The sequence below is a fragment of the Hydra vulgaris genome, chromosome 01 (assembly GCF_038396675.1).
Source record: "Hydra vulgaris chromosome 01, alternate assembly HydraT2T_AEP".
NCBI classification, from domain to species: domain Eukaryota; kingdom Metazoa; phylum Cnidaria; class Hydrozoa; order Anthoathecata; family Hydridae; genus Hydra; species Hydra vulgaris.
The window spans coordinates 49,544,536-49,616,624 of record NC_088920.1 but is presented as its reverse complement, the minus strand read 5'-3'; the positions used below and the strand labels follow the sequence as shown (position 1 = coordinate 49,616,624).

Below are 72,089 nucleotides of genomic sequence, written 5' to 3'. Positions count from 1 at the left end.
TTAAGCAACAAAAATATATAGGAAAATGATCAGATATAACAGATTTTAGAATACCTGTTTGGATATCATTGTCGGATATATATGTTGTAATGATATTATCAATCAAAAAGTTTTTTGTTACTCTGGTTGGACGATTAATTATAGGGATTAATCCAGTTTTGAAAAAAGAATCGTAAAAGCTTTTAATTTTATTATCTTCACTGTATAGAAAACAATTCATAGAGCAAACTTCTATATATATATATATATATATATATATATATATATATATATATATATATATATATATATATATATATATATATATATATATATATATATATATATATATATATATATATATATATATATATATATATATGGGCAATTCCATTTTTAACTTACGTTACACGCGCAACAACTTTATCAAATATTTGCATATTTCAACTGTAAATTAAATTTTTAGCTGATTTTAATGAAAGCTGTCAGTCTAAAGAATAAAACAAGCTAAAAAGTCTGGCCAAAAAAGGGCGAATTTATTACCGAAAATCCCACTTAACTTACGTTACGCAGAAAATAAGGTAATAAAAGTGTTGCAACTTTTAGGTCAAATATTTGCGAAACATTAATGCGGATCGTGTTAGAAATTTTTACAAGATGTTGAGAATTCAATACTTATTACAATTATAAAAAAAAATTATCAGAGGTGACTGGCTCACGTAGGAGTATTTGACGATTTTAGCTGGCCAAAATTATTTTTCTCTTTTTAACAGCTGAAAACTTTACCATATGACAAGAAATTGTAAATTAAATGTTTTTTGTACAAATCCAAGCCAGTGGCGTTCAATATAGGGGAAAGATGGGTACTTTAGGGATTACATTTTATTCTATTCAATAGGATTTGAGGAAATAAAAGATATATTATTTTTCAAACTTTATTATGGTAAATAGCATACTATATTTTGATATTTAATTAGATTCCACTTCGTCATTGTTAGAATATTCTTCATTTTCGTTGTTTTCAGTGTCGGAATCTTGGACTTCTCCAGGAAGAAGCAATTCCACAGCTTTTTTTGAAAAAGGCTATGTAAGTTTGTGTTTCTTTTTCTCAATGCTGGACAACAGAGGGTCGGATGTTAACAATAACCTATTGATGATACCTTGGTTACAATCTTTTCTAGAAAATTTTCTAGCATAGCTAAGTCTGTTCCAGAAACAAAAAATTTCCCGGAAATTTTTTGTTTCTGGCTTCGGCAGCCTCTTCCGAAAATTGCCCAATTGCCAAAAGCGCATTCCCTACTATATCAGGACCATGTACTAAAACTTTATGCAGAGTTGGAGTCATTGGACACCAGGGGTATAGTTCAACATAAAGTTTTGCAGTATCCAAAGTATACTGTCTGAACTTTTCTACATCAATCTTGTGGCCACTGGAAATTACTTCTAGAATAATTTTCATTCTGGAAATTAAACGGAAGTCTACTCCAGTGATATCTGCAGATGTTTCCGGGTCGTTGAAGAATCTCCTGCTTGTGTTGCCGTTATTGGTATTCCCAAATCCAACCTTAGGTATGTCGACAAGAATGCCCATTTTGCTCTTGAATTCATCTTGGATTTTCTTTTTCCTATCTGAGATGAGTCTCTTCTCATCTTCATTCAGCCTTTTCTGCCATTTTTTTACAGGCAATTTATATGATAGGTGAAGTAGACTTTCGAAACACCGTATTCTAGCATGCAGAATGGATAGTCCAAATTTGTAGCTGCTTTGATTGTCAACACATGTTCTGTCCAAATCATTAAATTGTCTTGATGTTGCTCCACAAATATAACATCGCATGGTCGATTTAGTGGTGGTTGCTGCGTTACAGACTTTTCCGTCAATCATAGTTAACATCATCACATGTTCTACTGCTATTTCTTGAAGTTGAGTTGGTTTCAAGCCTGCAATTTTGTTTTCCATGTAAGCAATTTCTTCAGCTATTACATCAGCAGTTTCTTTTATGAACCTAATTCGAATTGGCCTGCAAAACCTTTGAGACGATGGTGTAGGGTTTTGCCAGATAACCTTTTTATTTACTCCACAAGTTAGCTGTAATGGAACCATTGAGCATTGAAATATACTGGCATCAGAATTAGAGTCATCCTCAAACTTTTGATTAAACTGTGTCTGCTGGGAGCCATCACAACCCCATTTCGTAGATAATTTCATATGTTTACGCCCACTTTCCGTTAGAGTCTTGATAACTTCTTCTAAATACAACACCAATCTTTCGGCTGTATGGTTTAACAGACTTTGTAAGTCTACTTTCTGTGACTGTGAACGAATCAGGATCAGGATAGCATGTTTTTTTTTCTTCGACCAAAATACTGTAGCAGGGCCATTGCTTCTTGTCACTTGTACGTACGATTTCATATTGAGATTTTGTTAGGCCTGCGTCAGTAAATATTAAAAGAGCCTCTAACGGTGTCAATGATTTTTTTGTAGGTTCAAGACTGCTGCGATAGGCTTTTTTATACTTTCCCGCTCGTTAAGGAGATGTTTTAAGATCTTTGAGGACGGTTGCAGCACTTCTTTTGCCACTTATTGTCAAACAAGTTTCAGCTGCAAAAACAATAGCTTCTGGTTCCACATCTTTCCTGAGCTGTTCTGTTTTTCTCCTCTTTGAACGTTCACTAGAATCGACAAAACCTTTTCTTGGTCGTCCTGCTGATGATGGAGTGGATGGGGTATCCGGTATTTGGAAACTCCCTTACACCCAAGGGCCATGCTTCTTAATAAATATTTCATGAGTTCTGGATGAAGACGACCACATTTTTCTAAAAATAGCTTTCAACCTCGACATTTGACGCTTGTATATTGTTTTTAGTTCTTCGGTATGTTGATTTCTTGATAACAAATTTTGATCAGCTAAGTCCATTTTTTCATTGAAATTTGGAGCCTCCTGCTGCTGAATACTATTGTAGAAATCCAAACGAGAGATTGTTTGCATTTCTGATGACCCATCTAGAAAAAAAAATAAGTTGAAAAATTCATCTTGGACCCTGATGTGCTTAGAACATGATTAAAATTTAGATGGCATCAACAGGCAGTTGAAATTAAGATTTTTAAATAGCTAGTGGTATAAACTCATAGAAAAACGAAAAAAACTAAGAGGGTTTCATTGCGCACTACAACTTTTTCACTTTTAAAGTCAAAATTTACTTTAAAATTCGTTAAAAAAATGCTAAGTTTTATGGTACATAACTTTTGTGGTAATTAATATTTCAAAACGGTAGTAAGAGTAAATAATGTACATACCTGTCATAGATTCATCCATGATATAACACTGTAAAACTTCTGTTGTAAACACTTGTACACAGCTTCAATAAACACCACTAAAATTGCTCGTAAATAAAATGAACCACGCAGATATAGATCGGATATTTAACTAGACCGTGTAGTTCCAATTACTACTTTTATAACCAAACCATTAACTGCTCATTAAGTGACCATTATCGAGAGATAATAAGGGTAGGTAATTAAGTGGGTACGGCCACTTTTAATAATTCCAACTTTGGCCAGCTAAAATCGTCAAATACTCCTACGTGCGGCTAAGAAAGATATACTTGTTTTCTTGATACTAGGTTTTTAACTTACGTTACATCACTTACGTTACCTTGCGATTATTTTCGTGGAATTTTTATATCTATTATTTCGTGATAGATTTTTTAGAGTTATGTAATAAAACTCATTCATTCAAAGTAATTAACAAAAGTAATTTTCAATAACTGGTGACTCTCTACTGACAGATTTTTTTGTTAATATTAATGAAGTTTTTAAATTAACACTTATTTTCCGAAGCGCAAGAGCAACTTAAAAAATTACTTTTGGTATGACAACTTTATTAATTTTTATTGAGTTATTCAAATAAGAAAATGTTACAGTTATTCGAAAATTTTACTTACGCTTTTAATTTTTATGTGCCGGTTTAATTTTTTAAAATGGTGCTAACTATTTACTCTCCCTTGCTGAATAAACGGGAGGTGGTGGGGGTCTTAATAAACGGGAGGGTCGGAAATTTTTCTAAAATCTAATAAACTTTAATAATAACGTTTAATAAAACGGGAGGGTCAAAGTTTTAAAAAGCTTAAAATATTTTTATTGGTTGGTTGTTCATATTTTCATCTAATATTGAGAGAAATTTTTTCTCAAAATAAAAAAATAAGAAAATATTTTATATTGCTTCAAAATTATCAAACGGCGGGGTAGGGGGGTCCTAATAAGCTCCGAGCATTCGGAAAAAAATTAAAAAATTAATAAACGTCCCCTCTTGTTTATTCGGCTGGCGAGAGTACATTCAAATCTTTTAAAAAGATTTTGACGCTAAAACTGCTCGAACAATTTTGAAAACACCAAAGTGGATAGAATCAAAGTATTTAATTTCATTTGGTTTCAAGAACGTGAAAAAAAGTTTGTTTGCTGTTGGTTGTTTTGTTTTATTTTTTTGGGGGGAGGGGGGTGCTGAAATATGCGACAATGATTAATGAGAGAGGGGTGCATGTATATCTGATCGTTTGTAACTGGAGGACTTTATAGACGCCCCCTTAATTCCATTTACAAACCATTTGTTTTAGGAAAACAAAAATATAAAGTGAATAAGAATATAATTTAAAATAAAAATGGTTACATCCTTTTATTTGTTTTAAATACTAAATACGTCACGGTGAAGTTTTTTCCGCTATAATCTGGCTCTTACCGACATAAAAGTAGTGGGATTTAGAGATATCTTTCACTTTTTTGGCTTGCCGGATAATTTGAGATAGTTTGAGTGCACAATTGCGCGCTGACTTTTCTTCCTCTGACAAATATAGAACTTTGACATTTATGTCTTGAATAGCATTCACAAAATTATTAGCTGATTGGATTTCAATTTATTCCAGACATTACTCTGTTGGTTGCCAAACGCTTTACAGTAGCCCCAACGCCATCAACAACTCCTTTGCCGTGCATTGCTGCAAAAAAATGCCAAAATATTATTCTATTAAATTTCTTTTCAAAGTGCATTATTGCGCTCATCACGACTTTATTTTTAAACTGCGATGTAGCATTATTGCTAAAAATGTAAATTTCTTGGGTATTAAATTCCAATAACTTATCTAAATTTGCAATTAAGGAGGTCTTTGTGTGATCCAGAGAGTCAGACGCAATGGTGAAAGTTTTAAGGTTTTTTGCCAGATAGCTGCAGTTAAAAAAGAAATTTGATTTTGGCCATAGTGTGCTGCTTGAGGCTCATTCTGACTAAAACACTTAAAATTTTCTGCATAGTCAACGTGAATAGTAGCAACATTCAATGATGGATTCATGGATTTAGTAATGCCTAGTTTAAAACATTTAGATTGGTTACCCTTGATACTGGCATGAGTTGTGAATTTTTCTCTCATACTCATAATGTGAGCAATCAATTCTTTACCACTTTCAAACTTTTTAACTTTTTCGATTTCAGCTTAACGCTTTTCATTTGGTTTCTGCCATTGGTACCAACTTGTTTCAAAGTTAAGGGGTTCAATGGTGGCCAGGAATTGCTGGAAAAACTTTAGATCTTTGCATTTGTTGTAGAAACAATCATTTAATGAGTCCTTACGAACAAAATTGTATAACAAAATATATATATATATATATGAATATATATATATATGCATAAATATATATGCATATATATATATATGCATATATATATATATATATATATATATATATATATATATATATATATATATATATATATATATATATATATATACGCAGTACCGGAAAAATTATGGATTCTAAGAATTGTCACTAAATTCCATTAATTAAGGCAGCCTTTAGTGGTTAAAAAGTTTTCAGTGGTCAATGATATACTTTTGTTTTAATGATATACATATATATATATATATATATATATATATATATATATATATATATATATCTATATATCTATATATATATATCTATATGTATATATATAAATATATATAATAATGGGACTATTTTATTGTCAAATAAAATCAATTTAGGTTTAGTTTTATTAATTTTAGGGTCATTTAAGTGCTAGACAAGAAAAGTTGCGTAAATTCGGAAATATGTTAATTCGAATTTGCGTCACTTTTTTTACTCTCTGTGGTGTTCGATGTACTTGGACTCTACAAATTTTAAGTTTCAGTTCTGAAAAAATAAAAAAATAATTGTTCAGCAAAATCTTTGACATTTTTTTTGGGGGGGGGAAAAGAAAAGACATGAGCCCTAGATAGAAAGGACAAGTCTGTTTTGTGGAAAAATAGTATTATTATCTCCATGTTTTTCCGAACCGAGAAAATCAAGTTCAACGTTTTAAACGGACCTGCAGATTAAATAACATAAAAAACGCAAACAAAACCGATTTGTAATAATTACCTATACATGCTACCACAGTTTCAAAGAAATTGTATTAAAATATTTAAATGCAGGTGTCTGAATTACTACGCCCTGATTTAGAGATAGAACAATGTAATACACACTTATTTTAAAAAATACAGTGTTATTTTGTTCTATCTCCATTTTCTGTTAAAAAATATAATACAAGCTAGTATTTTTTATATATATCATGGCAAGATGATTGTATATTTTGGCAATTAAAGTACTGTAAGGTACATATCTGTTTTATCAGAAAAAAATCTTATTTTACACTAGTGAACAAATAATATAAACACGCTATTTTGTCAAAAATTTAATTCTACAGAGAAGATAAGTAGTATATTATCTAAAGTATGTACCAAGATCTTCACAAAATAAAACTTTAGTTATAAGTTCTAAAAGCATTATAACATTTATAACAGTTATAGCAGTATATAGCAGTTATAACATCTAAAATACATTGCGCAACATCTAAAATAATTTTTTTTTTTTTTTTTTTAACATCTTCGCTTCCAACAAGGCTGCAAGCAGCCACTAATTAAAGTTGGAAGTTACTGAAAAAGAAAAGATGAAGATTGTAGAGCAAGATAACGATTGACGGACGACTTAAAAGATTGCAAATTATATGAATCAGGAAAGCAAGATGAAAAAAGCGAATTCCAAAGAACTGATGTTCGAGGAAAAAAAACTAGACGAATAAGCGTTTTTGGAGCACTTAGGAACAGTCACAGAAAGAGGATGACACTTAATTGAATGACGAGTAACACGATAATGAATTTTAGTAGATGGCACAAGAGACGCTAGCTCTTTAGAGCAGTGCCCATTATAGTATTTGTAGAAAAGAGAAAGAGAAGCAACATTACGACGATGTGATAATGGTTGGAGGTTGGCTGCAAGAGCAGGTCCAACTATGTTTACAATGCGTTTTTGCACCTTGTCTAAAAGAGAAAGGGCATCATTAGAAGATCCGTCCCAGATATGGCAACAGTATTCCATACAAGGCCGGATTTGAGATTTATAGAGATAGAGAATAGAATCCGAAGTAAGAAAGTGACGAGCTCGATAAAGAGATGCAACCTTAGCAGATGCTAATTTTGCAACTGATTTGATATATGGTTTCCAAGAAAGACCGGAAGCAAGAGTTAATCATAGAAGATGAAGAGTAGGAGACTCATCGAGTACATCACCGTTCATAAATACAGGAAGATCCAAATTATTGCGACAACGATTGGCTGAAAAAAAGTTTTATCTGAATTAAAGTTCACCAGCCACTGTGAGCCCCATGCTGTAGCAGAAGTGAGATCCTTTTCAAGCTCAAATGCCCCCTCCAAGCAATCAGAGGGTGTTGGTTTCTTATCACGACAAGAATAAATGTTAGTATCATCTTCAAACAATGCCACCTTAGGTATGAGAATATCTGGAAGATCGTTAATGTAAATTAAAAAGAGTATAGGGCCAAGGATAGAACCTTGAGGAACCCCTGAAGTTACAGAATAAGAAGAAGAGTGTTGTCCATCGAAGACAACTTTTATGCTACGATTGGAAAGGAAGGATTCAATGATCTTAAAGATGTTGCCGGATACACCATAAGAAAAAAGCTTATGGAGAAGACCAGCATGCCAAACTTTATCAAAAGCTTTTGAAATGTCAAGAGCGATGGCCTTAACCTCTCCACCTTCATCTAATGCACAATAAAACCTGTCAGTTATTACTGTTAGCAAATCAGCTGTAGAACGAGAAGATCGAAATCCATATTGATGGTCAAAAAGTAAGTTATTAGATTCAAGATGAGAAATTAAGTGTTTGTTAATTAAAGACTAAAAAGCCTTGCTTATGATAGGAAGAAGACTTATGGGACGGTAATTAGACGAACTAGATCGCTCTCCAGAATTTTTGAAGATAGGGATAACAGATGCTGCTTTCCAGCAGGCTGGAAAACAAGACTCTGATAAGCACTTGTTGAATAGTTTTGAAAGTATAGACGACAGCTCCGGAGAACACTTCTGCAAGACAATAACAGGTATGTTGTCCGGGCCACAAGCTGTAGAAGAGTCTAGGCAGGAAATCACTTTAGATACAGATGCTGGAGTGATATGAATGTCAAGCAATGGATCAACCTGTTTGTTGACAATATCAGGTAGAACGCAACTAGTGGAATCAAGAGATGATATTGATGAAAAGTTTTTAGCAAACAATTCGGCTTTGTCTTTAGGTGAGGTGACAAAGTCTGAACCATACAAGAGAGGTGGAACTATAGATTTGCCCTTATTATAGATATTATTAAAGATTCTCCAGAAGTCACGAGAGCCTAATTTTTGAGATGAGATACGAGATTTCATGACCTGAGAATAGCAGGTTTTGGCGTTAGACAAAACCTTTTTACAATTGTTTCTAGCAGTAATAAACAGACGTCTGTTTTCTGGAGAATTGTTTTGCTCATAAATATGGAAGTAACGGTTTCGATTGACAATCGCAGCAGCACAGTGTGGGGAAAACCATGGAGGAGAGCGAGGCTTGACCTGGAATCGTCGAGAGGGAATAAAAGATTCCATGCCAGCCTGAATCCACGAACTTATGTAAGAAGCACATTTGTCGACAGGAAGACGAAAGATTTCTACCCAAGGGCCATCACGAAGTAAATCACGAAAAGAATCCCAGTCAGCTTTACTGTAGTTGTAAGAGGTTCGATAATAGGGGGATTCAGGTGATGAAGAAGTATGAGATATTAGTTTTAGAGAGATCAAACTGTGATCAGAAGAACCTAAGGGTGAATGTGGAGAAACTGAGCACTGACTAGGATCAGAAACAAGACATAAGTCGAGTAGAGAAGGTAGATGATTCGGGTTGTCAGGAAAGCGAGTTGGAAAGTTGACTATTTGAGTTAGGGATTGAGAAAGACAAAAGTTGTGGGCTTTAATGCTTGCAGAGTCACTGACAATAGAGCCAAGCCATTCAGAGTGGTGAGCATTAAAGTCACCGACAACAACTATATTAGCTGATGGATAAAGAGAGAGGCTTGGTCAATATGATCAGAAATAACGTCAAAAAGAGTGCATTCTTGAGATGAAGGAGAGCGATATAGAACAAAGAGAAAGGCAATAGAGTGAAGTGGTGCTAAACGAAAGCACATGAAAGAATAGTCTCTGGATTCAAACCTAGTTTTACGACAAATGGGTGAATTTTTACGAATGTAAATGCCCAGGCCAAGCATGTGACTATTGGAGTCTTTACGAATTAGAAGAAGATAACCATCAACACTAAGATCACAAGATGAGACAGCCGAACTCAAAATAGTCTTACAAAGAGCAAGTAGATCTGGTGAACTTTGAAAGAGATATGACTCAACAGAAGAAAAGTTACTTCGAAGACCACGAATATTAGTGAATGATAGGTTTAGAGAACTTGGTGATGATGATGGTTTTTTGTATTTTATAGTTTTTGGTACTTTATTCATTTTTAAATTAGATTGGAGAACTTGACTCAAAGCATAGATAGTACTCAGAACACCGTTTAATAGCCCAAGCAAATGGCTCATTACTACTAATAAACCCTAAGCCGTAACAAAGGGCTCCAAATGTGGCCTCCGCAATGCACACCAAAAGTAAAAACAGGGACGCCATCCATGCGCAACATGGCACTGTTAATACTTTGATATTTTTCAGCTGTTAATGGAATCAGCCTCTCTGAGAGCTACCACAGAGTTCGGGAAACCTGACTACCAGCCGGCCTCAGAACCATAAAACTGAGTTTTAGAGCTGTACCCTCATTAGGAGATAATAGAATGAGTTGCCTAGTCATAAAATCAGAGACACAAGCAAAACCCATGCATTGAGTCAAAAAGATCCAACATTCATCCTAAACTGGAAACAATGTATTAAAAATACATCTGCGCCATAAAAATACAGTGCACAATAAAAATAAATAAAAATACATTGCACAATAAAAATACATTGCACAATAAAAAGATATCTTAAAGAATAATTAGTTAACCAGCACTTATGATTAGTCCATTAAAAATATAACATTTCAGTAAGAAACCCATTTAACAACATAACATATAAAACATTATTATTTTGACAATAGAATAAATTACTTCAAAACACTCTTATATAACGCAATATTTACAGATGCTTTATCTGGATTTGGGAAACAATCTTAAAATTCAAATGTTTGAAATCCAATTTTAGACAGAAAAAAAATATATTTTTTAAAGAGCAGGAACTGCTCTTATTACACCAAGGAGACTAAATATTTCAACAGCGAGTGCTCTATTAACAAAAATATATAGCAAGTATAATATATTGCTAACAATATATAGTAAAAAAAGAATGTTTTGAATGTATTGCTCCAGCTCCATCAGAGAAAAATTTAAATGCTTTATTAGAGGGAAAGAGCTAGATATCTTCCAACTCATCACGCTTTTAATTGTGAAGTAATTTGCTTGGGTTTCCCACACACACAAAAAAATGTCTAAACGTTTGAAACCAATATGTATACTATTCCAGACAACAGGCGTTTTATTTTCTAAACACCAATATACTTTCAACTCAAAATTTATATTTTTATTGCTATGATGAAACTGTTGGACACAGATGGTCTGATGATATATGCTCTATGCTGCATGATTTATGCTGCATGATTTTAAGCTATCAATTATCTCAAATGTAAAGGATTTGCAATTTATGTGCTAGGCAAAATATAAAATAAAAAGTTTTAGATTAATTTTATTATCTAGTTCATAAAACTGAAAAACTTGACTGCATTACTGTTTCATTACCAATTAGAACTCTGTCACATTTTGTATAGGCATGTCACCTCTAAAGAATATGACAAAAACATGGCCATTGCAAAATCAAATCAAAAGTTTCTGGCAGAAACACTAGACGATCTCACAAAAAACCATAATAATTCAATATTATATATAGACATGATACAAGAAAATTTCTGAAATTTGCAGAGTTTCAAAGCCAAACTTCTTAGTTGTTTGTTCATTAAAGACATGTTCACTTAGAGAAATTGAAATATTAAAGGCTACTTAAAATTTAATTATAAGGGAAACTGGAAATATTTAGTTTTATGTGTGTTACATCCCATATGTTTAGATCAAAGATCGAAGTGCCTGATAAACTGAAACAAGTATACATAGCTCTGTTGCCTCTTTTTTGTTAAAAATTTAAAGACTTATTGAAGCTAAACATTTTCTAAGTAAGACATTATTTGATATTTATCATATTTTTGAAAAATTTATTTTATTTTCTTTAAGATTAAAAAAACACATTTTTATTATCGTGTTGTTCGCAGTTGTTTTTTGTATGGTTTATACAAACTTGATATAAAGTGATGAAACACAGACATGGAATCATTTATGGTAAATAGATGAGGTTAGGAAAAAGATAAGGTAGCAATGCTATTTATCAAAAAAACTTACATATAACTTTTAATTTGAATTTTCTTTATGAAAAGAAATAGGACGAGGAGGTGGGGGGGGGCGGCTTTATTATCCCACCACACTTAGTACGTTGTGGTTGTATATTGCAATGTGTTACCATCTACCTTTAAAAAAATAAGTAATCTAAAAGGATATAAGCTAACGTGGTTGGTTTATGAGTTTATGAATTTACAACGGAAAAATCACAGATGTCCAAAATGAGTGTCTTGGTTTCAAAAGAACACTGTTAATAAATAATTCTTGTATTTAGCACAAAAACCGCATTTATATATTGTGTTAGGACCAAAATGTCATAAAAATGTACTTTTAATTAAAACATTATTACCAAACAGAAAAAGTGACATTTGTGGTTTCACCCGTGTGGTCTACATATGCAGTATTGGACAAAACATTTGCAACCAACATCGCTAAAAAGTGTTCCTAATTTTACATGTCTTAAAAACAAAACGAACTATACTACCACAGCCAACAGTTCAGGAGTCTGGAGTCATAGCATGCCATGACATGAGCAATCAGTTGACAAGTGACAGCACACAGGCAGAATTTCGTTGACAAGTGCCATTTTGCAATGCTAAAAAGTGTTCCTAATTTTACATGTCTTAAAAACGAAACGAACTATACTACCACAGCCAACAGTTCAGGAGTCTGGAGTCATAGCATGCCATGACATGAGCAATCAGTTGACAAGTGACAGCACACAGGCAGAATTTCGTTGACAAGTGCCATTTTGCAGCGGACAAAACAAGTGCCACTTTTTTGGTTTGTTTCATTTTCTTAAGTCTGGTCCGTGTCAACGACACGGAAGTTTTTTAATAATTAAAGGAAGTATCCAGAAGTTTCCAGAAGAAGCATCTGGAAGCATTTAGTAGCATCCAGAAATATCTAGAAACATTCAGAAGCATCCAGAACCTTGCAGAAGCATCGAAAAGAAGCATCTAGAACCTTCCAGAACAGGTTCATTTTACTATATAAGAGACATGTAAATCGACATGTAATTCAGTTAGTATATGGAAGTCAATCAGTCAGTATTAGCTTGCGAAAAAAACTTACAAGAAATCAAACTTGAATGTTTCGTTAAAAGCGAATAAATATTTCACAAGTAAGAAATAATATTATTTACAAAAGCGATCGTATCATATACTTCATACAAGTATATCAATTTCCAAATAGATATGAAAATTTTTCCTTAAAAGAAGTTAGTTAGATAAAAAAAAGTTTTAAATTTTTGCTTTGAAACATTAAAAATAAGCACTAAGACATATAATTGAAACATATATGTATATATACGAAAAAAATGTTAACAAATATCAACACAAATGATCAACTTTAATTACTATAAATAAAAACATTGAGTTCCGTTGACTTCATAAGAACATGTATACATAGTTTTTCATGTTGTCAAAACTAAAATAAAAAAATTGTGACATCCTTTTCTGCTGATCTCCTTCTATTAGCATGACGTCCTTTATGGATGACCCCCTTGATCTATTTTTATACAAAACAAATTTTTCATATTTCTTCGATAGCTATATTCACATTTAACTTGTTATAATTAAAAATACTTCTGACTTTTTAATTAACAAATGGCAAAATCAAAAACGCCACCTTATTTTAAAAAGTTGAGATTTTTTCTGGTTTGATCACTGTGCAAAGTGTATTAATTGAAATACAATAATTTTCTTGTTCCTCATTTGAATCTTAGATAAACAATAAAAAAGTTATCGGATAAACGATTTCTTAAAAATCAACCATTTTTATTAAAAATCTAGAGCATTATTTCTACATGGTACAATCTTTTTGTAGCTCTGTACACTTTAAATATATTTATATAATTCTTAGTTATAAAGGAATAAAAAGTTGACGTTTAGCTTGCGAAAAAAACTTACAAGAAATCAAACTTGAGTGTTTCGTTAAAAGTGAATAAATATTTCACAAGTAAGAAATAATATTATTTACAAAAGCGATCGTATCATATACTTCATACAAGTATATCAATTTCCAAATAGATATGAAAATTTTTCCTTAAAAGAAGTTAGTTAGATAAAAAAAAGTTTTAAATTTTTGCTTTGAAACATTAAAAATAAGCACTAAGACATATAATTGAAACATATATGTATATATACGAAAAAAATGTTAACAAATATCAACACAAATGATCAACTTTAATTACTATAAATAAAAACATTGAGTTCCGTTGACTTCATAAGAACATGTATACATAGTTTTTCATGTTGTCAAAACTAAAATAAAAAAATTGTGACATCCTTTTCTGCTGATCTCCTTCTATTAGCATGACGTCCTTTATGGATGACCCCCTTGATCTATTTTTATACAAAACAAATTTTTCATATTTCTTCGATAGCTATATTCACATTTAACTTGTTATAATTAAAAATACTTCTGACTTTTTAATTAACAAATGGCAAAATCAAAAACGCCACCTTATTTTAAAAAGTTGAGATTTTTTCTGGTTTGATCACTGTGCAAAGTGTATTAATTGAAATACAATAATTTTCTTGTTCCTCATTTGAATCTTAGATAAACAATAAAAAAGTTATCGGATAAACGATTTCTTAAAAATCAACCATTTTTATTAAAAATCTAGAGCATTATTTCTACATGGTACAATCTTTTTGTAGCTCTGTACACTTTAAATATATTTATATAATTCTTAGTTATAAAGGAATAAAAAGTTGACGTTTAGCTTGCGAAAAAAACTTACAAGAAATCAAACTTGAGTGTTTCGTTAAAAGTGAATAAATATTTCACAAGTAAGAAATAATATTATTTACAAAAGCGATCGTATCATATACTTCATACAAGTATATCAATTTCCAAATAGATATGAAAATTTTTCCTTAAAAGAAGTTAGTTAGATAAAAAAAGTTTTAAATTTTTGCTTTGAAACATTAAAAATAAGCTCTAAGACATATAATTGAAACAAAACAAAAATATTGAAAAAATAATAATAAAAGGGAGAAAAAAACAACAAAAAACTAAAAGCGTCAGATTTCGAACGAATAAATGCGTACAAACGTTTCAAAAAAGTGTCGATTAACGTATACTGATAGAAGATTACATTAAGTACTTTTAGCAGTAATACCGCCAATTAGAATTTTTCCGTATGCTTGTTCTGGTGCAGTCGACTTAGATACTGATGTACCAACACCATTAATATAGCATGTAGTAGATGTACCGGTACCATCTAGTTGTACACCAACGATAGGAGGTATGTATCCTTTCTGACCACGAAACGGAAAAGCACTTATCAAAAATCCGGGTGGAAAAACTTTAACACCATTCTAAAAAACAATAATATATTCCTCATACAACCTAAGGGGTCTTCCGTAACGTACATACAAAGGAGGGTGGGGGTGTTAAAGACTGTCACTGTACGTACACGGTTCTCTATCTCTTATAAAACTTGATTTCTTTTATTTTAACTAAAGCATTGAATTTCGCGAGTTTAAAAAAAAATCAATATTATGTTATGTAGCAGAGAAATGCCAAATTAACTCAAGGTTTTTTGTGTTGGGAAAGGGGTGATTTTGTAAAAAGTTATGCGTACGTACACAGGGGAGGAGAGAGGTCATTGAAAGCATGTATGTGTGTACAAAGGGGAGGAGTTCAAATCAGTGGTTTCACAGCGTACGTACTTTATGAATGCCCCCTTAAATAAAATTAGCTAACAAGTAGTTCAACAAATTAGGTTTGCAACTTAATATCATAACCAAATAAACACATAAAAATTTGTTCAAAATTAATGAAAATGTTTACCGAGCAAGTAAGATTTAGATATAAAGAATCTCCAATAGGTTGAGGAACCCAATTAAATACCTAAAAAAAATTGCGAAATATAAAACTGCAAGATGTAAATTGAAAATAGTACATAGAATGTAATTAAAATGTATAAGATATAACGCTGAAAATGTAGGATGCAATTGCTAAGCTTATTAAATGCAAAAAATTTAAAAGCTATAATTTTGATGTCTATTCTTTAGTCTAAGTAAACCTAATGGCAAATTGAAAGCAAAATGAAACAAAATTTGCCTAAAATTGCCGCATTTGTTGGAACAAAGTTTCATAAGTAATTAAAATACCTTTTGTCATACTTATAGATAACTATATATTTAATTGTTTTTTTAAAGCTGAACAACATTCCTGTTCCATTTTGCAGCTAATGTCAGCTTCAGTCAGAAATAACCAAAGAACAAGGTTCAATTTTAATTTTAATGATAAAATGTAGTTAAATGAACTGAAAAAAGAAAGAGAATATAAATCATAGCTATATTTATTAATATCAACTTCAATTATAGAGGCCTAATAGACTTTATAGTCTTATTACAACATTGAGTTGATTAGCAGGATGAAACAACGGCATAGCTTTTTGCTTTGAGTGTCATACACTATGAGTACTCTCTCTCTCTCTCTCTCTCTCTCTCTCTATATATATATATATATATATAAAATTACCAATAAACATTATTTTAAAAAATATATTTTTTAAAAATATTTATGGTCTGTAAAGTAACCTTAGATACATTGAATTACTTTTTGCCAAATTAACCAGACCTAACATGCTTTTTAGGAGACTAATTTAAACTATTTTATCTCCATGATCTCAGTCTTGATATTATCTTTTAATTAACAAATAGTGACTGAGGCCAGGGTTGATAAAATATAGACAGGCCAGGATTGTGACCGGGACTGCATAAACATTTATACATCCAAAAGTATTTTTTTAAATTCAAAATTGATGTTACATTTTGTGTGTGTATGTGTATATATACACACACACACACATGTATATATACACACATGTATATATATACACGTATAAACATAATTATGATCAACATGATCATCATAATCACCATTACCATCATGATCTTCATCATCATAATTAGGCTTAAGCCTTACTCTTTTATGCTGTTTCTCTAATATAAACAATCAATAGCATTTTCTTTCCTTATCTAAAGCTCACTCATAAAATATGTAAGGCATTCTCTTCAAGTTTTCTTACTTCTACCACTACAATTTTCTACTGAAGCTGCTACCTCTCTACATCCTGGTACCTAAATTAATTTAATTTTTTCTAACCAACACTGTTCAATACAATATTTATTCTAATAATAAGATTATGCCTCCTTTTCTTATCTTGTTAGAGTCACAACACACATGCATCTGATTATCTTCTCTTTTGGCAAATACTACACCATGAATATAAAAGGATATTGTATGCCAGCATTTAAATAAATAGCAAACATATGTTTATATCCATATTATGTATGCTATTTTTATATTTTAAATTGAATTCTTATCTGAATTCAATTTAAAATATAAAAATAGAATTTCTAAGCCATGGTAGATTAAAATTTTTTTTATAAAGGCTATCATTGGCTTGGCTATATATGTTCTGGATCACAAATAAAGCAAACAGCTTGAATTAGGAGATTTTTTAAAGATCTAGGTTGCATATGAGAAAAAATTAGCAAAATTATTTTATTTCACATAACAATGTGTGCAATAAAATAATGTGACTCAATTTGTTTTGCTACAAACAGGAGTTTGTGTTAAGCCATAACAAATGTTAGTGGTCCATGTCTTACAAAAGATGTTTGGCTTTTTGATTATTTAGCAGTGGGTACTCTTTTAAAAACAGATGTCCTTTTATTATTACCAATGTAAAAATGTCCTGTCCAATGTTAAGTTTTGTTATTTTAAGTTTACTAAATCTTGTATCTTATATCAGATGTTAGGTTTTAGAGACTTTTGGAAAGTCTTCAACAGTGTCATTAAGTGTCATTAAGTTTAACATTTAGTCTCTTATTCATGGGTCTGATCTTTTTATCTCTCCCTAGAATAATTATCTGCAAAGAAATCTTACTCTATTTTGACTCTTGAATCCAATGGCCATACTCTTCCTGGCAGTTAAATAGTTAACCCATTATTAAACATCCAAATCACTCTAGCTTCAAAGGCTCAAGTTAATTCTTAATTAAACACTTAAAGCTCCAGACAAGTGTTCTGCAGAACTCTCTTAAATTTTTGCTAAAATGTGCTAAATAAGTGGATTCCAATTTATTGCTAAGCTTATATAAAGTGCTAAATAAGTGGTTCCAAATTATTGCTAAACTTATATGAAGTGCTAAATAAGTGGTTCCAAATTATAAAAACTCCTGATTAATTTGACCTCTTTAACTATCCTACAATTAGTCTTCACTCTGTAATTAATTTTCTTATATAAAGTTTTTGAGATTATTAACTGCAGTTATTCATGTATAACAAGTTATTCTCGAAGGCCTACATTCTTCTTCATATGGAGTAACTTTAAGGGTACCACAAGGTTCTGTCTTTGCTTCTGTATTGTTTCTTATTTACAATAACCATTTTGTATAAGTTTCATTTCAAGAATACATTTCAACTCATTAGATGCTTTTGTTTTACTCTTCACCTTTTTTGCTTTTTATCATTCTCCTTCTTGTGACTGCATGCTTTTGAATCTAATGAACACACTCTTCCTATCATCCCAGAAAAAGCTAAAACAAGTTAATCCATTGGACACTCTAAAAAAACTCCAAGTTTTGTTGCTGAGCTTATTTCTCACAAAAACTCTTCTACAACTTGTGCAACAACATTTCAGGATAAAATTTTACAAAATGTGTTCTACAGAACCAAGTACTTATTTGAATCTTGTTTTTTTGCTGGCTGAAAAACATGTATTCTGATTTTTAAAAACTCTTGAGATTACACTGACCCCTTTGACTACTATCTGATCACTGATCAGCTTTCTGATTGTTGTTAGCAAAGTCTTTGAATCTTTAACTAACGAACTTATAATATCTCATTTAACAACTTTCTGACGATAAATTTAGATACTCTTGTTTTTACTACGGACTTGTAAATTGTTTTAACAGAAAGTATGTTTATGCACTAGAAGGAATCCACGAGGCTGTTTTCTTACTCCTGATTTTACTCTTTTACTCTATAAACTTCAAGTTGCCCTTTGTATTGAATACTGCTGCCGTATTTGGGCTGGTTCTTCTAATGAGGCCCCCACTTGTTTAAATAAAATCCACCAATGTATTGTATATGACGTAGGCCCTGCTCTCGCTACCAACCTTCAGACTCGACCTTATTGTTGTAAGTTCGCATCTTTTTTTTCTTTCTACAATACTACCATGATGCTGTTTAAGCATCATCACTTGTTCTATAATAATTAAATCTTGTCATTAATTATTTCATTCAAGTCCTCTAATTGTTTGTTCATGCTCAAAAAAACTTATTTATCTATTTTGGATTGTAAATTTACCTTCAAATAATCTTTCTCCTTTTAATAGTATTTCTTACATTACAGATAAATATTACAAATTTAGCTGCATTGATTGCACTACATAGACCCAAGCTTGTGATAAAATAACTGGTACTTGACTGAGCAGTCAGTGCTATTATATTTAGCTGATAAGATGATCAAATTAACTCAGTAAATTGCTGATAAGTTTAGGATTAGGAAACAATGCGAGCTTCGAGTTTTTAATTTTGAGCCCACTGAGAGCTGTTAATTCCATAGAGTTAGCATGCATTGAAAATGGAATAAGTTCTGAATGGAGAAAGCCTTAATGTTGTTGGATGTATTCAATAATTTTAAAAGACAACTTGCACTAACAATTGTGCTGGCTTCTCTATGATTAGTTGTAACACACTTCGATATATATACATATATATATGCAGGATGGTGAGTGTTGTGATGGTGATATACTCCCGCTCCCCATCCTGCATATATATATGGGGAGTGGGAGTATATCCCCATCCTGCATATATATATGGGGAGTGTGGGCAAGAGCTATAGCTCTTGCCCATACTTATTATTATTACACATTAGTTTTTTATAAAAAAAAAACTTTTTTTTTTTATTATATTTAGATTGTTTAGAAAAATAAAATTTTTTCTTCTCTTTTTTTGCAAACTACATCGAATAGACAAAAAACTAAGATCTAGTTTCAGATTGATTTTTTTTTACCGATTACAAAATGCAATCGTTTATTTTTAGTCAAGTTCTAATAAATAAATTGATAGCTAGTATGAAACCTAAAGAAAACACTCGTCTAAGGAATTTTTTGAGGGCACGATTTTTAAAAACAAGAGTAAAATTAAATTTTGCATTTAATAAGCAATTTATTTAATAAATATACAGTTAGCTTGCCCAAAAACCAAAAGCTCTCATCGAAAGCTGTTTAGAGGAGCAGCTCGCATGGCTCATTTTGAGAGCTTTTCTCAGCTCACTCATTTACTCTGACCGAGGCAGGAGTAAATGATATATATATTTATATATATATATATATATATATATATATATATATATATATATATATATATATATATATATATATATATATATATATTAAGAATAATAATTTTTAATAAATATTTAGAACTATTAAAGTTTTCAAAGTTTAAAAAACATTTTAAGTCATTTTGTTATTAATATTGCATCAAGATTTAGCCTTTTAGTCTTAAATTCAACTAATTGCAGCTTAAGTAAGCCTTGGAATGTTTTTTAATACAAATGTAAGATTTTGCATATTCTGAGCTATTGTTACTCTAGAAGACCACTAAAAAACTATTATTAAACAACTTAAAAAATAAGCACAATACCTTGTTCATACGCACAAAAACACAAGGCTTTCCTACAGCCAACCCAAAAGAATCATTAAGACAACCCTTTAAAAGATTTCGGTACGGGTAACGGCAAGGTGGTTGACCAGCTGGAATTGGTTTGCGCTCTATAGTTGAACAATCATCAGTGGTGATATTATCATATCCTAAAATGAAATTAACTTTTTATTAAATATTAAACTTAAAAAAAAAAAATTAAATATCAGGAGTTTCAAGAACTTCTTTCTTTAAAAGAATAAAATCATTGAATTAAAAATATGCTCAACATGTTATTTATAAAACATCTTGTTCTGCCTAAAGGAACTTTGTTAATGTTTTTGCATTATACTAAATGTTCCAGTGTACATGCAGCCAATAGATCATCAACATTATCACATATTCATGAGTGATTTCAAAAATGTTCCTTTATCAGGTTTGGTTTTTTAAGCATACTTAAATGCTATGCATATACAGGGACTATTGTTTTTTTTTGTGCTAAAAAACGCTAATTTTCTGCTAAATTTTTACGGGACGGGGGATACTGCTGCCCAAATTTTTTTCCTAGAATAGGCCCTAATATTTATATCAAACCCTCGGAAATATGATTGACATCTGGCAATGCCGACCTCAAAGTGTTTGAGGTCTATGTTTTATGGTAGAACCTTTGTATCTAACTTTTTTTGACAACCTCTAAAAGATTGGGGTCGACAAATTATTGCCAACCTCATTTTTCCTAATTCTGAGGGTTGTGTGTATGTGTGTGTATATATATATATATATATATATATATATATAAATTAGTAGAAAATCACTTAACAAAATTTTTTTCATTTTGCACTGTGTTTCATCCATATGTATATATGTGTGCGTGCGTGAGTGCGTGTGTGTATATATATACACATACATATTGACACACCACCCATCAGTTTATACAGATTTAGAAAGATATATAATAATTGTTACCTCAAAGAAATAGTTTTTTTGTATGACATAAAAATGTGGTTTATACATTTCTTTGGTGGAAATTATTGGTTTATTCTAAAGCACAAACCAAGGATTTCAACAAACGAAAATGCAAACCACATTTTATTACAATTTGCAATTTCCACAATAAAAAAATGCAAACTACCATCTAGTTGAAAACTATGTGTTTGCTCTTAGATGAATAAACAACAGGGTGAAGCGGGGTAATAAGATCAGAGGGGCAATAGGATCAATTTTAGAATAGTCTAAACTAAATTACTTAACACAGTCATGTAAAAAAGAAATTACTTATTTTTACATGATAGAGGTTTACTTACTAGATCAGGGAATAGTTTAAAACATTTTTGGGTTTACAGCTATTTTATAACCATTATTAATTTGATATTTAATATCGATTCTACTAACCTAGGGTAGACCGGGGTCGAAAGTAACAAGGGTCGGTTGTATCAGTGTGAATCTCATACTATAGATAGGACGCTGCCATATTCGATGATTTTTACCTACAATCGATGTCCACTGTTGTTTTAGTTTGTTTGCCACCGGCGCATGAGTCGTTCGTGTATTCTGTGGTGCATGGTGTTTATTTGTGCAAAACTAACATTTTTACACCATATTTGGAAGACAACAATATAATTTCTGTAACAGGTAATTTCAAAATATTGTTATTTTACGTAATTTAGTGTGAATTTAGGTTGTCTTTACCACGAATAAATAAAAAAAATATAATGCCAAACAAAAATGAACCTACTGGGGTAGGGGTATCAATGAACAACACAAAATCCCATGGTCAATTAACCCGATTCAACCGACCCCAGGACATCATTTTAAATATTTATTACTGTTTATTTGTATTTGAACTGACAAAATATTCTCTATATTCGTAGTGGTTCGTACCTCTGTATTTTACTTGTAGGTAATGAAGTATACAGGTCTCATATTTTAGGTTTTTTAATATAATATTTAGTAAATGTTGACAAGAGCACAGAAAATGTCAAAAAAAAAACTTATTGAATACATATTAAATTCATTGTTATAAACTAATATAGATTTTTTCTACTTGAGGGTGCCCGGAAACCGCATAAAAAGAACAGATAGGGGTAGCCAACCCCAATCTTCGTACAAATCTGCCTACAATGATGTAGTCAAAAAGGGAGTTTCTAATAGAAAAGCTGCACAAAAGCATGGTTTGTGCTATGCGTCATTACATAGGTATATATTAAAAAGAAAAACATCAAACGAACCTGTAAATGTTGGTTACCAAGCATGGAACAAAGTTTTTACTGCTGACCACAAAATTTCTATGAAGAAATATATAATGAAGGCAGCTGAAATATATTATGGATTTTCGCCGCGGGAAATAAGAAGACTGGCATATGAAATGGCAGCTATATATGAACTTAATATGCCGTTACAATGGAAAAATAACAAATGTGCAGGGAAAGATTGGTTTTATGAAACGACACCCGGTATTTTCAATAAGATGCGTCCATACCACTAGCTTAGCAAAGGCTACAAGCTTCAATGAAGCAAATGTATTTATACTTTGAAAATTACGAAAAGGTTCTAGACAAACACAAACTTGAACCAAAAGACATATACAATGTACAGAAATTATGTAAAATTGTGACAAAAAGAGGATCTCATCTGGTCGGCGCCTTAACTTCTGCCAAACATGGAAATCTGGTTACCGTAGCATGTGCAGTGAATGCTATAGGAAATTCTATACCCCTTCTGTTTGTATTTCCTCGGATTAGATACCAGAATCACTTCGTCAGAGACGGTCCAATGGGAAGTATTGGCGCTGGCAACAGCAGTGGCTGGATGCAGGAAGATGAATTCCTGATATCTTTGAAGCACTTTCAAAAGTACACCTCGTCATCAAAAGACTCCTAAAAATTTCTCCTTCTTTTGGATAATCATTTGTCACATATTTCAATTCAGGCATTGGATTATTGTAGTGAAAATGAAATAGCAATTTTATCTTTCCCACCTCATTGCTCACACAAATTGCAGCCTTTGGACTGTTCTGTATATGGCCCATTCAAAAAAGCTGTTTACTCCACCAGTGATGCTTGGATGCGAAATAATCCAGGTAAAACCATGACCATACATAACATACCATCTATTGTTTAAACGATTTTACCAATAGTATTTATGTCTACTAATATTCAAGCTGGGTTTAGGTATACAGGTATTTATCCATATAATAGACAAGTTTTTACAGACCTTGATTTTGCGCCATCATTTGTTATGGACAGACCAATGCCAGAAGATAGACCAATTCTAGAAAACAGACCAGCTACAGAAGACAGTCCATTGATAAACAATAGACAAATGTCAGAAAACAGGCTACAAAATTTTGCAGATGATCCAATACCATCCACATCAACAGTTTTTAATCCTGAAAGCGTTCTTGAAAGCTCCACCTAGAAAGAAAAGCACAAGAGGAAAAAAGAAAAGAAAGTCAGCTGTGTACACAGATACACCCGAAAAGGAAAAAATCAGAATGGAAAACCATGAAAAGGTCATGAAAATGGATAAAAACAAAACATGCAGCTAAAAAAAGAAAAGTAAGTAAAAATATAGACAGCGATGACGATAGCGACAAATGTTTACGCTTAATTTATTTGACATCTTTTTATAAAAGTAAACCTAACAAAAAGTGGGTTCAGTGCATGGACTGCAAAAATTGGGCACACGACGATTGTGCACATCAAACCGATTATTATGTTTGCAAAAATTGTGAATCTGAATAAAAGTTTGTTACTTTATGTAATTTTGATGAGAAGTTCCTAAATATTTTTTGTTACGGGATCATTGTGATTTATTTTTGTTTATTTAGTAAGTAATGTAGTAGAGCCAATTTCAATGTTAATCTTTACTCTTAAATTATAGGTTTCGATGTCATTTTTAGTTTTTGTGATTGACTGTATATTTTCTTTATTACCTTTTTTTGAGATATCGTTTTTCATTTGTAAATGTCATAAGAGAGAGTCACGTTTATTTTTTGGATACAAAAATAAACGTGACTCAAAATTCACAAAATGGGAAAGTGATTCAACCGCCCCGGGGTCCAGGGCGGTTGTATCACTTTCCCATTTTGTGAATTTTGATCTATTTCTCAGTTATTAATGTTTTGAAATCCGTCATATTACATTTATTTAATAGCTGAATGTATTAGCTATTCAGATACACAGTTGCTTTTTATGTATGTTGAATAGTCTCTTGGTAATTTCGGCTCAAAGTTAAATCGATACATTTCTACCCTAATATTTTGACATAAAAAAAACAATATAAATGTCTTATTTTTTTTTAGTTAAATATAGTGAAGTTGTTAAGCTGTCTAATAAAGGTTTACACATTTTAATATCTTTAAAATATATCTTTTTATATAAAATATAAAATTATTTTATATAAATAATAATATAAATAATAATATTAATGTGATAAAAAAATAGATAATAATATTTATGTAAACAATATTTTATATAAAATATAAAATTTTTTATAAAATATAAAATTTTTTATAAAATATATCATTCTATTATATCTTTAAAATTAGCTTACACAAAAAATTTTTTGAACTAATAGCAAAAGTAAGACTTATTTGAGATGCTTATATCTAATTTTTAATATTTTTGTTTAATTAGAGTATAAAACTTTTATTTAAAAACAAGTTGATCTTAATGTCCTCCCTGACAAGTAAAAAATGGCAAAACTCTCTAATGAATTTAAATTAGTCATAAAATTTATACTATCTAAATAGGTTATAGCTTAATTGAAAAACTGCTTTTTTGTTTGTTTAACTATAACTATAATTTTTTATGCATTTTCGAGAATAAATCTTGTTTATGTTTTTTTCTAGAATGGTTCGAACATACAAAAAGTTAAAACAGGGAGGAAGGAAATCTTATTCAAATAGCCAAGAAATGATAGATGCCTGCAATTCTGTTTTAAGAAAGGAAATGTCCATAAACCAGGCATCCAAACATTTTAGGTATGACAGGAGAGCTCTGTCAAAACGAGTGAAAGATGAGCTACCTATTGATACTCATCCAGGAAGAAAAATAGTTTTAACTTCACAGTAGGAAAAAAAATAGTTGTCAGAATGCCGTACTTTATTGGCTGATTGGGGCTGGGATTTCACTAGAGGTACGGTAAAAGATCTAAATCAAGATCTTATTAGAGCAAACAATATTTATACACCTTTTATAGATTATCGACCAAGTAAAGACCGGTTACATTCTTTTTTGCTGCGAAATCCTGAAATAACACCAAGAAAAACTGAACATTTAAGCAATACAAGAAGCCACACTGAAAATCCTAAAACTATCAAAACATGCTTCAATTTAGTTGAAAAAACATTGAGAAATGCAGGAATTATTAACCTTCCTAGTCAAATATTCAAGTCTAATGAGACAGGGTTCATTACTGACCCAAGGGAACAAATAGTATTAACAAAACGAGGTGCTGCTAGAGTGTCGCAGAGCATTGGTGGCTTAGATCAGGAGCAAATTACTTTAAATTGTGCATGCTCTGCTAGCGGACAGATATAGCCACCAAATATAATCTACAAAGGAAAAAATTTGTATATGGACTGGGGTAAAGGTGGCCCGAATGGAGCTGTTTATACTACTAGTAATAAGGGCTGGATGAAAAGTCCTCATTTTTTGGAATGGTTTCCAAACGTATTTTTAATGTATACAAAGAACATTGCAAACCGCTTATGTGCACTTATATTTGATGGCCATATTTCTCATATTAGCTCCCCACTTATTGATTTGGCAAAAAATAATAATAATAATGTTATGCTTCTACGCATTCCTGCTCATCTCACCCATCTTCTTCAACCTTTAGATACATCTGTTTTTCGACCCATAAAAAGTAAATGACAAAGTTTACTTCTAAAATATGCAAGAACACATAATGGACCAGTCTCAAAGAAACATTTTCCAGAATTACTATGCACCCTTTTTCAGAGTTCCTTTACTGTGGAACAAATCAAAAGTGGTTTTAAAGAAACTAGCATTTTCCCTCAAAACAATGATGGTATTTTGTTTAATCAATGTTTTCAGTTATCAGTAAAGAAACCTACATTCACCACTAATCACCTCACAAATCTTGTTCAATGCCTAACCTTCAAAGCATCTCTGTTAATGATGCTTCCCTTTCAATATCAATATCTGACATCATCTTCAAAAGGCTTATCTATCAAAGATTTTTTTCTGAAACAATTTAAGTCAAAATGTGCACAGACCTCTTATCGTAGAAGATCTGCTCAGGTTACTAGGTTTCGCTATGGTGAAAATTTAATATCAGAAGCATGTTTAAAACCAACAAGAGAAGAAGCTTCAAAAAAACAGGAAAAGAAACAAAAGTTAAAGAAAAAAATACATAAAAGAGTTCCTACATATAATAGTAGTTTATGCATTATTTTCTTTAACTTCGATAGTGATTATGATGACAATGATGACACTGTATGTCCTATTTGTGATGTCCATGGAGATAATAGTGATCAGTGGGTGTGCTGCAATGCTTGTGACATTTGGTATCATGTAAAATGTACTGAAATAATTGAATTAGACGATGTTAAAGTCACGGAATGGAAGTGTGACAATTGCTCTAAGCCTTTGTAAAAAATCAAGCCTAAAAATTTTCATTGTTAATTTTTTTATTTTTATTTGATGCAACTTCTATTGCTACTACTAGTTACTTGATGTAATTATCCATAGGTATCATTTTCTGATGTTTCAGAAAATGATACCTATGGATAATTACATCAAGATTTTCTTATGTAAAATAAGAATATTTTTGCAAAATATTGCGCTGACTGGAGTCTGGGAACAAAAATACCCCAATATGTTTGCCCCGTACACCTTATTGTAAGGGCAATAAGGCAATAAAATATTTTTATACTACTTTATAATATATTTAATTTCATTAACAGGTTTTTAATTTCATATAATAACCATTTAGTGTTTGAAATTTATGATCAAGTAAAATATACAACCCCCTCATTTTGGGGAGGATGAAAATCTCACATGATCATATCTTTTTATCACTAAAAGATTATAAGATCAAATTTAAATGTATTATAAGATAGTAAAAAATATTTTTATTAGCTCATTGCCCCCACCTATGGAGCAATGGTGTCAAAATTTTGGCTAACCGCCGCAGTCGAATTAACCAATTAGCGGAAACATCAAAAAAATTCTGTTTCCGCTAATTGCCAGTGTTTGCTACTATATAGCTGTTAATTCTGTATAAAAAGTTGTTCACCTTTATACAAAAATTTGTTTCGCTTTTTTTATTAAAAGGATTTTTGTTTAAGATTTTCTAATATTAGTTTACTTCTAAGAAAGTAACTGAAACAAAATAAAGAATTTCTATTAATTGGAGATAGTAGCGATCGTTTAAGTAGAGATAAAAGGAAAAAATGGGTGTGTTATTGCACATTGACATTTTATACAATGCCAAAGGCACTTTAATTACATAAAGAGATAATATTTAAGTTATCAAATAGAAGTTTAACATTTGCGCTAAGTCTTGGCCAAGATATATAGATTGAATATACCTGGTCTTTTTGCCCCCTTTTCCTTTTTTTTAGCAATTTTTTTTTTTTTTAGCTTTAAACCAGTATTGGCACTATGAGAAAACTTTTTTTTTTTTCAGTATAGAGTGGTATGCCTGGTATAAAATTATGTTGTCTGCCTTTAGAAAAAAAAAGAAATTTTGGGCTTCACAATAGTCATTTATTTCCATAGAAAAATCTAAAATACTGCTTTCCTTTGCCCTACAAAAATTCTTAAGTTAAAATAAGAAAAAAAAATTGCAAAGTGAAATCATTATCTTACCAGCAAGAAAACTGTTCATGAATTTACTATATGCTTCTAGATAAGTAGTATCATTAACATTATATGATCGTAGACTAATAGAACCAGTGTCAAGTCTGGTTAAGCCTGTATATTAAGAATGTATAAAATTTTTAACAGAAAAGTCAATTAAATGATCAAAATTTTATAATATTTATAATCTTATAATTAAAAAGTTCAAAAGTTATTTGTAAATGTAAATTTTGAAATAACATAAACAAAGAAAATGCTAAATATACATATAAACATCATAAGCACCTGGTTGATTTTTAATAAATTGTGTAAGAGTCGGTCCCCCTTCACCGTCCACTGGATTTAATGTAGTCATAAAAATAGCTAGCATAGCAGCAAAAAAACCAGCCAAAAATCCATAGAAAATTAAATAAAACAATCCAATTTTAGCTAAAACAACAAAGTAAAATATAATTTATTTTATTATAAGTACCTTATGTTTAAATATATTAGCATATACCAATATAATAATAATTATTATAAAACTGCAACAATGTAGTACTAACCCCAATTGGTACCAGTTCTACCCATGAACTCACGGGTTTGGCTATTCCACATGAACTTTCCAAAACTTTGACAGCTATCACTACATTTTTGACCAAAAGTTTTTTTCGGAGCAGCAGCTCCGGCCTTTATATTTTCGGTTGACATTTTTTAAATAAAAACCTACAAGTAGACAAATCACACTCTATAGAAAACACAACACGAAAGGCGTTGTATTAGAAACATGCTACAAGTTGTAAAATAAAAAGACTAGGTCGTAGTGGAATAGCGGAAACATGGCGCTTTTATTTAAAAAAAAAACAACAAATAAATTATTTATAAACAATCATATAGCAGATCCAAATTTTTAATTTTGTTAGATATTTAATAATAGCTGAAAAACAATAAAAAACAATTATGCTCCGCATTAAAGTAATGCAATTTACATGCTTCAATAATATAATGTAAATACAACATTAGTCTTTATTTTCTCCTGTATTTCATACCTTTTTTATATTATAATTAGTAGCAAAATGTAATAAAATTTTTATATAATATAAGAAAAATAACCATCGCATACTTTCAATTGCAGCGCGAAACGTCATAAAACCGGTTATTGCTTCTGTAACGTTAAAGAAAACACTAATTTCTTAAGCTTAAAGTAAACACTTGTTTAAACTAGGATCTGAAGACGTTTATCGAAAACATATATACAAAAAAATATTAAAAATATTTAAAAAAATATTTATATTTGATGCTGTTAATTTTCTGTTACTAACCTTCCAACCACTATTTTTTTAACAGTTACCTCTGTTTTGTTGGTATTACTCTGAATTTTCGCCTTTACTTACGTCCATAGCGCAACTTTTGTAACTTCCTAATACAGTTTACATACACATACATAAGGAACTGGTTAAACCGCCGCAGTCAAACTGGATAAATAGACTTTGTAAAAAGACCGGAATGATTGTTTGCAATTATAAAGAAAATAATCCTTTTTTTTTTTTGTCAGATTATCCTATCTAATCAAAATCTTGTAAGAATTTTTATATTATCACAACAAATATGCTAAATGCGACCTTGGTTTCAAAAACTAGAGTTTCTTGAATTATAAACCATTTGATGCCTCGCTTTTATGCGTTTCCTATTCTGATGAGAAAAGCAATTATTTTAATAGCTCACACCAAAGCATTATTTTTTGACGCATTAACTGATTGTAATAGCGTGCTTTTTTAATTGATTCTTATTTTTATTGCTAAAAATAAAGAAAAGTTTTAACTTAAGTTTTTGAAAACTCCTTAAAACTGTTAAAAGTAGGAAAATATACGAAATAAATTACATATTTTTTTTTTGTTTTTGTTTTTTTTATAAGTAAGAAACATCTTTAAAAAGAAAAAAAGCTCAAATATGAGACACAAATAAGAAAATCGAAAGGCAGTATATAAGGTTTTATACACTATATTTGTATTTATTTATTCAGTCAAAAAGATTTTCCAATGTTTTACGTTTATTAAAGTATATAAATAAAATTTGTCATACTCTTAAAAATTACGATAAATAGGAATTAACTAAAATTTGAAAATAAACACATTGCGATGTTCTCCTTAATTATTTTTACTAAACAAAAGAGCTACTCAACATAGATAATATTTTTTAGTTCTGGAAAAGTTTTTATTAAATCGCAAAACACAAGTTTAATAAATTTAATAAATATCAAGGGCAGATTTAGACCATCGTTCTGTCTGGATCCACCAAATCATTTTTGATTTGGTGGAGACAGACTCTAATAAAGTAGGAGGAGTGGGGGGGGGGGGGAGGACAATTTTCAGGTTTGAATTATAAAAATATTTTAGTTTTTTTACAATATTAGTCTTTTCATATAAGTTTAAAAAACGCTGTTTTAATATATAAAATTATGAAATTACGTCATGTTGATATCCCAACAGTCCGATTATTTTTTGCACCACACAAATTTTTAAAATTTCTTCAATTGATTCAAACAACATGCTTTGTTAAATATATAAATTTACAATTGAAAATTACTTCTAAAATATCAAAACATAAACAAACATTTCAAATAAATTTAGGTTATATGTTATATTTCTGACCAATTAGATGTCTCAAAACTTATTAAAGATGGAAAATGAATAATTTCTAGTTTTTTCTGATTCAGGGCAAAAACATTTATTGATTCTCATGATTAGGACAAAGTTTGACATAAGACTGGTTTGATTCAAAAAAATTAAATCTATTTAAAGTTTATTTAAAAGTCTTATTGTATATTTTAAACTTAACTTCGATAAACAAAACCTTTTTACAATGTTATTAATAAATTTATAACGCTTTGAATAAGTTGGTGAGAACACTTTGGATTGAAATAAAATTCTCGAATTAATTTGAAAGATATATTATAATCATATAGCTTTATAATTTTTTTATATAACCTTACTTTTTAATAAAATTGCTCTCTTATAAGTCTGATAATTAGACGCAAAGGTTAAAGTTGTGTAAATAAACAAGTTGTTAAAATAGTTCAAATGTTGCAGATCAGATTTTATTATGTTTATGGTTATTGAGACAAAACGAGATAAATCAAGTTTTAAAACTTACATCGAGTAGAACAACTAGACTACTCAACAAAATATTAAAAGTGTGCTTCTTTTAAAAAAAATAACCTGTACATTTAAAACTTAATATATCGTGTACATATAAGAATCAATGAAAAAAAAAAGCAACATTAAATTTATATTATACGCCAATACCTTATAAGTAATTATAATATCAATATAATTTACCACCTGAAATATATTATAAGACAAAGTATTTAAGAATAAAAAAATACACCGAGATAAAACAACAAGACTTGGAAAACAAACAAAGCCATAAACCCATAAATAAAGTATAAGTTCACTTAAGTAAAACAACTTACTTCACTAAGACATTTTCAATACAATAAAAAATGCAACATAAAAATGCAATATGTATCCTAGGACGTCTAATACAACAATAGTATTTTTTTTTTTTTAGTTAGCGCAATAAATAAAAAACAACACTGCTACGTTATTTCATTATTTAGAGATAATCTCTACTAGTAGAATTTATAGTCTTTACTAATTGATTAGTGAAGCAAGACTTACGCAGCACTTCCCAAATTTGTATAATAAATATTAATTTTATAATTTTAAAATAAAAATCGTTATAATAACTTACTTATATAATGTTAAAAAAATAACAGGATTTAAGTATATATTTTTTTGGTCATTTTAATTAAACAAACCAGGCGTTTCTGTTCAAAAACAAAGTTGTATAAATTATATTTTTGATGTACTATAAGTAGGCCAGGGATCGCGGCGGTTTATTTTAGTGATTGGGATATCTTTTAGAAATGGAGCAATTTTCGAACTTGGATTTGTTTATTATTATGCCAAATAAAGATACTTTGAAAAAATTACAGTAATTGATGCCTGGAAACAAAAATGCTCTCAAACGTGTCTTCCCCTAACCACAAATGTAAGTTAGCAAATTTTATACAATAACTATTCTAAACAAAATTTTTCTGTTTGTTAAGGTGATTCAAGTAGATTTAAAGATTTGGTTAAAGAGCCCCACATAAAAGCATATAACTAGGAAGTTCATGTCATCTTCCTTACCAATGTTGCAAATGTAACCAGTGCTAGCTATTAAACCTCAGGTCTTTTCACTATGGAGCAAGCACTCTAATAAATGAGCCATGGCTGCTCGCTTTTTTACCCATATTTTGTAGCCAAAAAAGTTGTTTTCAAAAAAAAATAATTCTGCAAGTAATTGATGGAACATTTGCTTAATTGATTTTTAACTAAAAAATCTTCTAATGATGATTAATTTTAAAAAATTGATCAGCAATTGAAGCAGCTAGTAAACTTATTTTCACTTTATAAAGTTAATGTAACAATGATTTTGTAGTTATTAAGGCGCTCTCAGAAGTCCTTACGGTTTTATCATAGAACACCACGAAAGATCATTTAACTAGGAAGTTCACGCCTCTTTCCTTACCAATGTCGTTCATAGGGCTGGAGCCAGCGTTGAACCTCAGATCTCTGTGTTCTGAGCCAGAACTCAAATCAATGCGCCACGGCTTTTTTATTATTTGTTAATATTATTATTTATTTCTAATTACGCTTTTTGGGTTAGGAGCTTCTTTTTTTAAATTTGGTACGTCTGAGAAATTTAGGTCCAGTTGAAATAGGATTAAAAACAAAGTTGAATTCTGCAGTTGTACTGAGTTTCTTTTAATAATTCTTTACTCACATCTCGCAGATTTTTGGAAGATAATTTGGTAGTAAATTTAGTATTTAAGAAACTTGCCATATCATTTTAGCTGCATCTCAAAGGAGTTTTCCTTTTCATTCTTGAGATGTGAAGTTGTTGTGAGGTTTTAGGAGTTGAGTTGTCACTTCATCGGCACTTTTTTGTGCAAAATTTAATATTTTTTACAAAAAGAAAGGTTTGGTATTGCTAAATATGCTTTAGTATGCATATCTAACAAAACAAACCTTTCACTAATTCACTAATTATACTTACTTAAAACTTGTTAAAGCTTCATCTTTAAACTTTGCAGCATTTTTTACACATCACTTAAGTTGTTGTTGTTGTTATAATCGATGTTGTTGCTTGATTTATTTGGTGCTTATCATCAAAGTTAATCTTACGTTGTTTCTTAGCTTTTTTGAAGATGTTTTGTCTTTCACCATTTTAAAATCTTTTAATTATTTCAAGTTTATCGAGACATACGCTTTTAAATATTGTCGTGTCTGCATTTTTTTATTTTATCGGGAGAACATTTGCTGCAAAGCAAACTTGGAACTACGCATACTGATGCTAAATGTTATTGGTATAAATTTATAATATAGTAGCTGAGATAAACTTTAAATGATCAGTTTTATTGATGTCGAGTGGAAAAAAACCAATAATTTTAAATCGAGTGACTTTTTGCGTGCGTGTAAAAACATCACCGAAGCTGAAAGGTTTTGCCTGCAGTTGACTAAACATTCTTTTTTTAATTGCTGAACTTTGTCTTTATCTGCATAAAACTGTTGAAGAAATGAAGCCAAACTTTTTTGAAATGACGATTAATGTTAAAATCTTGTGGCTGCAGAATGTGAGACAAATGTGCTGGTAAGCTAAGTAACAAGATTTTGTTTGCAATGCAAATAAGTATGAATCCTATTATGTGAAAAGTGTCCATCTACGACTAAAACATGAATACCTATAATTTAATAACTATAATTAAATTGGTTTATTTAAATTATTAACTACATAATTAAACTAAAGTTTTAACTAATTAGTAGGAGTTTTTTGAATGACGGGAATTATTCAATTTCTATCTATCCAGATGGAGATATTGGTTATACAGTATCGTCTGAACCACTTAAGCAACCACCTTGGTACACTCGTTTTTTTGAACTAAAAATAATGTATGGCGCAAAACAATTACCAGCAGCATGGAATTTACAACTGTGCGTATGTTGTTTTCTTTACGTGCAAGATTTTTTAAAACAATATTTTGTATTAAAAAAGATTTTATAACGATTGATTTAACTTTTATACAAAGAATTTATTGGGCTTTATTGGTCAGTTTATGCTTAACTTATTAATTAATCAATTAAATATGTATAAATATACATATATATATATATATATATATATATATATATATATATATATATATATATATATATATATATATATATATATATATATATATATATATATATATATATATATATATATATATATATATATATATATATATATATATATATATATATAAATATATATATATATATATATATAATATATATATATATATACATATATATATATATATATATTTATATATATATATATATATATATATATATATATATATATATATATATATATATATATATATATATATATATATATATATATATATATATATATATATATATATATATATATAGCCATATATGTACAACCTTAATAATAAAATTGTCCTTTTTTTGAATATTAAACTTTTAAACCAGTAATACTAGTATTTTCAAAAAACATTATTGTTAAGTTGTCAATATCGTCATAGTTATTTAAATCATCCGTTTAAAAATTTGTTTCGCAACGTTATGCAAATAAATTATTTTGTTTTAAAGCTAATGAGAAGATATCAATCACTAAGGTAACAGTTATAAATACCTAAGTCAATAAACTTGAATAAAGTATTTAAAATCAAAACAATTATTTTGCAAAGTTAAGTGCAAAGCAGTTAAATGCACCGTTGCACATCGTTGACCAGCTTTGCAGGAATTATAAACATCTCAAGTATAATTCGTGTAGCAGGATATGGTTTAATATTACTCAAAAAATGTAATGTAAAGTCAAATGTCAATAAGTCAAATCTCAGACTAGAATTTTTTTTTTTATATCACTTTTTCTTTTCTTTACTTAGTTTTGTTCATTTATTTATGAAAAAACGTAATTTTTAGCCTTTAAAATAAATATCCGCTGTTTTCGATCAACTGCTTAATCTTTTTTAAAGATTCTTTTTTCAACAGTGTTTTTACAAAAGTACTGTTCTCTACTGATAACAGATATTTTTAAATTTATGACATAAATAATTGAATCTTTTTTGAAGTTTTACTTAAAAAAAAAACTACAAAGAAACAACACAAAAATAAAAAAAGACGGCGACGGTCTGTGCTAATCAGAGTGAAATATCAAATAAATTAAAAATTAGTACTTAACTGTATTTTTTGGTTTATATATTGAATAAATTTAAAAAAAAAATAGTAGTTATATATACGCCTATACTCATGATTTTCATCTTCATTCAAAAATTTTTTTACGTAAATAAATCTTTTATAAACCTAAATTATAAATTTTATTTTATCAATTCTACATAAAACAAGTTTTGTTTTAAACGCCTATTAAAATGTTACTGAAAAAAGCTGTGTAAAACAACATTAACTCATTAACGTTAGCGACGTTGTTTTAATAATTAGACACAAAATAAGCGGTATCGAATCTCGGTTTATAGTCTGGTATTGGTACTATACCTTACAGTATCGGTATCGAGATAATGCGATATCAGTGACGGATTCATCATTTTTTGGAGCTTGAGATAACTAACTTTCAGACTTGGAGCAAACTCCAAACACATACTCTTGCCAAAAAATGATGCTTTGCAAAAAATTGCAATGATTGGAGACTGATAATAAAAAACTCTTAAATTTCATAACCCCTCCACACCCCAAACGTGATGGGCAACTAGTTGATAAAATACTTTTTGTACTATTTTCAAATAAACTTATATTTATCGATAAATTTTAAGTTAGTGTTACCTCTCAGCGTTCAAAAATTATGACCATAAAATTTGTAAGCCGTTTAAATTGAAAGGGGTTTAAACTTTATATGGTCAATTTTTGAACGCTGGGAGATAATACTATGAAACTTAAAATTTATTGATAATATAAGTCTAGTTGAGAAAAGTACAAAAAATATTTTATTAACTTGTTATCCCTAACGTTTGGGGTGGGTGGGTGGTGTGGATGAAATTTAAGGGCTTTTTTGTTCCTAGTCTCCAATCATTGCAATTTTTTTGCAAAGCATTGTTATTTGACGTAAGTATAAACATTAAAACGTTTGAAGTTTGCTATATGTCTGGAAATTATCTCAAACACCAAAAAATGCTGTATCCGTTACTGATTGGTATTGAAAGTATTGGTTATGTTGATATCGTTTGGTACCTATAGTATCATTTAGTAGGCCTTTGCAGCTCAGGTCTTCACGAGAATTCATATTTTATTTTTATAAACGATTAGTAAATTAAAGTTGTATATTTATATAACAATTAAGATGTAGAGGAGATTGGGAAGAATATCTTTTTTTATATAATGTATGTAATGCACCAAACAAGTTTTAACAAATAAAGCATCATTTTGGACACTAATTCCTTTTCAATGATTGACAGCAAGTTATATTAAAGTATGTTTATTTTTGATTTTAGAGGAACCGTGCTATTGGGGTAAATTGGGGGTGAAGTAAGACAAACAATTAATACGCGGTTTTCAAACTTTCCGAAAGTTGTAACAAAAAATATTTCAAGTAAGCAAACATTAAAAAAAGGTATATTTTATGAAGGTGTCAAGTTATTTTTTGAATAGAAGATGTTTTTTTAAACTAAAACATTTATTTTAAAATTAAAATTTTTTAAAGTTAAACATTTATTATTCTTGCTTTAGTTTAATAAGTAGTTATTGGTGCAATGGCATATCATTGCTAGGCACTTCAACATTTTAAATAAAATGTAAAATAAACAAATACCATAAGTTAGAACTAAATATTAACATTTAAAAAATAACAAACTTATCGTTAACCTTATCAACAAACTTATCGTTAACCTTATCAACAAACTTATCGTTAACCTTATTAACAAAATTATCATTAACCTTATCAACAAACTTATCGTTATTCTAATATTAGTTGAAAACTTATGCAACTTTTAAACCACAAAATTTATAATTTTTTTTTGTATAACTTTTGACATATTTTGCGACTTAACGTCTTTAAAGAATCGCATCAACGCTTCCATCACGTCTGCTATTTTACTAATGTAACAATAAACAAAACCGTTATTATTCAAAACTAAAAATATAATAATAATAAAAACTATATTACTTGGAGTTTTAGTGACTAGGAAACGACCTACCTTTGACATAATAAATCTGTGACAGTACTATTTTTAAATTATTTTATTAATGGTAATTCAAAAAAGAATTTACAAAAAATTAAACTAATTTTAAAAACTAAATTTCCGTCTTGAAAATTGACAAGTGTTAAAAAAAAAAAAAAAATTTTTTCTTAAAAGTTAACTAGTTGGGAGACTCATTTTTTGTGTGATCAACGTTTACCATTCAAAATTATGCACACTATTAGGGTAATAAAATGCTATAATTGATTTTGATATTAAACCAAAAAAAATACTAAATACTTTCAAAAATATTTAGGCTTTAAAATGACCTTAATTTTTGAATCAAATTATCTTTAAAAATTAAAATCTCAAAGAAATATTTTTGGTACTATTGTTAAGCTTTAGTTCTACTTTTCGCAATAAACAAATAGAAAGTTATTGTATTTTAAGTTATCAGTTGAACGATGGAAGAACATACATCTTTAACTATTTTGTCGGCATAAAACTTCAGATCTTTTTTCTTTAGCCGTGTTTTATCGATTCCTCAAGCCGATTTATCAATAAATCATCGATAATAATTGATAAATTATCGATTTATGGATTTATGGAGCCGATTTATCGAACCGTGTTTTATTGAATATTGATACTACGCGCTCAGAAGTGCCTTACATTGTGTCGTAAGAAGTTGCAAAAAAAGAAGCTATAGACTTATGAACGGAAATATGAAATATGCACAGAACATAAATGTAAAAAAGAGGAAATAAGATGTAATTGTGCATCACTTTTTCAATTATTTTCTTTTCCAACTACAAAAAAATTTCCCTCTCAACGTGAAATTTGGATCAAACTTGTTAATTGTTTAAAAACTTCTGGAACAATTGAATTTTTCTGTCCAAAGAATGTCTAAAAATGCACAAGTTTGTTTCAATCATTTTAAAGATAAAGAGACTAGATTACAAAATCCTTATCCTACTTAAAACCTTGGATACGATTCTAGACATAACGTTTCTCTTTTGTGTCTTAGCTCTTAATCTCTAAATAAAAGTAGTACAATAAATACTGACTCCACACAGCCTTTACTTTAAAGATATTCTAAATGTAAACCAAATGTAAATTTCACTACATACTGTAATACCATAGTTAATCAAAATCAAGACGCTTTTCCTGTTAAACAGTCACGTTCTAGTTCCTCATTACTTATTGTCAACTTCAGTCCAAAAAATAACATTAACTATATGATTGAACCAGTACCAGTTGTCGTAAAAGAAGTAGATAAAAATGAAAATTATATTAACGTACTTTCTAATCTTAATGAGTTCTCTCGAGAAAAGCTCGAGACTCAACTTTTTTCATAAATAGCTTGAAATACACTGTTGAAAAATAACAAAAATTAAATTGTAAAGTCTTCAAACAGTTATTAACAACTGACAAGAAGTGTAACTTTTACACATGCAAACCTTTTGTGAAAGTTTTTACCATTCTCTAATTAATTACAAAACTGAAAATAGATGGTCTCCTAAAAAACATGAATAAAAAGACACCAAAAAAACGTCATAGATGCAGAAATTATGTTTACAAGATTAATTTTCACTTGTTCCTATGAAATTATTTATTAAACTGACATAGTTGATCAATTTTATGTTTCTCTTTGGTACTGCTTTAAAAATATTTAAATCGTGGATAAGAAGCATGTGACAATATTTCAAATTATTTGTTTACTTTCCAAACAAAGAAAAGGGTTGCTTAAACCACCCTGATTGTTTTAAAATAGTTGGCTAGGAATATTTTACTCTTAAATTTTTATAGAAACACTAAAAGATTTAGAACTGCAAAGTACGATATGGTCTGAGTACAAGCGTCACAATAAAATAAATTTCCTTGATCAGTTACATGTAGCTCTTTCATAAATTTTGTTTCAAAGGCATATACTGGAAAAATAAGGCATTGTCATATAAGACAATAACATTTGATTATGGCTATCCTGCTAAATTCCCTCCTTATTTATTAATTATAGTTAATAAAGGTTTTAATATTGCTAGTGAATGTGCTGTTTATAAGATTACCTTTTTTTTCCCACCTGTCAAACGAAGAACTTCTCAAAGGACACCGAAGAAGTATATATTAGGACCCTGCAAATTGTCATTTTTGATTTCAAATTGAAGCATGCCTTGAATCGAAAATCGAATCATGCGTTGAATGAGCAGTATGGGAAAATTTGAGTTTATGCATTTTGTTTATAATATATATTTCAAAAAAAAAAAGAATTAAAAAGTCAAAACATGTACTTATGAATTTTCTTTACAAAACTTGTACTTATAGTTTTTTTTCCAGCGACGATATATGGTTGATATATAGTTAGTGATTATTATGAAAAGTATTATTCAAGCATATTTGTAGTTATATTTTTATATATTTGTAGTTTTATTTTTGTTTTATAAACCAATAATAAGTAGTTTTATATACTACAACAAAATAAAACTGTCATTATTTTTGTTAGAGTTTTGGTTTACGATTTATTTAATGGAATCTTTTTATGCCTCGTAACTCCTGATGCCTTTTTAGTAGTTAAAATTATCTTTATAATAAATTTTAAGCCAACATACGGTTTACTATATGAAATAACAAGAATGGTTTTTAATCTGATTATAAATTTATAAAAAAGCTGAGGGAGTGGTGTAGAACAAAAAAATCCTGGTTCTAATTAGCAAGCTGGGAAGGTTTATAAAAGGCTGAAGGCATAGCTATATACTTATGCCTTGAGTAGCCGTCTTTTTCTTGCTGAAAACACATTCCCATTTCTATCCTATTCAGGGATAGAATATGCTAGGATATTCTATCCCTGAATAGGATAGAATATCCTAGCATATTCGATGTAAGCTCTGACCACACATGCATCATTGTAATGATTTGTTAAGCTTTTATTTTTATTTTAGTTATTTAGGAGCAGAAGTCCATATGGTCTTATCACAGAGCACTGAGGAACAGCATATTTAGCAAGGTAGTTCAAACCTCATTCCTTACTAATGGATTAGTAGGTAATGAAACGTCAACTCCAGTTTAAATTCTATCCAAATTATTTTAAATTCAATCAAAATATATATTTTTTACGTCCTGATAGAAAAGACTTTAATGCTATTACACTAAATAGTTCAAAATCATCAATAGATTGTATTTAGAGAACTTAATTGTTATTATGACGCATTTTAATTAGATGTTTTGCATGTGTTTTACAGCGATAATTGAAATTTTTTGTTCTGTATATTCTCGCGTATGTATTTTGCATAACAGAAGCTGATTTTCGAAAACTGTGTTTTTAACAACATATTAACAAAGTTGTTTATTAAAAACTATTGAAATTGTAAAACCACATAATCTTCATCAAAATACTCTAGAGGTTTCCACAATATATTTACACAAAACCGATATGTGAGAAATGAGAGATCAATTAATTTTTACATGCAATTTGTAGGTTGGAATAAAATGCATTTCAAAACACATGCACTGTTAAGGCGGTTCTCCACTAGTCGAAAAATGTCGCGACACGCAATACTTTTCGCTGCTACACATGCGCAGTTGAATCAGCAGTACAGGAATAACAATTTCGCTGTGAAAAAAACCCGTTACGCAAATAGTTGATAGTTAGCTGACTTTTCGCTCCTCGACTATTTATCGTTTCAAAACAAACCAATCACATTACTTAAATGAAAATAATAAAAATAAAGATTGATACTTCTGATATAGAATTGATAAAATATATTAAAAATGAACCAAATGAAGGTCAAACTGGAGGTGGATTTGATAAAGAATTATTGAATTATTGATAATTATTAAGGGTGTTCGCGAATTTCGGTGTCTCTGGACACAACTGAAAAATGAAAAAGATAGAAATATGAAAGTAAATTCATGGAAACAGCTTTCAGTAATTTTTCATCAAGATGATATAAAACTTTATTTTGCTATATGCAAATATATACATATATATATATATATATATATATATATATATATATATATATATATATATATATATATATATATATATATATATATATATATATATATATATATATATATATATACATATATATACATACATACATACATATATATATATATATATATATATATATATATATATATATATATATATATATAAATTAGTAAAAAACACTTATCTATCTTCAACAAACTGTTTCTCCTTTGACAGGTTCATCAGGAAGTTTCCTGATGAACCTGTCAAATGAGAAACAGCTTGTTGAAGATAGATAAATATTTTTTACTAATTTATTACTGCTCTGTTCTTTAAGATTATTGAGCACTCTATTTGTAAAATATATTATTAGAATATCTCTCTCTCTTTCTCTCTCTCTCTCTCTCTCTCTCTCTCTCTCTCTCTCTCTCTCTCTCTCTCTCTCTCTCTCTCTCTCTCTCTCTCTATATATATATATATATATATATATATATATATATATATATATATATATATATATATATATATATATATATATATATATATACAGAGGCGGAGAAAGAATTTTTTGGTGTTCGAGATAGGTAACTTCCAGACATGGAGCAAACTCCAAACATTTATATGTTTATACTTATGTCAAATAATGAGGGTTTGCAAAAAAATGCGATGATTGGAGGCTGGGAACAAAAAAGCCCTAAAATTTTCGCCCCTCTACCCCAAACGTGAGAGCAACAAGTTGATGAAGTATTTTTTGTACTATTCTTAACTAGACTTATATTCATCGATAAATTTTAGATTTCATTTTAAAATATTTTAGCGTTCAAAAATTATGATCATATAAATTTTAAACCCCCCTCAATTTGAGGGGGTTGCATATTTTATATGGTAATAATTTTTAAACGCTAGTAGATAATACTATAAAACTTAAAATTTATCGATGAATATAAGTCTAGTTAAGAATAGTATAAAAAATACTTCATCAACTTGTTGCTCTCACGTTAGGGGCAGGTGGGCGAAAATTTTGGGGCTTTTTTGTTCCCAGCCTCCAATCATTGCAATCTTTAGCAAACCCTCATTATTTGACATAAGTATAAACATATAAATGTTTGGAGTTTGCTCCATGTCTGGAAGTTACCTATCTCGAACACCAAATAATTATTTCTACGCCTCTGCATATAAATATATAAATAATTTATAAATCTCTATAAATAATTTATATATATATATATATATATATATATATATATATATATATATATATATATATATATATATATATGTGTATGTATGTATATACCAATGTATGTATACATAAATATATTTGTAAAAAATAGATTATTCACGATAGTCATATAACTTTGTGGTTAATTAACATTTTATAAATTTATACATTCTGTATTTAGTATTCGTTCTACAAAAAACATTGAAAAATTTAAAAGATAATCTTAAAAAATGTTTAGATCGAAGACGAGCTCTTAAGGCGGTTCTCCATTAGTCGAAAAATGTCGCGACGCGCGATATTTTTCGAGTGTACCGCGAAAATGTGTCAATCACCACATGAAAACAAAAGCGTTTTTTGCTTTATAAAAAGTAATAAAAATTTGCGAAAAAAAAGAAGATGGAAAAGTTTAGATTTTTACTTCTTGTCAGAAAGTTATACATGAATATTTATATATGGCAAAGAGTAAAAAGAAAAAAAAAAAGACGTTTTTGGATAAGAAAGATTTACAACGAGAGAAAGTTAAACGCGGAATATCAGACTCTTTTTAATGATTTGAAACTTTATGATCATAAGATTTTTTTAAAAATATTTTCGTATGTCCCCTTCAACTTTTGACAAAATTTCACAAATTGTGGCTTTTGATATAACAAAAACTAACAAGAAAATGCGTAAACCTATTTGTGCACAAGAAAGACTTGCGATAACAGTAAGGTATTTGGCAACTGGGGATGCACACACTAATTATCGAATGTCACCAACCACTGTTGTAAGAAATCTTTTAACTGATAAACTTGTTTTCAACTATAGACTTAGTAGAGCACGAAGAGTTGTTGAAAATGCCTTTGGTATTGCATCGAGTAGATTTCGTGTTTTTCATAGACCGATTATAGCTAATGTTGAAAATTTTATTGCAATAACAAAGGCTGTAGTTGCGTTACATAATTTTCTAATGACTAAAAATATAAATAACAACAATAGAGACTACCCTTCAAACGATCAGGATGGGCCGAATGAATACAACTTGGTGATTGAAGGGGACATACGAAAATATTTTTAAAAAAATCTTATGATCATAAAGTTTCAAATCATTAAAAAGAGTCTGATATTCCGCGTTTAACTTTCTCTCGTTGTAAATCTTTCTTATCCAAAAACGTCTTTGTTTTTTTTCTTTTTACTCTTTGCCATATATAAATATTCATGTATAACTTTCTGACAAGAAGTAAAAATCTAAACTTTTCTATCTTCTTTTTTATTGCAAATTTTTATTACTTTTTATAAAGCAAAAAACGCTTTTGTTTTCATGTGGTGATTGACACATTTTCGCGGTACACTCGAAAAGAGGCGCCAAGTGTACACAGCACAGGAATAAGACTATTACAAAAAGAAGACATTTCACTGATTGTCTCAATTTCTTCCAAAAAATCAACTATGCGATTGTCAAGATCTTTCATTTGCTTTAAAAAAAGGTTATCCGATTTTTCTATAACTGATTTTCGCTTCTTATTTATCTATACATTTCTCGCTTAAATCATCTGCTGGTATAAAAGGATGAGAAATAGTAGGCGGGGTTGTCAATTCTGTAGTCAAACTAATACTACTGTCAGTCAGGTTTTTAGGATTTGTCAACTCAGTAGTCAATTTCAAATTACTGTCAGTTGGTTTGTTGGAACGTTTTTCATGAAGAAAAACCATTTGATCAAAGTATTTATACTTTGGTAGGAAAGTGCTCCAGATCTTGTTACGCATGGATTTTAAAAAAACGCATAGTTTTTAAAAAAAAATCATTCTCACTTTTTTTTCACTCCGCAAAGTAGCAGTAAATTAATTCGTTTTCTGAAATAATTGTTTTATAAATTCAAAATTACTTCTACTGCTTTGGATAACTATAGTTATATTATATTTTAGTTATATATTGTTGTCACAAAAACATGTATACTTTCATTAGTTTGTAAAAACCTTACATTTATCTAAAAAATTTAACAATCGATGTTAGATGAGTCAACTACTAAACTAGTTTCAACTATGGAAGCACCCAGAAATAACTTTCCAGCGCTAAGCATTATATGAGCGAATTTGTTTATGATATATTCATGTTGCGTAGGTTGCGATGCTAAGAAGAAGTTTGCTTTTTTTTTATTTAAAAAATTTTTGATAGTTATTTACGATAACTAATTTGTCTATATAAAGTTTTAAGATTTTATATAGATCAATTGGCTATCGTAAATAACTCACACAAGTTGTCTATATAAAGTTTTAAAACATTATATTGACAAAATAGCTATCGTAAATAAATGAAAAAAAAAAAAAAAAAAGTTAAAACTTAAAGGAAAAATCAGTTATGCAACACGACTTTTGAATTATTGAATCCTAAATTTTTTGTTAAGTAAAAGGTTTTGTAAATAACAAAAAATTTAGCATTCAATAATTCAAAAGTTACCAAAATTAACTTGTTTCTTATTTTATTTGTATTTCGTCTCAATTTAATATAATTTTTATTCATTTTTTGACTTCACGCTTTAATATTTCAAACGGGCACAGTACGTCCGCGAGACATCTTGTGGAAGTCCGACAGACGTGAGACGTTCATTGGACATCGTAAAAATGTTTTAGGGATTTCTGTATATGCTCGGTTAAAACATTAAACATTTATTGTATTATAATTTATAATTTAAAATTATGAAATCTCTCTAGGAATCTGTTGGGTGTTCATACAATCAAAATAAAAAGATTCGTATATTTATAGTGTAAATATTTTAAAACTACTAAAATTATTTTAAAATTTGTTTAAATGTATAAATAAGTTTAAATATGTAAACAGTATTTAAACAAAGAAAACCTCTCAATCAAAAATGTTTCATAAAGAGAAATTCTGACAAAAGGAGTTATAAAGCTAAAAAAATGTCAAGCTTCAAAGACTGGAAACAAGATTTTTTTAAGCTGCTACTGAAAGAATAAAAAATATTGAAAGAATGAGAAAGTCGACATGAGAAGGTCTTCAATAGAACTCGTACAAGAACAATCACAAGTAATTTTTTGTGACAATATGTCAACATCTTTTAAAGACAATATTTCCTATGACTTATTCGCGGAAAATTCAGGTAGTGTTGGCAAACTTCACGGGAAAAAAAAGTCGGACGACTTTTTTATCGCCTACATCTTTTATTGTGACCAGTAATCATCAGTAAAACTCTGAAATAATCGAAGAACGCTTGAAAAACGCTTGTCTGGCGTTGAGAACACTCAGTTTTTTGACATAGGAAATGTCGTTACATTTACTATGAGCATAAGGACTATTGAGCTCAATAAAATAAAGGTGTCGCCTAAAATCAAAATCCAATACATCACAAAACATATTATACCAACAGACTGTTCGAAAAAATTTCAATCAATTGAATGGGGGAATTTTAATTAGACTTGCTATTCTGTTGTGCAGAAAGATTTGTTTTGCAGCTCATGTGCTTTGTTTTTAAAAGAAAGAGATGATTGGAAAATAATTGAAACAAGTCTAAAGAAAAATTTAATTATCACAAACGTTGTTTGAACAAATATTATACTATTCAATCAACACTTGAAAATGCTTTTTTTGACAGTCAACTAAGAAAAGAAATTGCTAAACGAATCAAATGCGATACACAAATTTTAAAATGTATAATGAAAGCTGTTATTTATTTTGGAAAACAATGTATACCTCTGCGTGGTGCGCTTGAAAATGTAGATAAACTTGGAAGTGTTGGTAGCTTTTTGCGTGGTACTCTTGAAATACCAAAACGAAAACCAATTTCACACATTAAAGGTTCTCACTGATAATTGTGTTACAAGATGGGTTTAAAATTTAGTTGGTTGGGAAAAATTTTGCTTAGCTCATCCGTTTTTGATAATATTTTGCGAAGTCATTTAAAAGAACCAATGTGGCAATAATAATGAATATGCCAAATGACTGCATTAGATAGATAATCTGGCTGCATGCCAGATAATTGAGCCTTAATTGCTCCTAGTCCTCTTAAAGAATCTAAATCAGATAAGTTTCCTAATACTTACATTCTTTTTTTCCTTTGATGTGTTCTTCCAGTCACTACCGCAAAATGTGAAAGAACGGAAAGTGTAATTTGACGTCTTTATTCGTATTTATACAAGAGCAACACAAGGTCAGGAACAACTTTCCGAGTTGGCTTTAATGCACATCCACTATGATTAAAACTTTGGTTTAGATGTGACCGTTAGAATGTTTGCAAAATTACATCCGAGAAGATTAGTATTTGTCTCCTTTCTTTTATACGATTAATTTTTCTTGTAATTAATTGAATATTTATTATTGAGACCGAATGTTTGTTGTTTATTTATTTTTCATCAGTTACATTATATCAAAAATTACGGGAAATTTTGTATTTAATTATAAAGTTATAACTTTTGTTTAAGAAAATAGTGGGCTGCAGTAAAAAACTTGTCACCCTCCTAAAAAATCTGGTTACGTGCCTGCTATTAGTTATATTTTTAGTTTAAATAAAAATATAACTAATAAACTTGTAGGTCATAAATAAAAATAAATTTTAAAACCAATTTTAAAAAATCATAAGTGGTCAAAAAATCATCAAAATTAGTTAATCATTCCCATCAAAATTTAATCATGCCGATCAAAATAGGTTGATCATTTGCATGAAAATTGACCAGTTATTAACCTATTAAATAAAATTGGCCAGTCATATGCATCAAAATAGGTTTGCTAAAACGTGACGGTTTGCTTTAAATAGTTTGCTTTAAAAGTGAATCCTCAGAGTAGATTTTTTATAGATTCAATAATAGCACAAATGCAACAACATTCAGAATAATATATGAAGTTTAAAGAAAATAAAAAATAAGTTAAGAGGGATGCAAAATTAAAATTACCAACAAAAAAAAAAACAACAAAAAAAACAACATAAAAATTAAAAGAAAAAGAAATTAAATCTATATTTATCTCTTACTTCTACTCATTAGAATGCAACTTACTATTTCTTTGTGTTAAATTTGACGTCTAAATCTTTTAACTTTTCCACAATAGAATGAAAAGCGTAATCTTAGTTTATTGAGTTTGAAGTTAAACTAGAAAACTCTATTAACTAAAAATTTAAAAATAAATTAAAAATTTTATGCAATAAAGCAAAGTATTTTCTCCTACCTAAAATAAAAGAATTATAATGAGCTTTATTTAAACACAATTATATACATGTATAAATAAAAACTATTCATTAGCATCACAAGTGTGGTGTGCAAGATTGTTTTATAGCTAAAATTTAAGTAAGTTATACAGTTTAAATCATTAATGTTTCATTTACATCGTTTTTATTTTATGCTCTCAGACTTAACAGTTTAAACAATTCAAGTAGCAAACCAAATTGTCAAGATATTTGTCCCGAGAGCTTGATCAAACAACTGACAAATAAAATAAATATTTATTTGATTTTATTTTGAATATAAAATTAAACTTGAATAAAAATTGGTGAGATCAAAATATGTTTAATTTAGTTTCTATAAACTAAATTGAAAAAGTAAAGTTCATGTAAACATTCAATTAATTTATACTACAATATATATTATATATTGTGGTATAAATTCATTGAAATAGATATTACCGTTATTATTACTATTATTAACATTATTATTATCATTGTTATTATATTTAACTTTATAATTGTTGTCGTTATATATTATATTACAATAATAACAAAAAAAATTTTTTTTTTAATCGTTTCGCTGAGTGCATACTAATAGTTATCAACAAGATTTGCAAAAAAAATGATTTCGTCACACCGTGGTCATACCGTGGTTGCAAATTTTTTTACTTTCACTTACAAACTGTTCCCTTTTATCACCTCAAGCTGGGCAAGTAATTGGTTGAGTATACCAATTGATAATATTTAGACATTAATAGATACTAAACTTTTGTTGCCAAATTTTGGTGACCAAGCACCGATCACATGTTCTAGGCCCGGCGTATTTTATGGTTTGACATGTTTCGACAGTTTTTCTATAAGATTAAACTCCTTGATATAAAATTTTCTTAATATAAATAGGAGAGCAAATAATTTTCTGACGCAACAAATAGTATTCTGACGCAAGCATTCTGCTTTCCTTACTACTTACTTCCTTACTAGCTTCCATACAAGAATTAATGCGGAAAATATTTAATATCACTTGAAACACATAGAACGAGATCTATTTTCCTGCATAATTTTTTCAATAATTGATTTATTTAATAAATTGCACAAACTGTGAGTCGGTTGGTTTTGCAAATTCATAATATTTTTATACTTTACGTTCTATTAACCAAATTTTTAAAATTCATTTTATTTAAAATGGTTTAAAAATCACACTATTATGCAAAATACCTTTGACTTTTTGCTTATTTATTGATTTAGAATCATATGCATATAAATTCCAAACAGATCCTAAACTGTTAAACAAGTTCTGTAAAATTATGTTAGGATGTAAATTATGAACAGTGTTGAACCCAAAACAGAGCCTTGTGTCACACTACTAGAATCATCAGCCAAACCACTCATATTCTTTAAGAATTACTTTCTGTTTTCTATTTAAGGAAATTTCTATAACTTAATTAGGAAAATATTTTGCCAGAAACCTTGTATAGGATTATGGTTAGTAAAATAAACAGCTAAAAATTCTTTAAACCTTTCTGAGAACTCTTTTCTTGACTTTTCTCACTTTTTCGTATTGCTCTGATTTACTGCTGTCTAAATTAATCAAATTATTAGACCCTTTAAATATGACATCACATAGATTCAATGTCTCCCCTCCTCTTGCCCTTATTAAAATAAAATACACACATTTTCAGTTTAGATATAAAACATCTTTTTTAAACCACTGTTACTGTAATATTTAATATAAACGAAGCAAATTTTTTTTCACTAAACTTATGTTATAAAACTATTTTTTATAATTTTATTCTAATTTGTTTTAATTCGTTTAAACTGTGGAACAAGTAAAAGATAAACTATAAAGACAATTTAAACTTTTAAATACCGATTACAGATGACATGACATTCAGATTTTATCTTTCAAAATCAGTTTAAAACGGATTTTCTATAATTCAAATTTTCTGATGACACAAATGTGTTTTGAATTAATAAAATAAGTGTTTAAATTCCTTCATTCCTCGTATATGTATTCATGAGTTAGCAAAGCTAACTTGTATACCTGCAGGAAAGCATCACGGTAAATAATAAGCATAATAGTTATATTAGATGCTTGATTAATTTTGTACAAAAACCGCTATAAAATATTAAAAACATCAATACCCGTTTCTTTTTTACACCCCTGGCATAATAAAAATACAAAAACAAATAGTTAGATAAAATTTAGAAATATGAGTGTCTACAATGATCATAGGTTGGCTAAATGTTCATCGAGTCAAAATGATCAAGTCAGTTTCAAGTGTTTTCAAACTTTTGCATAAGGTTTAAACGGTATTTGTGACGTAAGAAATTAAAAAGATATGTACAATAATAACAAGATTTTTAAAGGTGTTTTATTCCATTTATTAATTGTTTTAATTATTTTTTTTTAAATAACATCCTTTTTTTTTTTTTTAACAGATTACATTTTTAAATGTGAAAATTTGAAATTATACATTTAATTTATGTCTTCAGAGTTTTATGACAAAATTTTTGTTTTTTATTTTATTCCGCTAAGGTTTTTTTTCAGTTTATGATGTGAAATAATAAAGCAAATTATAATGACAACATAAATAAGTATATAAATATATATAAATATTAAGTAAATGTTATTGCTTTCATCCTAAATTTTTAATCCTTTCAAAAATCTGTCATTTTTTTAGAGAAATGCTTTCGAATAAATTTCAATATGAAAATTGCAAAACTGATACTAAAGTCGTATAAAATTTTTGTTGGAATTTGGAAATAGAACCACACAGTACAATCAATCAATACAAAAGGAAAAAGTAGAACCATTTAATTAATTAAAAAAGCTTTTTCTTGTCATCATAATCAAATGATGGTAAAATGAAATTTTTTAAAGTAAACTTTGAAACAAAAAAAAAATTTTTTTTTAGTTTTTTTCTAAATGTAATTAAACTTTTTTTAGATGAAATCGTCAAAGCATGGCGAAAGATGATACCATTTATCGTCAAAAAACGCAAACAATCTGGCATAAATCTTTTATAGTCGTATTTTCATAACTTGTGCGTTTAAAGTAATTTACTTGTCTTCTTAAGCAAGAACAATTATTTCTCGGGGTTTTGATCCTAAAAAGGTTGGTTACAAGGCTAACAATGCAAGTACAGTCACTTTGAGAGCGGTAAAGAAATTTAATTATAAATAAATTTAAAATAGTATTTAGCATTCAACACCAAATGTTTTTCCTCATTAATCAACAAATGCAAACATTCTGGTATCAATCTTTTATAGGAAACCAGCGTTGTCCAGAGTTATTCAGTGTTCATTAATGTTTCCAATGTTTGAAGTCTCTGAAGAAATCTGGATAATGTTGGAAAATGCTGGTTTACAATAAAAGATTTATATTTGCTGACTACATCTAAAGATTTGCATTTGTTGACAAAAAGTTGTGGAAATGATCTTACAAACAACACGAATCCATAAAGTATTACTTTTTACAACTTACTTTACACCTTGCTCTGATTTAAAAATACGCATACAATTATATTAACTTGTTCTATGCTTTTGTTAATGCAAAATAAAAAAGCTAACGTTTATTTAAATAGCATAACCATACACAGCATAATCAATCATAGCCCACATGTACGCCATCCCATAAATCGTGTGTGGCTATCACACGTGAGGCGCATTAAATTTTTTTGTTGGATAAAAGCATTCCATTTTTGTAGTTTTAAAACCTTATTCTCAAGTTTCAAAATATAAAGAGTTAAATTTAAAAGTGCATTTTATAGGATATAAAAAGTGGCTATATATTTTATAAAGCAAAAAAAGTAAAATGTTCATGTAAAGTAAAATGCTATACTATATCATTTTGCTTGTATAAACAGTTTTTACTTTTTTATTTTTTTTATTAATAAACTGTCCCTTTATATAGGTTTATAAGCATTATTCAAATTGCTGTAAAGAAAATCAGTTAGATAGATTAGATAGATAGATTAAAATTTATTAGAACAGTGATACATGTTCTAAAGGACACGCAGGTCCATAAAATACGAAGGACTCTGACAACGTGCCATACAATCACATAACACATATGCGAGATATTTTAAAAAATGTATATATATATATATATATATATATATATATATATATATATATATATATATATATATATATATATATATATATATATATATATATATATTACAATTATATGCACACATATTACAATATATAGACCACAGTTATAAAACAAAATCTAGTTAGCCGGAACAGTATTTTTCGATAAGCCGGAACAGTATAAGTTGATAGAAATAATTTTAATTTTGAACCTCTTGTTCCATCTCCTAATTCAATAGAATTAATTTTATTTTTGAAGCTCAGTTCCATCTCCTAACTCGGGATCTAAATCTTGACAGCTTGGAAACAGCAAGTTGGGAACTAAACTAAGTAAAATATAAAGCTTGAGAACTTTTCAGTAAAAGTAGTTTATAATTTTTGAGTTTGCTCATAAATAGATTTTTATTTGTTTTAATACGCATGGCTTTGTTAGCAACCTCCGTTATATTTGCTATAAACAGGTTAACGAACAAATAAAAATACAAACCAACCAATTTAAGAATTGAAAATATTGGTTTTATCAAATTTCACATTGGTTAATGTTTCTTTTAAAAAAAATCACTCTTTTACTTTTATTAAACAACCACTAAAATATGACAGGTATACAGAGGCAAAGAAAAATCTTCAAAGTAAACCAACCTCTATCAACAATCATTACAGTTGCAGACACTAAATTTAGTAGAAATGAACTAAAATTGTTGCTCATTCAAAAAAATGAACACTTTTTGTACGGTTCTAGTTATTCTTTTGTAGATATTGTAAATAATGATTTTGTAAGTGTTCTAAATTTGTTCTTAGTTTACCTTTGAGAGTTAATTAAGTTAACGTTTTAAAAGTCTCGATGAAGACTTAATTCTTAATTTACAAGTTTTACATTTAGTTTTAAAATTTTAAAAAACCTTTGGTTTTTGTGCTTCTTTTTTTTTTTAATATGGTACTTGGTACTAGGTACTAGATATATTTCCTTATTATATGATACTTGGTACTAGGTACTAGATATATTTCATTATTATATGAACGTTTGGATAATTTCATGTTTCAAATAGATTTTACGATATTTACTGTTACAAAATATTTTGTGAATTCCTGATCCAAATTTCTTAAACCGTAAAAAATATTAAATGATTGTCCTGTTATTTGATCTAAATTTTATTTAATTTATATGTAAACAATGCAAAATATTTGGGTTTGAACTTACCATCAAAGTCGTCTACATCAAGGCAAAAAAAATATTTAATGTAACAAGTTAATTAAAAACAAAACCAATATTTACTTTAAGGCAGTGTGTTTTTTACTCAGCATGTGTATCGTGGAGGAGATCTTCGTTATTACGTGATAATCTTTATTAATATTTGTTAAAATCACCGTTGTTGCGAGTTGAACTCTGTAGTTACAAACACTAGCTTAAAATCAACACTTAATACAAAATTTATGCATTTATACAAGTAAATAAACAATATTGTTTAAAATAATTTTGTGACAGTTCTGTTTTAAATTGATGGTACTTATTTAAAATATACACATTTGCTCGTTTTTTAAGTATTCTAGAATTGCTAATTTTGCTAGCATACTAATAACACATGCTAATACAGTAACTTTTAAACGAAAAACACACTTTAAGTTAACTTTATAACTTTCTAATTGTTAAAATGGGTAAATGTTTTTCATATAAATTTCGAACCCTGAAGTATTATTATTAATTTAAAGTCTGTCGATAAATGAAGTTTAGTTTAAAATAGTCGAAAATTCAAGAAGTTCAATCACCTCAATTCACTCAATTAATATTAACCTCAATTTGAGGGTAAAGGGTAGGTACTAGTTTAGAGGTTTTTGTTGTTTCTTGGCTCTAACGGGCATCTCAGGTGTTAACAGATATTTTAGTCAAAATGTTTAGACGTGTTTTGTCCGGAAGTTTACCAATATTTTAGTGTGAAAGTTTACGGGTGATTTAAAGTAAAAGTTTACCGGGGTCGATGTTATAAAACTTTTTGCCGGCGTAAAATGCTACCGGCGGTAAAATTAACAGACGCATATGATTTTTGTCAATGTAATAAACTATTTTCAAAAATTACCGCAAAAATAAACTTTCTATTGCCGAAACGTTTACCGTCGAAAAATGTTCCGGAGGATTAACCTAAGGAAATTTTTGTTGAAGATCCAAAGATATGAATATTTAGTTGTAGAAACCTGTGGTTCAGAATTTTTTTGAATCTTTAATTCAAAAAGACTTTGTTTTTGACAACCTTTTATGTCTTGAGAATGTTATTGATCCGAACAATAGATTTCTAAAAGTAATTTCAGGACATAGATACTTACAAAATTTGATGCGGAAAGTTCTATAACATTGAATTGAAAAACATTTTAAGTCTTTAAGGTGGTTCCCCTAGAAAAAAAAACATGAAAATAAAAAAAAAATCAAAATCGTGTATGCATATACTTTTAAATGTCATTCTATACTCTTTCCAATGATATATTATTTGAGGGGTCTTTTGAAGTATAAAGTTGAAAAACTTGGGTTTTAAAATAAAAGTTTGTATTGTTTTTCTTTGTATTTAAGTTGTTAAATAGCATTTTCTGCGAAATATGATTTTTATGCAATTTTAAGTTCATTCCCTTTATATATATGAAATATATCATTGTACTAAACTTCATATTATATGCATCAGTTGTTTTAAAATTATTGTGTCTCAAGTTTATCCTAGTTTTGCTCATAAAACTGTAAAAAAAAGCTGACTCAGCTTTAAAAAATGACCATTTTGTTACAAAATATACTTTTTAAATTCGTACTTATTTCTAGTATTGAAAAATTGATATTAAAACAATTCGCTGTTACTATAAAAGGTAATAAACTATAAAATTGCTTTTTTCTAGGGGTACCACCTTAAAATTACGACTGTAAAAATTCCCAGAGTAAAAATTTCCACCCGTAGCATTTACCACCGGTAAAAAGTTTTATAACATCGACCCAAGGTGTTTAGTTTTAAAAGATTAACGGTGTTTCGGTGTAAAGATGTTTCACATTCTATCGATTGCACAGGTTAAACTATATAGCCTTATTAACTATACAGTTTTTCATGTTTAATACATAAAAGATTTAAAAATGCAAGTTATAAAATAATTCAAAGTTTCCTTGATCGGAACTATAAATATTCTCAAACTAAATCAGTAACAAAATAAAGGAGTTGCTGAGAAAATAGTTTTTACGTAATTTAAAAATATGTAATTACAATAATAAGCCTTTAAATTAATTTTTTTTTACTTAAAAGTAAATTAAAAAACGTTATAGCTGTTACAGTTTGTACATATTTGTTATTATAAATTTTTATTTTGTTTGGTCAATCTTATTTTTGCACTGTTTTTTTTTTTTTTTAAAAGATGAGTTATTTAAAAATTGTCACAGTAAAGATATTTTAGTAATTTTTATCAATTTTTGTTGATGTCAATGTATTTTTTTGATAGAAGTGATACGTTCTAATTAAGGAATCAACGTTTTCTAATTTAAGAAACCGGTTGCTTTGATTGAAACAAAATGGCGTCTTAAAAAACCGAGTTTATATCAATAAAAGCGCAATCAATTATAAATAAAAGTAAAAAGATAAACGTTATAAGACTTATTAAAGCCACATTCATTTAAAATAGAAACTTATTTTTTAGATGTTCCTATACCGTCAACTTTCTTTACATTGGAATGAGTTTGGTAAATCATCCAAATGATAGAATTACAACTTATCACCTGTTCACTTTAACTATAAGTAAATTAGTTTATTCGAGTAAGTCTATATCCGAATTAAAGTCCAGAATTCCTATTTGCAATACACTGATTATAATTTCAGCTGTATAACTCAGTATCAATAAAAATTGTTAAGATAAATGGTCGTTTTTTCGTTCTTTTTTTGTGTTTTTTTAAATATCGATTGCTCGCTTTAACCGTTTTTACACATTAAAGTTTCCTTTGCATTGTATTAAACCGTTTTTATATGTTATAGTTTTGCATGTATTATATTTAACCATTTTTATATATTGTAACTTTGTATGTATTATATTTGACTGTTTTTATATATTAAAATTATTTTTCATTTATATATAGTGTATGAATTCTTTAAGTACGAAAATAAAAGTAACTTACGTTTTCACTAAATTTTGATTTTGAAATGTACACTAGAAAAATAATTAGAACCTCTTATTTATTAATTATTTCAGCAAAAATATCTTGTGTCTCTAAATTCAAAAAAATTAAAATGTTCAAAAAAAAAAAATCATCAAAAATTCAGAACCATGCACATGCTATTGGTTTTTTTTGAATGCACAACGCGGCTTCTTTTTAAAAACCTTTAGCAAAGTTCATTTTTTTGATAAAAACGTGAACATAAATAATTTAAATCGCAAAGGAAATTTCTAAACTTTTCATTAAATATTTATTTTAAAAGCTTTTTTTGAAAAACCATCCTTAACCTGAAAATCTTTACTATCATTCTCATTTACATCCACGCTTTTATATTCAACCATTAAAACTCTGCTAGTTATCTTTCTATTTAACTAAATCTTCATTTCATGAAGATTTAGTTAACTAGACATCTTTGTATATATAATAAATAAATATATATAGCAATGTTCTAGATCAAACCACAAAAAGAAAACATAGAAATTGTTGAAAAGCTACATTAAATAAATAACAAAACTAGTGTTTTTTGTTTAATTGATTGTAAAATGAATTTAAAAATATGTCGAAAAGAACAAAATGCTTTTTTTTTCTTCCAAAAACTAATAACGCTGAAAAAATTCTTGGATAAATTTGTTGAAACCATTGATGAGTTTGTTAAAACTCAAATTTGAAAACTTAAGTTTTTGTTACTGTATAAAACATATCGCATAAAATTTATTCAAATAACAGACAAAAATAATATTAACGCCTGTGTGAAGGAGTTATTAAAAACCCGTCAAAATGGCGGTCTGTTTTGCAAATATTTACATACCTGGTTTTTGATTAAATAAAAATGACGGAAGAATTTTTGGACAGTCTAACATCTAACTAACATAAAACCTATCTTTGTGATTTCTTGGCCCAGAAAATATGACTAACCAGAGCACTAATGGTTTTTAAGTGGGAATAAGATTCGGAAAGTTATTTAACGTATCGTAAACCTACCAGTTTCTTTAGTACAAATAAGTTAAATTGACTCAACGCCATTTTAAGATGCAATTGAGAACTTAAAAGTAGCAATAAGATATGAGGTGCAATTAAGGTTTTGTAAATTAAAATTAAGTCAATGACAGTAATGTAAATGAAAAATGTAAATTTTTAAAATTGTTTTAAAAGCCAATATCTGTTCTCGAGTATTAATAGTTGTCACGAATGAAAATCAAAACTTCATTTCGATACTTTATTTCGATATTTCATTTTTTATTTCAAAACCTCACCAAAAATTTTTTTGAACCAAAAACAAATCATTGTTAGAATCTTACGGAATGTATATATTTATACGGCAAAAAAAAAAAAAAGCGACAAAAAAATAAAATAACCTGACCAACAATAGTTTCCATTCTAAGTTTAATGCAATTTAGAAGCATGATTGGTGCACCGCATTTCATTCCAAATTGGTAGAATGTAAATTAATTATTTAACAAAAGGTTTAACAAAAACAACTCATAGACATCACTTAAATTTAAGTGAGCTGGGTTTCTCAGCTGATTTCTGCTCACTTAGCTTTACGCTCAACATACACTATAAAATAAAAAATCACAAAAAAGTCAAACTGAAATATAAATTGAAAATAGTTGAAAATTGTTTGTATAATATAAAGATTTTATAGTATAAAAATCATCCTATCCAAATCTCAAACTTTATATAAATTTATAAAAATTTATTATAAAGTTTAGTTTTGAAAAGAGATTGAAGACAATTTTGAATTCTCTTAAATGCTTAGTTAAGAAGAAACTTAAGCGTGTAGTTCTATTCCAACAATAATATGTCTTCATGTGCTTGTTCAATGCCTGTTTCAAAAGGATTAACACTTACTTCCGATCTTTCTTAAAAACCATATATCAAATCAGTTGCAACCTTTGAAATCTCAAATCCGGCCTTGTATGGAATACTGTTGCCATATCTGGGGCGGATCTTCTAATGATGCTTTTTCTCTTTTAGACAAGGTGAAAAAACGCATTGTAAATATAGCTGGACCTGCTCTTGCAGCCAACCTCTAACCATTATCACATCGTCGTAATGTTGCTTCTCTTTCTCTTTTCTACAAATACTATTATGGGCACTGCTCTAAAGAGCTAGCGTCTCTTGTGCCATCTTCTATAATTCATTCTCGTGTTACTCGTCATTCAATTAAGTCTCATCCTTTTTCTGTGACTGTTCAAAGTGCTCCAAAAACTCTTATTTGTCTAGTTTTTTTCCTTGAATATCAGTTCTTTGGAATATTATATAATATATATATATATATATATATATATATATATATATATATATATATATATATATATATATATATGTACAAGGCCACCAAGAGGATGGGGAAGGAGGGGGGGGGTAAAGAGACAGTTTGTCCCGGGCTGCAGATATTCAAGGGGGGCCAAATGAAAAAAGATACCTAAAAAAAAGTTTAAAATATAGAGAAATTTTGATAAATATGGGTGCCAATCAGAGTTACTTTCCCAGGCGGCGTGACGGCTCTCGGCGACCCTGTATATGTATATATGTACATATATATATTAGGAGGAGTCAAAAAAAGTAAATTTTGAAAAAAAACAAACCATAGCCCCTAAATTTGGGGCAGTTTGAGCGCTGTATGATCACTTTTGACCCCCCCCCCCTCAAACCATTAATTTGGGGGGGAAATGACCGAAAAGTGGTCATTTTTGGACCTCTTGAGGATGGGGTTAAATTTTTTTCCAAATTTTTTTTTTACTTACTATATAAAGGAATATATTTTAGTTTAAAACTGTATTGTTTTTTTATTACCCCTTAAAAGTTTATGTTTTGTGGTATTGAAAATCAGGAAAATTGGTAATTTTTTGCATTTTCTTCTGTTACGTCTATTGTTGCATATTTATATTTTGATACAACTTATGAAAATTTAAAATTTTACTTTTTTCTAATAATTTCAGATAAATACATAAAATAAACATATTAGAAATGAGTGCAACTCAACTAAAGTCAATGAAATAGGAACTTTTAATTATAACAGAGACAAAACCAGCTATATCAGGTAGAAATATTTTTGTTAATACCGAAATTAGTAATGAATCTTTTTTTAAATTGAGACCTTTTTCAAATGGTTCATTGATAATTTCAAATCTTTTTATTTAGATATACAGCTTTCAACGGGCTTGGATATTCTTCAACACTTAATATATGACCAGCAATGTCGATCTGCATCAATACCAAATATAATTGCTTTTCCCCTTAAAAAAATTTTTTTAAGATGCTCAGCTAGTTGCTGTGAATGTATTTTGTCTAAAATCAAGAGGTCCTGGATTAAAGCTGGATTTGATGTATTAACTGATTTAGTTTTAATTAAGAAACTTTTTAATTTGCACAAGTCTTATTCCAACTTGAAAAAAAATCCAAAACGAGGAACTAGTGGCGATTTAGCTAAACAAAACAAGTTTGAGATTGAAATAAAAAACTTTTTTGGTAAGTAATTCTAATCTCAAAACAGTAATTAGTAATTCTAAGTAATTCTAGTAATTAGTAATTCTAGTAATTCTAATATCAAAAACATAATCAGTAAAGATAAAAAAAGATCCCTAAAAGACAAAGTTGAAGACTTAAAATTTCTTGAAGATCAGGAAGGTTAAAGAAAGTTTGTTATTGGTTTAGAAGATATTAAGTATAGAATAAAGGTATTCAATGCTTTTAGTTAACAATTTCAGCTCTGGTTTAACCAGAAAAACTGTTCACAGTCTATAAGTTTGGGAGATGATGTACCCAAGGTTGAACTTATAGACACAGATCTAAGAGAGGATTCTTCAATTGAATCTGATTTTAATCCAGGTGATTGGTATCATATAGAAGTTTCTGAAAGCCCAGACACAGTAATTGCAAAAATTCCAAAAGATATTTTTGCTGGTAATGTTTCTCTTACTGTCACAGCCTGTGATATATCGCCAAATGTTTTACAGAAGGTTACAAATGCTATTCTATATCAATCAGGTGTTGACCTTAAAGAAGTTAAAAGCAGTCAGTCTACCGCATATAGAAAAATGAAAAAAGAAAATGAAAACATATCAACCATTGCAAAACAAGATTTTAAAGTAGCCATTGACGCATCTTCATATCGGTGTATAATTTATTTCGACGGCAAGACATTGTTTGAACTAAACAAAGGAAAAATATTAAAGAGGGATAGAATGGCTGTTTTATTTAATATTAATGGAGATTCTTACCTACTTGGAGTACCTCCGCTGGCGTCATCCAACGGTAAAGATCAATTTTTTGGTATAATAGATTTAATTAAATAATATCAACTTACTTCAAAAACTAGAGGAATATGCTTCGATACAACATCATCCAATACTGGGACGAATAAAGGGTCCGTTTTAAGAATATCAAAAGAACTGGATAAATACCTCCTCCAAATAGCCTATAAACATCATGTGAACGAACTAAGAATGCTTCACTTTTGGAAATTAGTGACCAATGATAAAACAAATGGACCTGATAATCCTCTTTTCAAAAAATTAAAAAATATTATTGAAGAACCTAATTTTAATTATAATCCAATACAACTCTTACGGTTTGATTGGAATAATGTTAAATGCAATCTTTTAAAAAAGGCAGCTGAGAATTTATTGACATTTTACAGAACTTACATTGGTAAACCAGGTATTAAAAGAGATGATAATAATGAGCTTGTAGAATTAGTTGTCACTTATCCCCTGTGACATATAAAGTACGAAAAACAGGTGCTATTCATTATGCAAGATTTTTAGGAAAAGCAATTTATTAAAAACTTCAGCTTCTATCCAACTAACTTACATTTTTTCTAGAAAATCATAAACTAAAAACTGAAATTAGGTTTATTTGCATAAAAGCAAATAATTTATTATTTGCTTTTATGCAAAATGGCATTTACAATCTGATAATATCATCAAAGCTCCTTTTCTTGATATTACAGCCATACATCAAATGCATCTGTACAAGAAGTATGTACAAACCCAACTGCTGTTGATGCTGCATTGGAATCTCAGTTTAAACATTGTTGGTATTTGGACTCAACAATGATACCTCAAGATTTGCTAGATGATGATTTAACATTTGAGGAGAAGACAAAAATTGCATAAGCAGTTCTGTCATTTGACATGCCTAGCTCTGACTATTATAAGCCTGAGCAATGAGTTAAAGACGGCTCTCACTTCCACCAAACTATTGACATACCCAATCATGCTTTTAAAGTTTTCAAAAATATGCTGAATCTTTAATATTTATAAATGACCATTCGGAACGGTCTACAAGTATGATGGCGCAGTATATTCAAAGATATTCTAATGAAACTGAAAAACAAAATAGATTGTTCACTGTAGACAAAGTTCGATCTGTATTCAGATCACCAGGACAAAAATCAAGTAAAATTTTAAAGAATAAGTTAAATGATGGGCTTGGTGTGATGCAGAAAAAGATAAAGAGATAAAGATTAATGTTAGTCGAATTTGTTTTTATCTTTTATAATATTTGGAATAAACATTTATCTTTTTGTTTATTCTTTTCATTAAAAAAAGATAGCGGTTTTTTCAATATATATAAGTGGTTAATGTTTCGGAATAGAATAGAGGGGTTCGTTATGTTTCGGAATGAATTAATGTTTCGGAATAGAATAGAGGGGTTCTTTTGTGTTTGTATATACAGGGCTTATTGATTTAATTAGGGCTATTATATTGTTTAGTTAGTTAGAGTTAATATATATATATATATATATATATATATATATATATATATATATATATATATATATATATATATATATATATATATATATATATATATATATTTTATTTTTTTATTCAACTTTTATTTCGCTGATTAAACAATATTACAACAATATATATATATATATATATATATATATATATATATATATATATATATATATATATATATATATTATTTATTTTTTTATTCAACTTTTATTTCGCTGATTAAACAATATTACAACAATATATATATATATATATATATATATATATATATATATATATATGTTTAACGTCGTAATAGCATAAAATAAGTAATTATTTTTAAAAATAACACGATGTTTTTTATTCTTGACATGTTTCGTACAATCTTATTTACATTTTCAAAAGATTATTTTACAATAATAAAAAACTCTGAAATATATATTAAAAAATAGAAGTCTTTACAGAGAAATATTAACGGACAAAAAATTATACATAATAAACCAATATATTTATTAAAAAATAACCAACTGTCAAAAAAAAAAAATATATATATATATATATATATAAATAAACTGACAGTAAAATTAAATAGATAAGTTTATAGTATAATGTAAAGCTTGTTTATTAAGTGAGGGACTTTCCCATTTAATGTGAAGGGCTTCTTTTATCTTTTATTTGTGTTAGTTTGGGGCATTATCCAAAATCTCAAAAGAATCACAGTTAGCCAAATTTTTGCAATTAAGAGATAAATTTAAGTGTTTAAATATATGAGATTGTTTATCACTTTTATGGTGCTCATTTATTCTAGTTGCCAAGTGTCTGGAGGTTTCTCCAATATAACTGGCATTACAGCCAGCGCAAGAAAATTTATAGACAACGTGAGATTTAAGCAGTTTAGGAAGTGACTCTTTTAAGCAAAAACAATCTTGTATTTTATTAGTAGTGAAAATTAATTTTATTAGAATATCCTTGCAATATTTATGAACAATTTTTGAAGTTTTCCTTTTAGTGTAATTAGAGTACATTCCAATGTATGGAAGCTTAAAGTATCTTATGTTTAAGCTATTAACAATGTTAGACACAGATGGGTTCATTTTCTTATCAATATAGGATTTAATTTCATAGTCAATAATTTTTTGTGGAAATTTATTATTTTGTAAAACTAATGATAGATTCTTAATATCTTTATCAAAACCAAACCAAGAATTATTAACAATTATAATTAATCTATTTGGCGATAAATATTACGATCAAACAGATAGCGTTGCTATGGGTTCTCCTTTAGCGCCCATCTTAGCTAATATTTTCGTCGGTTATCATGAACAAACATGGGTCAATAACTGCTCTTTTACAGCACCATTTTTTTATAAACGGTATGTGGATGACATAATTGCTAATTTTAATTCTGAATACGAAGCTCAAGAATTTTTCAAACACCTCAATAAACAACATAAAAATCTGAAATTTACTATGGAAAAAGAACAAGATAACCAGATTGCTTTTTTAGATGTACTTATTAAAAAATCCAATTCGTTTACGACTTCAGTTTATCACAAAAAAACGTATACAGGTCTTTTATAAAAAATTTTTAGTTTTATTCCCTCTTGCTACAAATTTGGACTTGTTCGGTGTTTGATTGATCGTACATTTAAAATTAATAATTCTTGGTTTGGTTTTGATAAAGATATTAAGAATCTATCATTAGTTTTACAAAATAATAAATTTCCACAAAAAATTATTGACTATGAAATTAAATCCTATATTGATAAGAAAATGAACCCATCTGTGTCTAACATTGTTAATAGCTTAAACATAAGATACTTTAAGCTTCCATACATTGGAATGTACTCTAATTACACTAAAAGGAAAACTTCAAAAATTGTTCATAAATATTGCAAGGATATTCTAATAAAATTAATTTTCACTACTAATAAAATACAAGATTGTTTTTGCTTAAAAGAGTCACTTCCTAAACTGCTTAAATCTCACGTTGTCTATAAATTTTCTTGCGCTGGCTGTAATGCCAGTTATATTGGAGAAACCTCCAGACACTTGGCAACTAGAATAAATGAGCACCTTAAAAGTGATAAACAATCTCATATATTTAAACACTTAAATTTATCTCTTAATTGCAAAAATTTGGCTAACTGTGATTCTTTTGAGATTTTGGATAATGCCCCAAACTAACACAAATAAAAGATAAAAGAAGCCCTTCACATTAAATGGGAAAGTCCCTCACTTAATAAACAAGCTTTACATTATACTATAAACTTATCTATTTAATTTTACTGTCAGTTTATTTATATATATATATATATATTTTTTTTTTTTTTTTGACAGTTGGTTATTTTTATTGGTTATTTACCGAGTTATTTTGTAATAAATATATTGGTTTATTATGTATAATTTTTTGTCCGTTAATATTTCTCTGTAAAGACTTCTATTTTTTAATATATATTTCAGAGTTTTTTATTATTGTAAAATAATCTTTTGAAAATGTAAATAAGATTTTACGAAACATGTCAAGAATAAAAAACATCGTGTTATTTTTAAAAGTAATATATATATATATATATATATATATATATATACATTTACATATATATATATATGTTTTTTTGTTTTTTTCGTCCATATAAAATTTTTTACGAAATTGTTAACGTAACAAATTGACTGGAGCAAGCAGATGACGATGGTCTTATCATCTTGCCTCGTTAATTTCAATTACATTTTACAATCAATATCAATAAAATATAAGATAAGCACAAATCAAAAGAATTAAAATTAGAATATATATAAATATAAGAACTCGTATAATTAAAATAACTAAGTAAATGTATCTTTATAAGTATAAATACAATTAAGTGCATTTTTATAAATATAACCATAAACATTTCCAGATATTGTGTAAATGAAAAAAAAAATTTCAAGACGTGTAAAAAGTAAGAGATTGTTTCAGTAATGTTGAGGTGAAGTAACTGTTGTTTAACAACGCAATATTGAAAAGAGTTTATCGTTTTAATCTCATTTGTGAGAAATGAATTCCACGATTGTGGTCCTCCTCTAGATATTGAAAATTTGGATTGTCTTAAAGACATTTTTGGAATATAGTAGTTCTTTTATAATAGACTTAAGAACAAAATATAACAAATGACTCAAAGGTAAAAACTTGTCTCTACTTAACATAATAGTAGGGAATTCTACAGGTAAATAATAAATATTAGGATTAGTAGACTGACAGCTCAAGTCCAATATAAAATTCTTCAGACATTGCATGCTCTTCAAAATAATTTTGATTATGTTGAAAACCAGAAAGAGGCACAAAGTTTGGTGCGGCTGGGGGCTCTGTGTTTGAAGGTTGTTCCGCCATGTATACGATTACCACGCAGACGCCAAGCATTTTTTCTTTTTGGATGCACGAACTTTCTCCGAAACGGCTTCACCAATGACTGAGAAGACATCAACTTGCGGTTCAATACGTTTAGCAAGTACTACTTGCTTACGTTGAGGTGTAGGTGTACTGCCTGTTGATTGATAAGCTATATCATTATAAAAATGACGTAACAATGTAGGTCTTCTGAACAATAATTGTTGCGCTAAATCAGCAGCTTTATAAACAGGTTTTTGGGATTATATTCGCCAGATAAATCGTATTTAATACGAGGTTTTGCAACTAAAGGCTGCTTCTCATAAATCAAATAACTGACTAAATTTACTTAATAAAATTTTCGTGAAACATAGCTATATTTGTGTAAACAATGTTTATATAAACAAATTTATTGTTCTCCGAGTATTTTTTCTATTTTTATACTGCATAGGCGTATAAGCAAGCTCCTTGTTAGAAAATGGGTATCGATACAAAGGTTAATAATACTTTAATAAATGGTTTAAATTTTTTGTTCAAAAACTAAACTTTTTTCATACAAATTTCTAGGATGTAAAGTAAAAAATAATTTTCAGACTTGTTTATAATCAACAATTTCATTGTAGTGGATATTCATGATGGCTAATGAACCAAATTTATCTACAGTCATACTGGCTCTCAACCATGTTCTTAATCTTCGCATTGCTGAAAAGCTGCGATCAAACTCTGTGGACGTTAATGGTAGTGTACATCCTAGTGTACATAGAAGCTCAAAGAGATTAGGATATTGATTTTCATCGCAGATTTTAATGGCTTTAGCTAGAGTATTAGACATATCTTCAGATTTAATAACAGATCATTTTCTTTTCCAAAACATGAATTCCTAATCTACAGATTCTGAGTTTGGAAGATTACTTTTATGCATTTCAACTAACTCCTGGAAAGAAGCCATCTCCTCACTGCAAATTATCGAGGGAACCAAGCATAAAACCTTAGCAGCAATGCAATTTGTCTTTTGAAATCGTATTTTGATTTCTGAAACGATGGTGTCGAGAAAAGGTATAATCAAGGCTCGTTTATAATATTCATGGGGACTCTCTGCTGGTACGTTATTTTTGTAGGCCTGTCTCATAGTGATTCTAAAAATTTTTGGTTCTACAAATAATTTACTTTCCATACGAGTAGCTTGTTGGTAAATTGCGTAAGTTTCTTTTTCAACATTTTTCCGTAGATGGTTCAAATCGTCGATTGTTAATTGAATGTTGCTGTATGCATACACAATATCAGTTGTGCGCCCTTGTAACCTCTCTGTGATATACGACAACGGATGAAGTAAGCAGTAAGAAGTTATAATACCAATTATGAATTCGAACTTAGTGAGTGCATTAAGGAGTGAGTTGGCCTCTCTTTTTCTTTGTGCGTCCCAATCCATACTAAACTCTATATTGAACTGTTCTATATGAGAGTGTATTCCTAAAATAATCTCTAATGCCTCTGCCATAAATGGTATAGCTAAATAAAAGTGTTCATATGAGGCATCTCTTTCTGGCCATCTTATTTTGCGCATCCCTATCAAAATCTTTTTTCTTTTAGTTTATTTACGACGGATCTCTGCAACATGCTCCAGCAAGCGCTCTCTTTTCGGAGAGGTATTGAAATAAATGGATATGTTTCTGTATAGCTCCAAAATGTTATCAATGATTGGTATTTTTGATGTTGTAGCAATTGCTTATCAATGATTGGTATTTTTGATGTTGCAGCAATTGATAAATTCAAATTATGTGAGCTACAATATGTTACAATTGCGTTCGTTGATCCTTTTAAAATATAGCTGGCAACACCTTTTTTTACAGAATGCATTTTTAGTGCGCCATCGTAAAAATGGCCTCTACAAGAACTAAAATCAATTCCACTTTCTCTATAAAATTTTATCAAGCTTTCCCCAATATTTTTGCCTGTTATTCTGTCAAGATTTAAAAAGTGAAGAAATACTTCTCTAATTTCTCTAATTTCCGTTTACGTATCTCATACATACTGATAGAATTTGTTGGTTTGCAGTTGTTACCTCGTCTGCTGAAATTGAATGGTAATTTTCAGCTTTGATTTCACTAATTAGCCGCTTTTGTATACTTCTTTCCAATTATATCAATTAATTCATTTTGACTCTTGGGGCCAAGGTAGCTGACATCTTTGCATAATGGTGTTTGTATATGTGCAATAAGTTCAGCGTTATGGCGAGCTATTTCTTGCATAATTGCAAGAAAGTTTCCAGGATTACCTTTTTGGTCAGAGTTTTCCATACACTTTTCATAAGTTCTGCGAAATGCAAGTCCTTGTTTCCCCATCAAATGCACTATTCTACCTAATGTTTCAACAATGCACGGGTATATTTGTTGTCGGTTTTTTAAAGTGCTATCGCTTTGTAATAGAATGGTTTGTCTTGGATCTTCAAAACGACAACATATGCCATTAGCTTGTTGGATAGCTTCTTTATGGTATCTATTGCCTATATGTAGTTTTTGTTTCTCTAAAACATTGGGCCATTCCTTATATCCACGGTTAACAAAAGCTCCCGAAGATTTTTTTTTATCTTTAGAAATAAAGTGCAGTATATGCAAATCCCTTTTTTAAATATTCTTCTTTACAAGCACGTTTGCAACCATGTTTTAATGCTTTGGGAAATTGAAAATGTATCTTCTGTTTTAAGTTATTCGTAAACATTTTGCATCTTTCATGTGGTGATAATTCTTGATTTGAAACGATATGATATTGACGAACTCGCGCAAGAGTTCGTCAATATCATATCGTTTTTCTTCTTCTTTGAAATCACATTCTTTAAAATTTATTTGGTCTACTTCGCATGACAAGCTTTTGTTAACATTATTATCATCTTTAAGACTTCCTCTTTTTCTTCTACTTCGGGTAATGTTTTATCGGTTGCATTTTGAGAACTGTCGATAATAAAAAACACTTGAAACGTAAGTAATTAATAATAAACTTTCAGATCTTAAACTATACCAAAATTAAAAAAACTCGCGTAAATATTACAATAAAAAACAAGTAATAACAAAAGTACTATCATAAAAAAATTTAACGTATAGATAATATCTATATCTAGTTAATATCTATGTCTAGTTAATATCAAACTAATCAAACTAATTATTATAAAAAGAAGATTAAAATTTTTACTTTTTTACTTAAAATATCCAGCTAACGATTTGTATTTCTTTGCAGTATTTTGAAGCTCTTTTCTATCAGCTGCTCGTTTCCTAATTTGGTTAGGCATGTTAACTCTATCGTTTGCTTTTAAAAGTGAATTAGTATTAGTAGAGAATTGTACAGTATAAACTCTGGAGAGACCATTTTTCATTTTTCGCTTATAAAAGATTTCACAATGCAATGACATGTAATGACGCCTTACGTTTGTGAAACAATAGTAAACATTGTTTCATGAGAATGATTCATAAAAATCAAATAACTATCATAAAAATTTTGAATAAATATTTTGACATCGAAAAGAGTCTAGAAATAATTTTCGACGTCAAATTAAAAAAGACACAAAGAACAAATTACGGAAGTTTAAAAATGAAGATGGTGGCAAAAATTCTAATAACAAATGGAAAGGTAGGATAAAAGTCTTATTAAAGTTTGTTTATATCAAAATATTAGTTGCATCATTTAAATATATGGTATCTGGTACCGCCTGCAGTAGGTTTATAATTTTCTCAAATCCTTTATTTGGTTTACTTCGTTAATTTATCAAAAATCGTTTATTTATGGTATAATATTGTTTGCAGTGTTAAAATTTATGCAGCGATTGCAGTTGATCTATAGATTTGAACTTTAAAATCGGAATTTTTACCTAGCTCAATCTGCTTAATATATTCTTCCACTAAGTAACTTATCGCAATCGAAATTAGGATTTTTACTGTACGAAAGAATTTCGTTAACCATTAAATAAAAATAGAAAAAAAAAGTATTTAATTTATCACAACAATAATCGTTCTAACATTATTAAACTTAAAGAAGCACTTTAGTTTTTATTCTAAATCTTATTTCCATTTTTCTCCGATGAAAGGGTTTAATAGATTTTCGTTTTTCAACTCTTGAGTTTGTTCATTAATAAACTGTAAACTAATGCTCAACTAACCGTAAAAATTATTTCGCTGTATACTTATACTGTATACTTCAGTTCAAAAATATTTAATCTTCTTTCTTCGTAGTAAACAATAGAATACGTAGTTAAACAAAATATTTGTTATGGTACAATACCGGTATCCTGTGTTACGGTAAACAACAAAATATAGACGGTATTTCTTGTTATGGTAAATAACGAAAAAACTATTCGGTAAAAAGAAAAATCTTTAATTAGCATGGTGTCTAAATGCAAAAGATGTGCTCGTAGCTTTACAACACTTAAGGGACTAAAGATTCATAAAGATCAATGTAATATCTTTGTTCCAAATATTAATAACCAAATAAACGTTGTAGTTAAAAAGGGTTTAACTACACCGAACGGAAACAAAGTGGAAATCAGTACGATATTAGACTGCAATAAGATATCTATGGAACACTATTCAACCAATACACCCTACTTACCCAAAATAAATATTTGTGAAACTATTATAGACCCCAATGACCATTTATGGTGCCATATGCCATTTAGCCCACTTCTCAATTATGTCAAAACTATATATGATGAGATAGCATTCTATCATAAAAATGTTTTTCAAATACCATCAGGGAAAGGTGGCAAAAGATTTATAGAAGAGTTGACTTTTTGGCTAAAAGCAAAATAATACCTCAAAAAAGAAGAGGACATTTTAGGATACCTCAAGGATTTTTTCAAAACTAATGATGGAAGGTATTCGTCCCATAGGAATAGGGGAAGTGTTACGAAGGATTGTAGGTAAAATTAAAAGCCAACACTGTCAAAAAGAAATCATAAAGTCAGCTGGACCACTACAAACACGCGCAGGACACGGTGCAGGAACAGAAGCTGAAATACATGCCATGCGAGAGATATTTTACCAAGAAGATACAGATGGGGTTTTGCTAAGTGATGCTAGAAACGCTTTTAACTGTCTAAACCGCTCCGTTGCACTACATAATATTCAGATGACTTGTCCGATTTTAGCCATGTATTTAATCAACACTTATTGTAAACCGGCAAAACTATCCATCTACGGCGGAGAAACTATTTTTTAGAGAGAAGGAATGACACAAGGTGACCCCTTGCTATGCTATGGTACTCTCTTAGCACCGTGACAATCATAAATGCACTGAAACTAGTAGAGTCTGAAGTAAAACAAGTATGGTTAGCCGATACTTGTTTTACTTCAGGAAAACAAGTATTGGCTAACAGGAAAACTGCAGTCGTTAAAAAAGTGGTATAAATGCCTAGAGGAAGTTGGAGCTTTGCATGGGTATTATGTAATTAAGTCAAAATGCTGGTTGATTGTGAAATCTGACAATCAAGTTGAAAAAGCTAAACTTACATTTGGAAATTCTATAAATTTAACTACCCAGGAAATCGACATTTAGGAGCCGCCCTTGGTTCGGAAGCATACAAAAAAGTGTATTGCGAGAATTTAGAAAGTAAATGGTCTAATTAACTTAACAATCTCTGCGAAATCGCTAATGCACAACCACAAACCACTTACGCAGCATTTGTTAAGGATATAGATCTAAATTAATTACTCATATGCACGATTGAAGCTTTCGATCAATTCGTAACGCCAATTGAAAAGTTATTATTAGAACTACTACTTGCGTTGTTTAGTACTGAGTGTTCCATAATCAAGTAGAACAGGGATTTATTGGCGCTGAACCCATCTAAGGGAGGGTTTGGTATTTGTAATTTAATAACTGAAGCCAAGGAACAACATACTGCCTCCAAGAAAATAACTAAGTTGTACGTAGAATCTATACTTAACCAGTTAGATTTCATGAAAAAAAAAAGACGATTTCAGTAAAACGGTTTCAGAAATAAAAACGAAAATAAAATGGATAAATCAAAAAAAAGAAAGAAGAAGTCAAAATAATACATGCAAGGCTTCCAGAAAATCTAAAACAACTTGTTGAACAGACCTGGGATAAAGGCGCCAGCAGCTGGTTAAACACTTTACCAATTAAAGAACAAAATCTCGACTTAAGGAAGTTTTTAAGGATGCACTTAGATTAAGATATAATGTGCCACTTGCTAATTTACCAACTTACTGTGCTTACGGAGATAAATTTGATGCACGAGATGCATGCAATGCCTTGGAAAAAAGGTGGCTTTGTATGTAACAGACATGATAATATCAGAGATTTTTTAACTGTTTGCCTAGCTAAAGTTTGTGCTGATATTCAAGTGGAGCCACATTTAATTCCGATAACAAAAGAAAAATTTCATTTCAAAACTGCCAATACAAGCGACGAATCAAGATTGGATATAAAAGCTAGATTTTGGAGGAAGGGAGAAACTGCATTTTTTGATGTTAGAGTAACGCACGTAAACTCCAAGTCCTCCAAAAAACAACCAACGAAACAGATATTCCGTAGACACGAGTGAGCAAAAAAACGTGAATATTTAGAACGAGTTCTTGAACTTGAACATGGTACATTCACCCCATTGATTTTTAGTACCAATGGTGGATTCGGAGACGAATGTCAACGGTTCACGGCTCTACTTGCAAATAGACTGTCTATAACGAATGGTGAGAAGTACGGAACAAATATAAATTGGTTAAAGACACGTCTTTCGATGGAGATTACGCGAGCATCCTTCCTCTGCTTAAGAGGCTCAAGAACCCCATTTAGGCGCTACCACATTGATGACGTTGGTTTAGAG

General features: G+C 29.0%; 1 protein-coding gene and 1 long non-coding RNA gene across 8 annotated transcripts; one reads left to right on the top strand and one right to left on the bottom strand.

The window, feature by feature from the left end:
• Window positions 1–13,745: 13,745 nt before the first annotated feature.
• On the bottom strand, window positions 13,746–57,535 carry LOC100205556 (sodium/potassium-transporting ATPase subunit beta-1). Of its 7 annotated transcripts, XM_065788461.1 has the most exons (9): window positions 56,117–56,217; window positions 54,307–54,373; window positions 47,729–47,838; window positions 28,870–29,029; window positions 28,610–28,753; window positions 28,334–28,438; window positions 20,496–20,662; window positions 15,618–15,677; window positions 13,746–15,142 (listed from the first exon to the last, which is right to left on the bottom strand). In XM_065788461.1, exons 4-9 carry the CDS (start codon window positions 29,012–29,014, stop codon window positions 14,921–14,923), a joined length of 843 nt encoding a protein of 280 aa, XP_065644533.1. In that variant the 5' UTR covers window positions 29,015–29,029; window positions 47,729–47,838; window positions 54,307–54,373; window positions 56,117–56,217; the 3' UTR covers window positions 13,746–14,920. The 7 variants fall into 7 exon arrangements, with proteins under 7 accessions (XP_065644533.1, XP_065644534.1, XP_065644532.1 ...); XM_065788462.1 differs by lacking the exons at window positions 54,307–54,373; window positions 56,117–56,217 and adding an exon at window positions 57,516–57,535; XM_065788460.1 differs by lacking the exon at window positions 54,307–54,373 and having other exon boundaries at window positions 56,117–56,241.
• LOC136075406 (uncharacterized) lies at window positions 50,578–55,955 on the top strand. Its single transcript, XR_010635917.1, has 3 exons — window positions 50,578–50,752; window positions 50,840–51,052; window positions 55,645–55,955. It is a non-coding gene; the product is annotated as an uncharacterized LOC136075406 (long non-coding RNA).
• Window positions 57,536–72,089: the final 14,554 nt, after the last annotated feature.

Excerpts from the sequence above, each read along its gene's own strand:
- LOC100205556 (XM_065788462.1), bottom strand. The coding sequence starts at position 29,014 with ATGTCAACCGAAAATATAAAGGCCGGAGCTGCTGCTCCGAAAAAAACT. Across the intron at positions 20,663-28,333 it reads CATGAACAGTTTTCTTGCTG|GATATGATAATATCACCACT; the intron begins GTAAGATAATGA and ends ATTTCATTTTAG. Across the intron at positions 15,678-20,495 it reads TTTTTGTGCGTATGAACAAG|GTATTTAATTGGGTTCCTCA; the intron begins GTATTGTGCTTA and ends AATTTTTTTTAG.